Source organism: Triticum aestivum, chromosome 1B (assembly GCF_018294505.1).
Source record: "Triticum aestivum cultivar Chinese Spring chromosome 1B, IWGSC CS RefSeq v2.1, whole genome shotgun sequence".
In the NCBI taxonomy this organism is placed as follows: Eukaryota; Viridiplantae; Streptophyta; class Magnoliopsida; order Poales; family Poaceae; genus Triticum; species Triticum aestivum.
Window position 1 is genome coordinate 685,597,048 of NC_057795.1, and position 72,089 is coordinate 685,669,136.

The 72,089-nt window shown below is 46.7% G+C and overlaps 3 protein-coding genes across 4 annotated transcripts; 2 read left to right on the top strand and 1 right to left on the bottom strand.

The window, feature by feature from the left end:
• Positions 1-22,788: 22,788 nt before the first annotated feature.
• Positions 22,789-25,724, top strand: LOC123149263 (RNA polymerase sigma factor sigC). Its single transcript, XM_044568896.1, has 7 exons — positions 22,789-23,058; positions 23,332-23,504; positions 23,587-24,147; positions 24,228-24,455; positions 24,549-24,689; positions 24,809-25,009; positions 25,211-25,724. The coding sequence occupies exons 1-7, from the start codon at positions 22,935-22,937 to the stop codon at positions 25,490-25,492; spliced, it is 1,710 nt and encodes a 569-aa protein (XP_044424831.1). The 5' UTR covers positions 22,789-22,934; the 3' UTR covers positions 25,493-25,724.
• Positions 25,725-51,958: 26,234 nt separating this feature from the next.
• LOC123100994 (probable F-box protein At1g53815) lies at positions 51,959-54,687 on the bottom strand. Of its 2 annotated transcripts, none has more exons than XM_044522712.1 (2): positions 54,368-54,687; positions 51,959-53,971 (listed from the first exon to the last, which is right to left on the bottom strand). In XM_044522712.1, exon 2 carries the CDS (start codon positions 53,266-53,268, stop codon positions 52,420-52,422), a length of 849 nt encoding a protein of 282 aa, XP_044378647.1. In that variant the 5' UTR covers positions 53,269-53,971; positions 54,368-54,687; the 3' UTR covers positions 51,959-52,419. The 2 variants fall into 2 exon arrangements, with proteins under 2 accessions (XP_044378647.1, XP_044378646.1); XM_044522711.1 differs by having other exon boundaries at positions 54,047-54,687.
• A 7,807-nt stretch (positions 54,688-62,494) lies between these two features.
• Positions 62,495-63,202, top strand: LOC123082582 (uncharacterized). Its single transcript, XM_044504885.1, has one exon. The coding sequence runs from the start codon at positions 62,495-62,497 to the stop codon at positions 63,200-63,202; it is 708 nt and encodes a 235-aa protein (XP_044360820.1).
• The last annotated feature ends 8,887 nt before the right edge of the window (positions 63,203-72,089 follow it).

The following is a 72,089-nucleotide window of genomic DNA, read 5'->3' on the forward strand; positions in this document are numbered from 1 at the left end:
TATCCGGAAATCATAGTACATGTGTGAATACATAGACTACAATACGTCCCTAGTAAGCCTCTAGTTGACTAGCTCGTTGGTCAACAGATAGTCATGGTTTCCTGACTATGGACATTAGATGTCATTGACAACGGGATCACGTCATTAGGAGAATGACGTGATGGACAAGACCCAATCCTAAGCATAGCACAAGATCGTGTAGTTCGTTTTGCTAGAGCTTTTCCAATGTCAAGTATCTCTTCCTTAGACCTTGAGATCATGTAACTCCCGGATACCGTAGGAATGCTTTTGGTGTACCAAACGTCACAACGTAACTTGGTGACTATAAAGGTGCACTACAGGTATCTCCGAAAGTGTCTGTTGGGTTGACACGGATCGAGACAGGGATTTGTCACTCCGTATTACAGAGAGGTATCACTGGGCGCACTCGGTAGTGCATCATCATAATGAGCTCAAAGTGACCAAGTGTCTGGTCACGGGATCATGCATTACGGTGCGAGTAAAGTGACTTGCCGGTAACGAGACTTAACGAGGTATTGGGATACCGACGATCGAGTCTCGGGCAAGTAACATACCGTCTGACAAAGGAAATAGTATACGGGGTTGCTTGAATCCTCGACATCGTGGTTCATCTGATGACATCACCGAGGAGCATGTGGGAGCCAACATGGGTATCCAGATCCCGCTGTTGGTTATTGACCTGAGAGCCGTCTCGGTCATGTCTGCGTGTCTCCCGAACCCGTAGGGTCTACACACTTAAGGTTCGGTGACGCTAGGGTTATTAGGAAGACTTGTATGTGATTACCGAATGTTGTTCGGAGTCCCGGATGAGATCCCGGACGTCACGAGGAGTTCCGGAATGGTCCGGAGGTAAAGATTTATATATGGGAAGTTGTCAAACGGACACCGGAAAGTTTCGGGGGCATACCGGTATTGTACCGGGGCCACCGGAAGGGTTCCGGAGGTCCACCGGGAGGGGCCACCCCTCCCGGGGGGCCACATGGGCTGCGTGGGGTAGGAGCCAGCCCCTGGTGGGCTGGGCGCCCCCCCCCCCTTTGGGCCCATGCGCCTAGGGTTGGGGGGGGGGAACCCTAGAGGGGGCGCCCCCCTTGCTTGGGGGGGAAGCCCCCCCTCCTTGGCCACCGCCCCCCCTCTAGATTCCCATCTAGAGGGGCCGGTCCCCTTGCCCCTTCCCCCTATAAATAGAGGGGTGAGGGGAGGGCTGCAACACACAATTGAAGGCGCAGCCCCTCCCCTCCCCAACACCTCTCCTCCTCCGCGTGTGCTTGGCGAAGCCATGCAGGAAAACTGTCACTCCACCATCATCACGCCGTCGTGCTGCTGCTGGAGCCATCTTCCTCAACCTCTCCTTCCTCCTTGCTGGATCAAGACGGAGGAGACGTCGTCCGTACCGTACGTGTGTTGAACGCGGAGGTGTTGTCCGTTCAGCACTTGGTCATCGGTGATCCGAGTACGACTCCATCATCACCATCCCCTTGAACGCTTCCGCACTCGATCTACAAGTGGTATGTAGATGCAAACTCACTCCCTTGACTCGTTGCTTAGATGAACTCATAGATGGATCTTGGTGAAACCGTAGGAAAAATTTTAATTTTCTGCAACGTTCCCCAACAGTTTTTCTCCGACGGCGTATTCAACCACTTCAATACCGAGGTCATCTGATGTGGATGTACTCTGGTACGGATGATACTACTCGGGTCCATCCAGAGGAGGTCGACGACGCCACGCTAGAGAAGTGGATGACTGGCATCACAGGAAACAAAGACAACCCTCGTGGAGCTAGGAGGATTCCACCACTCGACCAGAGTTACCAACCAGACAAGGTATAACCACTTATCTCCGACTGTGATTCTGCTGCATTCATTCTGTTTTGATGCCAATTCGTCGACTGACTTTCACCTTGTTTTGTTGTCATCTAGGTCACTACTGAGATGTACTCGATGCCCAACGGGGCACAGGAAACAGTCGAAGAAGAAGAAGGAAGTGGAGGTGAAAGTCCGGAGGAATGGGAGTCCAACGGCGAGGAGGATGAGGAGGATGATAGCTCTGATGACGAGGAGGAGGAGGAGGAAGAGGAGGAAGACGTCGATCCTCCTCGCTCGGAGGGAAGATCCAAGCTGACGCATGACCCGGCGGCCGGGCGCGGTAAAGCTGTTGTGCCCACCGGGCAGTCGACGAAGCGACCTAGGACAACTTCTCCCGCGCCGACTGAGAAACCGCCGAAGCAACCTCGAGCGACGTCATCAAAGCTGGCGAAGGCCCTGCCCAAGATGCGAATGGTCATCCCCACCATCTCCGGGTAACCAACAGAACCTTGTATTTCCTTATTCAACATGAGTGAACTTTTGGTCGACTTGATGACTGATCAGCAGATTCTTGAAATCTACAGCGCCGCTACCTCCGAGACTTCCGCCAAGTACGAAGATCAGGAAATGGAGGATGCGGCCACCTCCAACCTTGGTAAGATCCCTGAGGTTTCGCTTTTAGTCGACTGGAGCTTTTAGTCGATTGGACTTCCATGTTTACTTCTGAATCTTTCTTGTAGTTCCGCCTCACGTCATTGATCTCCCCGATCATGACGAGGAAGCGCTATTGAGGAAGAGGAAGAACAAGAGAGTGCCTGCTGGCAAGGCTGCTCAAGTCGCGGCGATTCCTGAGACGCTGATTTCCGAGGGAGGCAACCCCACTCGGACTTCTGTGTCTTTCGCTGTACCGCTGACAAGTGCCTGACCCACTTCGTCGACTGTTGATCCACCATCTCTCTTTGCTACACACCACGTCCCGGAAGACCAAGTAAGTGCTGCTAAGGAGGCCATACGCTAGGCGGGGATCATGATGGAGCAAGTGAAAGCGGTCCGAGAGGCTAGTCAGGCGGCCTATGATGCTAGTTCAGCTCTCCAGAGCAACGTCCAAGTAAGTCAGTCGTTTCTTGCTTTGTTAGGATATGCTACCTGAAACTGCTTCCTTCTGGAGATTTCCACATCTGTACACCCACTGGGTGTGTGTGTCGATTGAACTTTTGTGGGGGCACGCTGAGTGCACCCACTGGGTATAGTCCCCGAGACTATGGTTGACTACGTGCAGTCGGCTATAGTCTTTATGTTGTGATCTTCTTCACTCGACCTGGACGGACCAAGTCGAATGGAACCGTAAAACCGGTGGGGGCACGCTAAGTGCACCCACTGGGTGTAGTCCCCGAGACTATGGTCGACTGCGTGCAGTCGACTATAGTCTAAAGAGCTATATATATATATATATATATATATATATATATATATATATATATATATATATTTACTGCGGCTGACCGCTGACAATTAGCCATGGTTTTAGAATCATAACTTTTTGCCTCTTTTGGTCGACTGGTCGAACCAAATTGGTAAACCAGTGGGGGCACGCTGAGTGCACCCGCTGGGTGTAGTCCCTGAGACTACTGTCGAATGTTTTGATTCGACTGTAGTCTTAGAAATGCTACTATTTTTCCTTAATCACTCGGAAGTGATCTGTCTTTGATGTCTTTCGTTGGTTGACTCTTTGTAGAAATCTTGCGAACTTGTGGCTCGCTATACTGAGTTAGAGAACAAGCAGATCCAGCTCAACCTCGATTTGAAGCTTGCTCAGGAGAATTTGCAGAAGGCAAAGGATGAAGCAAAAGGTATGGCTGGTGAGAATTTTTGATGACTGCCTTTGTTTTTCTGCTCATTCTCAACTCTGTTCTCATTGTTGCTTTGCAGATAAACTGTAAGAGACTTTGAAGAAGAAGGACCTTGACCTTGCAGAGGCACAGAAGGCGGCTTTGGAGAAAACAAAGCTCACTGAAGAGAAGCTTGCCTCAGTCGACAAACTCGAAGATGAAAATGCCAAGCTGAAAGCTGCTCTTGACGCGGCTAACAAGGAAGTTAGTCGACTGAAGAACGACAAGATTGTTCTGTCTGACAAGGTTGGCCAACTGGCGGGGAAGCGAAACGACCTGGAGATTTATCTTGGAGGGCTCGCCAAGAAGCTGTTTCTCATGCTTGAAGGTAATCTCTTTTATCCGACTGTTTTGCTCTCACCGGCTCATCACATGATCGTTATTTTGAGTCTGAGCTGTGTTTTCAGAATTCTGCCAAAACATTGAAGAAGAAACCAGTCAAATGGAAACCAGCTTGGACCCCATCAACTTTCCTGTGAAGGACGAAGCTGCTATGAATGTGCTCCGACTGGAGTCTCGCATTGCTAGCGTGGTGGATTATCTTGCTCGACTGAAAGTTGCAGTGTCGCGGACCGACTCGACTCTCTGGCCAAAACAGACTCTTCAGAATGATCTTGAATCCCTGATGACTCGACTGAATGAGACTCCAAGTCGAGTGCAAGAATGGAAAAAGTCTTCTGCCAGGTGTGGTGCTGATGTTGCTCTATCTCTGGTTCGTGTCCACTGCAAAGAAGCGCAAGAGGACAAGCTGGTGTCTCTCAAGGTTGCCAATACCAGGAAGCACGACTTCAGATCTTTCATGGAGACTTTCATCGCTGCTGCTACCCGTATTGCCGACGGAATCGACCTCGACCAATTTGTTGCACCTTCCAGTCCTCCGCCGGAGGAGTAAAAAACTTCTAAGTCCCACTTTAAATTTGCCTCGGAATGCCGAGTGGTTTCTGTAACTGATAAACTTTAACAGGCTTAACGCCTGAGCACCTTTGGATCCGTAGGACGTTTATCCAAACTTGATTTTTCCTTTAACATGCTTTGTTTGCCTTCGAGAGAACATTATTCCTCATTCGGAAGATATTCCGTTGAAATTCCAGTCGACTTGTGCTTCATCTAACCTGCAGGTAGAGATGGAACACAGACTGAGACTGACCTTGTCGTCCTTACGGATTGGGACGAACCGCACGTTGTACTTGTGGCGAAGCTCCGAAGGAGGAGGTAGCAGTCGACCTGCACCTCGTCGTCCTTGCGGATTGGGATGGACCGCTCGTTGTACTTGTGGCGAAGCTCCGAAGGAGGAGGTAGCAGTCGACCTGCACCTCGTCGTCCTTGCGGATTGGGATGAACCGCACGTTGTACTTGTGGCGAAGCTCCGAAGGAGGAGGTAGCAGTCGACCTGCACCTCGTCGTCCTTGCGGATTGGGATGAATTCCTTACTTAGGTGAGCACTGGGCTGCAGCTAAGCCCCCGAGTGGGAGGTTTGCTCTCCACTCGGTAGGATTTTTATTACTTAGGCGAACACTAGGTTGCAGCTAAGCCTCCGAGTGGGAGGTTTGCTCTCCATTCGGTAGGATTTTTATTACTTAGGCGAGCACTGGGCTGCAGCTAAGCCCCCGAGTGGGAGGTTTGCTCTCCACTCGGTAGGATTTTTATTACTTAGGCGAGCACTGGGCTGCAGCTAAGCCCCCGAGTGGGAGGTTTGCTATCCACTCGGTAGGATTTTTATTACTTAGGCGAGCACTGGGCTGCAGCTAAGCCCCCGAGTGGGAGGTTTGTGTTGGGGAACGTTGCAGAAAACAAAAAATTTCCTACTCGTTTCACCAAGATCATCTAGGAGTTCATCTAGCAACGAGTGATTAGATGCATCTACATACCTTTGTAGATCGCGAGCGGAAGCGTTCAAAAGAACGGTGATGATGTAATCGTACTCGACGTGATCCAAATCACCGATGACCAGTGCCGAACGGACGGCACCTCCGCGTTCAACACACGTACGGAACAGCCACGTCTCCTCCTTCTTGATCCAGCAAGGGAGGGAGGAGAGGTTGAGGGAGATGGCACCAGCAGCAGCACGACGGCGTGGTGTTGATGGAGCTGCAGTACTCCGGCAGAGCTTCGCTAAGCACTATGGAGGTGGAGGAGGTGTTGGGGAGGGAGAAGGAGGCAACCAAAGGCCAAGGCGTTCAGGTATGAAGTCCCTCCTCTCCCCCACTATATATAGGAGGGCCAAGGGGGGTGGCCGGCCCTAGGAGATCCAATCTCCTAGGGGTGCGGCGGCCAAGGGGGTTTCCCTCCCCCCCAAGGCACCTAGGAGGTGCCTTACCCTCCTAGGACTCTTTCCCCCTTAAACCCTAGGCGCATGGGCCTATGTGGGGCTGGTGCCCTTGGCCCATTAGGCCAAGGCGCACCCCCTACATCCCATGTGGCCCCCCGGGACAGGTGGACCCACCCGGTGGACCCCCGGGACCCTTCCGGTGGTCCCGGTACAATACCGATAACCCCGAAACTTGTCCCGATGCCCGAAACAGGACTTCCCATATATAAATCTTTACCTCCGGACCATTCCGGAACTCCTCGTGACGTCCGGGATCTCATCCGGGACTCCGAACAACATTCGGGTTACTGCATATACATATCCCTACAACCCTAGCGTAACTGAACCTTAAGTGTGTAGACCCTACGGGTTCGGGAGGCAAGCAGACATGACCGAGACGACTCTCCGGTCAATAACCAACAGCGGGATCTGGATACCCATGTTGGCTCCCACATGCTCCACGATGATCTCACCGGATGAACCACGATGTCGAGGATTCTATCAACCCCGTACGCTATTCCCTTTGTCTATCGATATGTTACTTGCCCGAGATTCGATCGTCGGTATCCCAATACCTCGTTCAATCTCGTTACCGGCAAGTCACTTTACTCGTACCGTAATGCATGATCCCGTGACCAGACACTTGGTCACTCTGAGCTCATTATGATGATGCATTACCGAGTGGGCCCAGTGATACCTCTCCGTCATACGGAGTGACAAATCCCAGTCTTGATCCATGTCACCCAACAGACACTTTCGGAGATACCCGTAGTCTGCCTTTATAGTCACCCAGTTACGTTGTGACGTTTGGCATACCCAAAGCACTCCTACGGTATCCAGGAGTTACACGATCTCATGGTCTAAGGAAAAGATACTTGACATTGGAAAAACTCTAGCAAACGAACTATACGATCTTGTGCTATGTTTAGGATTGGGTCTTGTCCATCACATCATTCTCCCAATGATGTGATCTCGTTATCAATGACATCCAGTGTCCATAGTCAGGAAACCATGACTATCTGTTGATCAACGAGCTAGTCAACTAGAGGCTCACTAGGGACATGTCGGTGTCTGTTATTCACACATGTATTACGATTTCCGGATAACACAATTATAGCATGAATAAAGACAATTATCATGAACAAGAAATATAATAATAATGCTTTTATTATTGCCTCTAGGGCATATTTCCAACAGTCTCCCACTTGCACTAGAGTCAATAATCTAGTTACATTGTGATGAATCGAACACCCATGGAATTCTGGTGTTGATCATGTTTTGCTCTAGGGAGAGGTTTAGTCAACGGATCTGCTACATTCAGGTCCGTATGTACTTTACAAATCTCTATGTCTCCATCTTGAACATTTTCACGAATGGAGTTGAAGCGACGCTTGATGTGCCTTGTCTTCTTGTGAAACCTGGGCTCCTTGGCAAGTGCAATAGCTCCAGTGTTGTCACAGAAGAGGTTGATCGGCCCCGACACATTGGGTATGACTCCTAGGTCGGTGATGAACTCCTTCACCCATATTGCTTCATGTGCTGCCTCCGAGGCTGCCATGTACTCCGCTTCACATGTAGATCCCGCCACGACGCTTTGCTTGCAACTGCACCAGCTTACTGCCCCACCATTCAAAATATACACGTATCCGGTTTGTGACTTAGAGTCATCCAGATCTGTGTCGAAGCTAGCGTCGACGTAACCCTTTACGACGAGCTCTTCGTCACCTCCATAAACGAGAAACATTTCCTTAGTCCTTTTCAGGTACTTCAGGATATTCTTGACCGCTGTCCAGTGTTCCTTGCCGGATTACTTTGGTACCTTCCTACCAAACTTACGGCAAGGTTTACATCAGGTCTGGTACACAGCATGGCATACATAATAGAACCTATGGCTGAGGCATAGGGGATGACGCTCATCTCTTCTATATCTTCTGCCGTGGTCGGACATTGAGCTGAGCTCAATCTCATACCTTGCAACACAGGCAAGAACCCCTTCTTGGATTGATCCATATTGAACTTCTTCAATATCTTATCAAGGTATGTGCTTTGTGAAAGACCTATGAGGCGTCTTGATCTATCTCTATAGATTTTGATGCCTAATATATAAGCAGCTTCTCCAAGGTCCTTCATTGAAAAACTTTTATTCAAGTAGGCCTTGATGATGTCCAAGAGTTCTATATCATTTCCCATCAAAAGTATGTCATCTACATATAATATGAGAAATGCTACAGAGCTCCCACTCACTTTCTTGTAAACGCAGGCTTCTCCATAAGTCTGTGTAAACCCAAACGCTTTGATCATCTCATCAAAGCGAATGTTCCAACTCCGAGATGCTTGCACCAGCCCATAAATCGAGCGTTGGAGCTTGCACACTTTGTCAGCATTCTTAGGATCGACAAAACCTTCCGGCTGCATCATATACAATTCTTCCTTAAGGAAACCATTAAGGAATGCCGTTTTGACGTCCATTTGCCATATTTCGTAATCATAGAATGCGGCAATTGCTAACATGATTCGGACGGACTTCAGCTTCGCTACCGGTGAGAAAGTCTCATCGTAGTCAACCCCTTGAACTTGTCGATAACCCTTAGCGACAAGCCGAGCTTTATAGATGGTCACATTACCATCCGCGTCTGTCTTCCTCTTAAAGATCCATTTATTTTCTATGGCTCGCCGCTCAACGGGCAAGTCAGTCAAAGTCCATACTTTGTTTTCATACATGGATCCTATCTTGGATTTCATGGCTTCCAGCCATTTGTCGGAATCTAGGCCCGCCATCGCTTCTTCATAGTTCGAAGGTTCACCATTGTCTAATAGCATGATTTCCAAGACAGGGTTGCCGTACCACTCTGGTGCGGAACGTGTCCTTGTGGACCTTCGAATTTCAGTAGGAGCTTGATCAGAAGTATCTTGATCATTATCATTAACTTCCTCTCTAGTCGGTGCTGGCACCTCAGGAACATTTTCTTGAGTTGCGCCATTTTCCGGTTCAAGAGGTAATACTTCATCAAGCTCTACTTTCCTCCCACTTACTTCTTTCGAGAGAAACTCTTTCTCCAGAAAGGACCCATTCTTGGCAACAAAGATCTTGCCTTCGGATCTGAGGTAGAAGGTGTACCCAATAGTTTCTTTTGGGTACCCTATGAAGACGCATTTTTCCGATTTGGGTTCGAGCTTTTCAGGTTGTAGTTTCTTGACATAAGCATCGCATCCCCAAACTTTTAGAAACGACAGCTTAGGTTTCTTCCCAAACCATAATTCATACGGTGTCGTCTCAACGGATTTCGACGGAGCCCTATTTAAAGTGAATGCGGCAGTCTCTAAAGCATAGCCCCAAAAAGAAAGCGGTAAATCGGTAAGAGACATCATAGATCGCACCATATCTAACAGAGTGCGATTACGACGTTCGGACACACCATTACGCTGAGGTGTTCCAGGTGGCGTGAGTTGTGAAACTATTCCACATTTTCTTAAGTGTGCCCCAAACTCGTGACTCAAGTATTCTCCTCCACGATCTGATCGTAGAAACTTGATTTTCCTGTCACGTTGATTTTCAACCTCACTCTGAAATTCCTTGAACTTTTCAAAGGTTTCAGACTTGTGTTTCATTAAGTAGATATACCCATACCTACTTAAATCATCAGTGAGGGTGAGAACATAACGATAGCCACCGCGAGCCTCAACACTCATCGGACCGCACACATCAGTATGTATGATTTCCAATAAGTCGGTTGCTCGCTCCATTGTTCCTGAGAACGGAGTCTTGGTCATTTTACCCATAAGGCATGGTTCGCACGTGTCAAATGATTCATAATCAAGAGACTCTAAAAGTCCATCAGCATGGAGCTTCTTCATGCGTTTGACACCTATGTGACCAAGGCGGCAGTGCCACAAGTATGTGGGACTATCATTATCAACCTTACTTCTTTTGGTACTCACATTATGAATATGTGTAGCATCACGTTCGAGATTCATAAGGAATAAACCATTCACCATAGGAGCATGACCATAAAACATATCTCTCAAAAAATGGAACAACCATTATTCTCAGATTTAAAAGAGTAGCCATCTCGAATTAAACGAGATCCCGATACAATGTTCATGCTCAAAGCTGGCACTAAATAACAATTATTAAGGTTTAAAACTAATCCCGAAGGGAGATGCAGAGGTAGCGTGCCGACGGCGATCACATTGACCTTGGAACCATTCCCGACGCGCATCGTCACCTCGTCCTTTGCCAGTTTCCGTTTATTCCGCAGCCCCTGCTTTGAGTTACAAATGTGAGCAACTGCACCGGTATCAAATACCCAGGAGCTACTACGGGCACTAGTAAGGTACACATCAATTACATGTATATCACATATACCTTTTGTTTTGCCGGCCTTCTTATCCGCTAAGTACTTAGGGCAGTTCCGCTTCCAGTGACCGCTTCCCTTGCAATAAAAGCACTCAGTCTCGGGCTTGGATCCATTCTTTGGCTTCTTCCCAGCAGCTTGCTTGCCGGGCGCGGCAACCTCCTTGCCGTCCTTCTTGAAGTTCTTTTTACCCTTGCCTTTCTTGAACTTAGTGGTTTTATTGACTATCAACACTTGATGTTCCTTCCTGACTTCTACCTCTGCTGATTTCAGCATAGCAAATACTTCAGGAATGGTCTTTTCCATCCCCTGCATATTGAAGTTCATCACAAAGCTCTTGTAGCTTGGTGGAAGCGACTGGAGGATTCTGTCAATGACCGCATCATCCGGGAGATTAACTCCCAGCTGAGTCAAGCGGTTATGCAACCCAGACATAGTGAGTATGTGCTCACTCACAGAACTGTTTTCCTCCATCTTACAGCTAAAGAATTTGTCGGAGACTTCATATCTCTCGACCCGGGCATGAGCTTGGAAAACCATTTTCAGCTCTTCGAACATCTCATATGCTCCATGTCTCTCAAAACGCTTTTGGAGCCCCGGCTCTAGGCTGTAAAGCATGCCGCACTGAACGAGGGAGTAGTCATCGAAACGTGCCTGCCAAGCGTTCATAACATCTTGTTCTGCAGGGAGAACGGGTGCGTCACCAAGCGGTGCTTGTAGGACATAATCTTTCTTGGCAGCTATGAGGATGATCCTCAGGTTCCGGACCCAGTCCGTATAGTTGCTGCCATCGTCTTTCAGCTTAGTTTTCTCTAGGAACGCGTTGAAGTTGAGGACTACGTTGGCCATTTGATCTACAAGACATATTGCAAAGATTTTAGACTAAGTTCATGATAATTAAGTTCAACTAATCAAATTATTAGTGAACTCCCACTTAGATTAGACATCCCTCTAGTCATCTAAGTATTACATGATCCGAGTTAAACTAGACCGTGTCCGATCATCACGTGAGACGGACTAGTCAACATCGGTGAACATCTTCATGTTGATCGTATCTTCTATACGACTCATGCTCGACCTTTCGGTCTTCTGTGTTCCGAGGCCATGTCTGTACATGCTAGGCTCGTCAAGTCAACCTAAGTGTTTGCATGTGTAAATCTGTCTTACACCCGTTGTATGTGAACGTCTGAATAAAACACCCGATCATCACGTGGTGTTTTGAAACAGCGAACTGTCGCAACGGTGCACAGTTAGGGGGAACACTTCTTGAAATTATTGTGAGGGATCATCTTATTTACTACCGTCGTTCTAAGTAAACAAGATGCAAAACATGATAAACATCACATGCAATCAAATAATAAACGTGACATGATATGGCCAATATCACATAGCTCCTTTGATCTCCATCTTGGGGCTCCATGATCATCTTGTCACCGGCTTGACACCATGATCTCCATCATCATGATCTCCATCATCGTGTCTCCATGAAGTTGCTCGCCAACTATTACTTCTACTACTATGGCTAACGCGTTTAGCAATAAAGTAAAGTAATTTACATGGCGTTTCTTGATGACACGCAGGTCATATAAAAGAATAAAGACAACTCCTATGGCTCCTGCCGGTTGTCATACTCATCGACATGCAAGTCGTGAATCCTATTACAATAGCATGAACATCTCATACATCACATATAGATCATTCATCATTCATCACAACTTTGGCCATATCATATCACAAACCACTTGCTGCAAAAACAAGTTAGACGTCCTCTAATTGTTGTTGCAAGTTTTACGTGGCTGAATTAGGGTTCTAGCAAGAACGTTTTCTTACCTACGTTAAAGCCACAACGTGATTTGTCAACTTCTATTTACCCTTCATAAGGACCCTGTTCATCGATTCCGCTCCAACTAAAGTAGGAGAGACAGACACCCGCCAGCCACCTTATGCAACTAGTGCATGTTAGTCGGTGGAACCGGTCTCACGTAAGCGTACGTGTAAGGTTGGTCCGGGCCGCTTCATCCCACAATACCGCTGAAGCAAGAAAGGACTAGTAACGGCAAGAAAGTTGACAAATCTACGCCCACAACAAATTGTGTTCTACTCGCGCAAGAAGAACTACGCATAGACCTAGCTCATGATGCCACTGTTGGGGAACGTTGCAGAAAACAAAAAATTTCCTACTCGTTTCACCAAGATCATCTAGGAGTTCATCTAGCAACGAGTGATTAGATGCATCTACATACCTTTGTAGATCGCGAGCGGAAGCGTTCAAAAGAACGGTGATGATGTAGTCGTACTCGACGTGATCCAAATCACCGATGACCAGCGCCGAACGGACGGCACCTCCGCGTTCAACACACGTACGGAACAGCCACGTCTCCTCCTTCTTGATCCAGCAAGGGAGGGAGGAGAGGTTGAGGGAGATGGCACCAGCAGCAGCACGACGGCGTGGTGTTGATGGAGCTGCAGTACTCCGGCAGAGCTTCGCTAAGCACTATGGAGGTGGAGGAGGTGTTGGGGAGGGAGAAGGAGGCAACCAAAGGCCAAGGCGTTCAGGTATGAAGTCCCTCCTCTCCCCCACTATATATAGGAGGGCCAAGGGGGGGTGGCCGGCCCTAGGAGATCCAATCTCCTAGGGGTGCGGCGGCCAAGGGGGTTTTCCCTCCCCCCCAAGGCACCTAGGAGGTGCCTTACCCTCCTAGGACTCTTTCCCCCTTAAACCCTAGGCGCATGGGCCTATGTGGGGCTGGTGCCCTTGGCCCATTAGGCCAAGGCGCACCCCCTACAGCCCATGTGGCCCCCCGGGACAGGTGGACCCACCCGGTGGACCCCCGGGACCCTTCCGGTGGTCCCGGTACAATACCGATAACCCTGAAACTTGTCCCGATGCCCGAAACAGGACTTCCCATATATAAATCTTTACCTCCGGACCATTCCGGAACTCCTCGTGACGTCCGGGATCTCATCCGGGACTCCGAACAACATTCGGGTTACTGCATATACATATCCCTACAACCCTAGCGTAACTGAACCTTAAGTGTGTAGACCCTACGGGTTCGGGAGACAAGCAGACATGACCGAGACGACTCTCCGGTCAATAACCAACAGCGGGATCTGGATACCCATGTTGGCTCCCACATGCTCCACGATGATCTCATCGGATGAACCACGATGTCGAGGATTCTATCAACCCCGTACGCTATTCCCTTTGTCTATCGATATGTTACTTGCCCGAGATTCGATCGTCGGTATCCCAATACCTCGTTCAATCTCGTTACCGGCAAGTCACTTTACTCGTACCGTAATGCATGATCCCGTGACCAGACACTTGGTCACTCTGAGCTCATTATGATGATGCATTACCGAGTGGGCCCAGTGATACCTCTCCGTCATACGGAGTGACAAATCCCAGTCTTGATCCATGTCACCCAACAGACACTTTCGGAGATACCCGTAGTCTACCTTTATAGTCACCCAGTTACGTTGTGACGTTTGGCATACCCAAAGCACTCCTACGGTATCCGGGAGTTACACGATCTCATGGTCTAAGGAAAAGATACTTGACATTGGAAAAACTCTAGCAAACGAACTATACGATCTTGTGCTATGTTTAGGATTGGGTCTTGTCCATCACATCATTCTCCCAATGATGTGATCTCGTTATCAATGACATCCAGTGTCCATAGTCAGGAAACCATGACTATCTGTTGATCAACGAGCTAGTCAACTAGAGGCTCACTAGGGACATGTCGGTGTCTGTTATTCACACATGTATTACGATTTCCGGATAACACAATTATAGCATGAATAAAGACAATTATCATGAACAAGGAAATATAATAATAATGCTTTTATTATTGCCTCTAGGGCATATTTCCAACAGTTTGCTCTCCACTCGGTAGGATTTTTATTACTTAGGCGAGCACTGGGCTGCAGCTAAGCCCCCGAGTGGGAGGTTTGCTCTCCACTCGGTAGGATTTTTATTACTTAGGCGAGCACTGGGCTGCAGCTAAGCCCCCGAGTGGGAGGTTTGCTCTCCACTCGGTAGGATTTTTATTACTTAGGCGAGCACTGGGCTGCAGCTAAGCCCCCGAGTGGGAGGTTTGCTCTCCACTCGGTAGGATTTTTATTACTTAGGCGAGCACTGGGCTGCAGCTAAGCCCCCGAGTGGGAGGTTTGCTCTCCACTCGGTAGGATTTTGAATACTTAGGCGAGTACTTGGACTGCAACTAAGCCTCCGAGTGGGAGGCTGGCTCGCCACTTGGTAGGATTTTAAATACTTAGGCGAGTACTTGGACTGCAGCTAAGCCTCCGAGTGGGAGGCTGGCTCGCCACTCGGTAGGATTTTGAATACTTAGGCGAGTACTTGGACTGCAGCTAAGCCTCCGAGTGGGAGGCTGGCTCGCCACTCGGTAGGATTTTGAATACTTAGGCGAAGCGGATTCGCAGCTAAGCCCCCGAGTGAGAGACTGGCTCGCACTCGGAAAGGATTTTTTTACAAACTTAGGCGAATCGGATTCGCAGTTAAGCCACCCACTAGGGGAAATTTCAACAAAAAGCAATAACAATCACTGGGAAAATTATAACATTCTTGTCTTAGGTAAACAAACTACAAAAGTACTTTTATTACATCTCAACCGAGTGAGTTTTAAATGTAAAAGGGGTGGAGCAGCTCCGCGTTCCAAGCTCGAGGCTCGTCGATCTGGCGATCAACGTTGTAGAGATGATATGCTCCGTTGTGGAGGACTCTTGTGACGATGAAGGGACCTTCCCAAGTGGGGGCGAGCTTGTGTGGTTTCTGTTGGTCCACTCGGAGGACTAAATCTCCCTCTTGGAAGGCTCGACTCTTCACATTTCTGGCATGGAACCGACGCAAGTCTTGCTGATTGATAGTCGAGCGGATCAGGGCCATTTCTCTCTCCTCTTCCAAGAGGTCGACTGCATCTTGCCGAGCTTGTTCCGCTTCTTCTTCAGAGTATAGCTCGACTCGAGGCGCATTGTGAAGCAGGTCACTCGGCAGAACTGCTTCAGCTCCATAGACCAGGAAGAATGGAGTTCTCCCAGTCGACCGATTAGGAGTGGTCCTCAATCCCTAGAGAACTGATGGAAGTTCGTCGACCCAAGCTCCTGCTGCGTGCTTGAGATCACGCATCAGCCGTGGTTTCAGCCCTTTGAGAATGAGGTCGTTTGCTCGTTCTGCTTGTCCATTCGACTGAGGATGAGCCACTAAAGCATAGTCGACCCGCGTGCCTTGAGAAGCGCAGAAGGCTTTGAACTTGTCATTATCGAAGTTTGACCCATTGTCAGTGATGATGCTATGCGGAACTCCATATCTGAATATCAACTCTCTGATGAAACTGATAGCAGTGCATGCATCGAGGTTCTTGATGGGCTTGGCTTCGATCCACTTGGTGAACTTGTCGACTGCTACTAGCAAATGAGTGAAGCCGCTTCTGCCAGTTCTCAACGGTCCAATCATGTCGAATCCCCAAACAGCGAAGGGCCAAACGAGTGGAATGGTCTTCAAGGCAGAGGCTGGCTTGTGCGACATGTTGGAATAGAACTGACATCCTTCACACTTGTTGACTATTTCTTTTGCCATTTCATTTGCTTTCGACCAGTAAAATCCCGCTCGGTATGCTTTAGCCACAATGGTCCGAGAGGACGCATGATGGCCACAGGTCCGTGAGTGGATATCCTCAAGAATTATCTGACCTTCTTCTGGCGTGATACACTTCTGGCCGACTCCAGTCGCGCTTTCTCTGTACAATTGTCCCTTGATCACTGTAAAGGCCTTGGATCGACGGACGATCTGTCGAGCCTCTTCTTCATTCTCTGGGAGCTCTTTCCTTAGGATATATGCGATGTACAGCACTGTCCAGTCGGGAGTGATGACCACAACTTCCATAATCAGGTCGACCACGGCTGGGACCTCAACTTCAGTCGGATCATTGGCACTCTTTTGCTGCGGGGCTTCTTCTGTGAAAGGATCCTCCTGCACTGATGGAGCATGAATGTGTTCCAAAAATACATCACTGGGAATGGCTTCCCTTTTGGACCCTATCTTCGCCAAATCATCCGCAGCTTGATTTTTCAGTCGGGGTATATGATGAAGCTCTAACCCCTCGAATTTCTTCTCCAGCTTTCTCACTTCATTACAATAACCTGTCATAGCTGGGCTTCTGACATCCCACTCCTTCATCACTTGATTAACAACCAGATCCGAGTCGCCATAGACCATAAGGCGACGGACGCCGAGTGAAATGGCCATGCGCAACCCATACAGGAGTGCTTCATATTCTGCTTCGTTGTTGGAAGAATCAAAGTGAATCTGGAGAACATACTTGAGCCTATCTCCTCGGGGGGAAACCAATACAACCCCTGCACCAGAACCGTTCAGCATCTTGGAACCATCGAAAAACATAGTCTAGTGTTTCGAGTGAACTTGAGTCGGAAGCTGCTGTTCAGTCCACTCGGCGAGGAAATCTGCTATTGCTTGGGACTTGATGGCTTTCTTTGCCTTGAATTTGATATCAAGGGGAAGGAGTTCAATCGCCCATTTTGCCACTCACCAGTTGCATCTCTGTTATGAAGAATTTCCGACAAAGGGGCGTCGCTGACTACTGTAATGGAATGATCAGAGAAATAATGAGAAACCTTCTTCGTGGTCATATAGATCCCATAAATAAGCTTCTGATAGTGAGGGTATCTTTGCTTTGATGGGTTCAGTACTTCAGAAAGATAATAAACTGGGCGTTGAACTTTGAAGGTTTTTCCTTCTTCTTCCCGCTCGACCGTAAGTACAGTACTGACGACTTGTCCAGTGGCTGCAATGTAGAGCAGCAAAGGCTCTTTGCTGATTGGGGCAGCAAGCACCGGCTGGGTGGATAGCAGAGCTTTGAGCTCTGCAAACGCTGCATCAGCTTCTAGAGTCCACTCGAACTTGTCCGACTTCTTCATCAGTCCGTAAAGAGGCAATGCCTTTTCATCGAGGCGAGAGATGAATCGAATTAAAGCGGCCAAGCATCCAGTAAGTTTCTGGACATCGTGCACACGCATCAGGGCACTTCATTCGGAGTATGGTGCCAACCTTTTCTGGGTTAGCATCGATTCCTCGCTCAGAAACGAGAAAACCGAGTAACTTTCCACCAGGAACTCCAAATGTACACTTTGATGGGTTAAGCTTGATATCATACCTCCTGAGATTGGCAAATGTTTCAGCAAGGTCAGTCAATAGGTCGGAACCCTTTCGTGACTTGACCACTATATCATCCATGTACGCTTCCACATTCCGACTGATTTGAGTGAGCAAACACTTCTGAATCATCCTCATGAATGTGGCTCCGGCATTCTTTAGACCAAATGGCATGGTGACATAACAGAAGCACCCGAATGGAGTGATGAACGCTATTTTAATCTCATCGGGTCCATACAGACGGATCTGATGGTACCCGGAATAGGCATCTAAAAAAGACAACCTCTCGCATCCCGCAGTTGAGTCGACTATTTGGTCGATGCGAGGAAGAGAAAAATGATCTTTCGGGCAGGCCCGATTGATATGCTTGAAATCGATGCACATGCGCAACGACTTGTCCTTCTTGGGGACCATGACAACGTTGGCGAGCCACTCAGAGTGGTAGATCTCTCGGATGAACTCTGCTGCTAAGAGCCGAGCCACCTCCTCGCCAATGGCCTTTCTCTTCTGGATGGCAGACCGCCGAAGATACTCTTTAACCGGTTTGAATTTTGGGTCGACTTGTAGGCGATGCTCAGCCAGCCCCCTGGGAACACCCGACATGTCAGCATGCTTCCATGCAAAGATGTCCCAGTTCTCACGGAGGAACTGGATGAGCGCTTCTTCCTATTTTGAGTCGAGTGTTGTTGAGATGTTGGTCGGAGCAGCATTGGGATCAGTGGGGTGAATGTGAACCTGTTTCGTCTCGCCAGTTGACTGAAATGCTGACTCCGTAGCGGGCTTCTTAGCTCGCAACAAATCACTCGGATCTGCAGTTTTCTGATACTCTTGTAGCTCTACCACTGCCAACTGAGCATCGGCGATCTTAGAGCCTTTCTGGAAGCACTCTTCTGCCTTCTTCCGATTTCCCGTGACAGTGATCACGCCCTTGGGACCAGGCATCTTCAGTTTAAGATACACGTAACATGGTCGGGCCATGAAACATGCATAAGCTGGTCTCCTCAGAATAGCGTGATAAGCACTCTGGAAATCCACGACCTCAAAGGTCAACTTTTCTTTTCGGAAATGCTTTGAATCACCAAAAACTACATCAAGAGCAATTTGGCCGAGTGACTCAGCCTTCTTTCCAGGAATGACTCCGTGGAAGCTCATGTTACTGGTACTGAGTCTGGACATCGGAATGCCCATCCCTTTCAACGTCTCCGCGTATAATATGTTCAAGCCACTACCACCATCCATCAGGACTTTGGTCAGTCGAGTGCCTTCAACAACTGGGTCGACCACCAATGCTTGCCTCCCAGGGGTGGCAATGTGCGTCGGGTGATCAGACTGGTCGAATGTGATGGCGGTCTGGGACCATTTCAGATAATTGGGAGTCGCTGGAGCAACCAAGTTCACTTCCCGATTGATAACCTTCAATCGGCTTTTGCTTTCGACGTCAGCAAAAATCATCAGGGTGGAATTGACCTGGGGATATCCACCATCACTGTCATCTCTGTCCTCAACTTTGTCTGTCTACTTATCCTTATCCTTGAGCTGTTTCCCTTGGAACTGCTGAATCAAGAGCCGACACTGTCGAGTGGTATGTTTCGGGTAAATGAGTTTACCCTCTTCATCTTTCTTTGTATGAATATGACATGGCAAATCCAACACGTCGTTTCCATCCTGGTCTTTCACTTTCATGGGGTTCCAAGGACCCTTGGGTTTCCCCTTGAACTTTCCCGGGGTCACGGCCAAGGCCTCTCCGGGAGCCGCTGGCTCGGCTTTGCGCTTTTGCTTCCGACTGGAATTTCCTCCGCCGGCCTCATTGGCGGCCGATTTATATTTACCACACCGGAGCCGATCCTCTTCTTCACCATTTGCATACTTGGTGGCAATCTCCATCATCCGACTCAGGGTCATATCTTCGGTTCGACCAAATTTCAAACTCAATTCTCTGTTCTTGACACCTTCCTTGAAGGCACAGACTGCCTGGTGATCAGATACATTCTCGACCGTGTGGTGCAAAGTGATCCACCTCTGGATATAATCTCTCAAAGTTTCACTCGACTTTTGCACACACGACTGCAACTCCGTCAAACCTGCTGGTCGTTTGCAAGTTCCTTCAAATGTCCTGACAAACACTCGGGCAAGATCTTCCCAAGTGTAAATACTGCTGGGTGCTAACTGATTCAACCACGCCTGGCTGAACCCTCCAACATAAGAGGCAAATGCTTCATGGCTACCTCATCGTTGCCACCGCCGATCTGAACCGCCACTCGGTAATCTTCAAGCCAAGTGTCAGGCTTGGATTCTCCAGTGAGCTTGCTGACTCCAGTCGCCAACCTGAAGTTGGGAGGAATCACTGTGGCTCTGATGGCTCTGTTGAAACACTCTGGTCCCGAGATATGAACTCTGCTGCTGGAAGGAACATCTCTATCATGGCCCTCTCGGTGAGCTCTGTTCCTGTCGACCAAACCTTGAACGATAATAGATCTCGCATCAAAGCCTGGTTCCCTGGGGTCGACTGGAACTCTTCGCCCAACACTGTTTTGGCGTCTGTCGTCCTGCTGCCGAGGAGCGTATGATCCACCCCTTGGGGGAGGAGTGCGCACTCGACGTCGATCGTTGCGATCGAATCGGTGCTCATACTGCTCGCGGCCCTTGTATTGATCATCATGTCGGCCCCCACGTTCTTCACGCCTCGGGGGCGATCTTGAACTATGGTCCGACTGGACTGAATTCGCAGCGAAGGATCGGCTGTGAACCCTGTTCCGCGACTGGGATACAACTGAGTTTTGATCTCCTGCCGCCCGGAGCAAATCCCTGATTTGCTGCAAACCTCTACCCGCCTCCGACTGGGAAGGCTGAATTGACTCTGCTATACGGGCGACAGCTGCTAAATTCTGAATCGGAGTTCGATATACCTGAGTTGGCGGTTGAAAGAGCTGGCGTCGACTGGATTCTGGAACCCTTGGTCGCGTACGCGTGTCGAGTACTCGCTGAAGATTCTCTAGTCGAGTGCGCTCAGCCAGGTTGGCCAAGCGCGCATCCTCCAAGGCGCGAGCCTCGGGGGTTTCTCCAACGATAGGAGTGTGAAGTGCATCCATGTTCCGACGGCGAAGCTCCTCCCTCTGGAGCGAAGTGCGGGGCTCGGGCAAGTACTCTTCATGGACTTGCTCCGGATCGTCTCCACCGCCACCTCCGTTGGTGCTGGTGAATCCAGGGGGACTGCATGGTCCATCGACCATCAGAACCTCCGCCGCCGGGTCACTGCTATCGCATTCGGACGCAGTCTCTATGGAGCCAGTCGACAGGTCGAACAGGCCGTAGAGAGATTCGTCGGGCTCGATCGCCGTGACTTGGGGGATGGCCGACTGGCGGGCCACCGCATGCCTCACCCACCGCTGAAGCCTCGACCGACCGGAACGCTTGCGCCGGTGGGAGACTGGGAGTGAAGACAGCGCAGGAGCCGACCCATACTGGGTCGACGGTTGCCGCAGGAGGACGCCATGGACACACGCGCGTAAGTGCGTCACCCCGCGGACGGGGAGCGCGTCCACGTCGAGTGGAGCCTCCTGAAGCCAAGCGGAGCCGTCGGCGACGAACGTGAGCGCACCGAGACGGATCTCGTGGCCATCGATCAGAACTCCACCTGAAACCATTATGCCGGAGATCGAAAGAATCCAACTTCTCCAACAAATCGCTGGAACACCTGCCCCAAGGTGGGCGCCAACTGTCGTGGTTCTAAGTATGACAGTAGAATGGGGGGTAGGTATGGAGAGGCAAGATCCTAGCTATGGAGTAGTTGTATGCGCAAGGGATTTACGAGTTCATGCCCTTCTCGGAGGAAGTAATAGCCCTACGTCTCGGAGCCCGGACGCGATCGACTGGATTATATGCGTATGTGTTACAGGGGTGCGAACTGTTCTACCTGTGGAGGGGGGTGGCTTATATAGAGTGCGCCAGGACCCCAGCCAGCCCACGTAGTAGAGGGTTTAAGGTGCGTTAAAGCTAGGCGTTACTGGTAACGCCTTTACATAAAGTGTCATTAAGGTCATAAAGACTATTTAACTACAGACCGTTTGGGTACCGAGTGGCTCTTGGACTCCTGGTGGTCGAGTCTGTCTTCATGGTCGAGTGTCTTTGAATCTGTCGAGTGGAAACCTACCAGGTCGACTGGAAGGCTGCTTCTCTTGTGAGTGTCCTTGTGGAAGGTACCTTTGGGCAGGTCTATGACCCTACCCCAGGTACATGACTTCATCACCGGCCGAAGCATTGCACCGACACGCGCTCCGCGTTCGATCGTTTCATTCAGTCGCAGACATACGTTCCCTGGTGGATGAACATTTTAAATATTCCCTACTACCAGCGATGGATTTGCTACATCCATTACGGAGCTGCGACCTACTACGGCTGTGTTTTTTTTGTTGCAACCATCCTCATATTTTGCTACTACCGGCGAGGAATATTGCTACAACGAACAAAGCTTTTTTGTTGCCACCGACCGACGCTGGAGCTAGAACCGGAAGAGTTTTGCTACAACCGTGAAGCCTTGAGCTGGAAACAACTTCTGTTTTTGCTGCGTCGACTAGAGCAATTTCTGCGGCGGCAACGCCGGGGCCTTTATTTTGTTGCAACCGGCAACCGCAAAAGCTTCCATTGACATGCTTTTTTGCTACATGGGAGCTGCATCCAAGAGAGGGGGAGGTTGCAAAGAAGGACGCATGACCGTGTTGCCGGCGAAGCTACGCCGGTGAGGTTGCAATCTATCAAGGCGGGGGCTGGATCCGACGAGGGGGGACGCTTCGGGAGTGCGGCAACCAACTGTGCTTCCAGATCTGCGGGGTGCGTGACGAGCTTGGTGCGAGGTGAGGGGGAGCATGGGCGAGCTCGATGCGGCTGGGAGAGTGCGCAGGGGTTGCCCGGTAACAGAGGAAGAAGAAGCACGGGGAATGAGATGAAATCGGGCGGTTACAGGAGTCCTAATTGGACGGCTAGGACGTGACCGGCCCAAAGTTTGGGCCGGCGCACCGGCGCCTATAGTCCCCCATTTTATTTTGCTGCATTTAAACCTTATTGTTTGACCATGATGGTGGCTTTATTTATGAAGCGGGTATTTTTTGAGATAAAAAATCATTTTTTTTCTGAGGCTAAGCTCTTGTCAATAACCTCGGGAAATAGCAAATATCCCATGAGAGAGAGGAAAAAAAATATCCCAACTCGCTTTCACCCTCAAAGATCCAATCTTTTTGCAAGTGTCCGCTCCAGCCAGAAGCCCAGAACACAAAGGCAGGCCTCTGGATTGATAGGCCCCCTGCAACTCTATCCCCTTCCTCCCAGCGGCGCCATCACCATTGCCGCCCGCAGCTATCCGGCGCCATGGGTCTGCCCATGGCGCGCGGCCCGTGCTGCTGCTCGCCCTCGCCGTCGTCGTCGTCGTCCTCCTCCTCCTCCTCTCCGTGGATGCTGCAGGCCCATCTCCCCAAGCACCCCCACTCTCCACGTGAGCGCTCCAGTCTCTTGACCTCTTGTCAGATATCTGCATGTTTTTTCCTATCTTATCTTCTTCCCCGTGCAAGAACCACCCCCTTATCTACAAGGTGCTGTGATTTTGCCAACAGAACAGAAAAATGTTACTGTAGTGTAGTTCAGACTTCTGTTTCTGAATGTTACCTGACGGTTGATGATTGTCTGAATGACTATGCATGGCTGCGTGTTTGGATAATTCGGAAAGCCAGACACAACCTTAATTTCTGTGATTCTGTGATGGATGCAGTGGGCGGGAGGTCAGTTTGCTCTGAATCCCTGAGAGTTCTTGCCCTGCATCTCTTGCTCAATCGGCGCGCTAATCTTAGCCGGCGCCGGGGTGAGATTGTCGGAACTGCTGTGTCTTCACCCGGTTTGCTTCAGATAACAGAGAACAAGGCAAGCAGCTCACCAATAATAAAGGTGCACACTCTGAATTCAATCACACATTTGCTCTTTGTTTTCTGAATTTTGGTACAGAAAATGACCACATTGTCAATTCCAGGTGGATGCAGAAAGAACATCCCTTGATGGTGCTCTTGACAGAAATGCGCAGTTCAACATGTCTGCTTGGATGGATGTATCGCACACAAGTAGCAACAGTTTGGAGTATAACTTATTGATGCAAAACATCCACGTGTTACAGAGTAGTTTGGCTGCTCAAGATTTGGTGGTGCTTGAAAGAGATATCCTTGTACATATTGAACAGCTTGGAGCTCTGAAATGGTTTAACGCGTCGAGGTCTGGTGCCACCATAACACATACCTCACATGAAACAGATTTTGCACTTCCTTGGAATGATACCAAATTCACTCCGATAACTCCTCTCGAGGAGCAAAGCGATGATCAATTGGTGATTATTCGAAGCGGGAAAAGCCAAGAGAGGAAACTGAAGAGAATTAGAGCGTCAGAAAAGATCCCCGGGGTTTGTGTAAAAGCATCCTCACGAAAACCAAGAAAATCACGCAGGTCCACTAGTAGTCAATTTATAACTGAGTGGAAAAACTATCCAGGCCGGCGAAGGAGCATAGTTCGGGAACAGTCGGAGTTGCTGGTGACTATCAAGGTATCCCCCTCATCAGTATTCTCATTGCCATATTGTTCATGTCCTCGTCTGTAACGTTTTCTGAATGTGCGTGTTCCCAGGAATGTGCAAACCTTGAGAAGATCAGGGAAAACATGGTGAAGGAAGGGCAGGAGGTCTGCTATGATAAGTGGGCCAAAGCAGCTGGAGTTGATGAAGCGGCCCTGAAGAGTAGACTGCAAGCCGGATACTGCTGCAGAGAGAGGTTACTGGTGACCACCGAGTGGCTTGTCAAATACATTGCAAGGACATACACCGGAATGGGGACAGCTTTCGAGGATCTACTCCAGGTTGCAAGCTTATACTTCTAACCTCTCCTTATCTCCTGTACCTTGACAACTAGCAACCTTTTGTAACCGGCCTTGTCGGAAATGACAATGCAGGCTGGGAAAATGGGTGTCCTTGATGGCGCTGAGAGGTTCGACAGCCGGAGAGGATGCAAATTCTCAACCTATGTGAAGTACTGGATAAGGAAACCCATGCTAGCGCTCCTCGCTGAAAATTCTGGAGTGATCCAGCTGCCCGTATGCCTCTGAACCCAACAGCTATTTCAATATGTGTCAGTTTGTGCTTCATGCAAGAAAAGAAAAGCATATACCTTTGTTGATGATATGGAACTGACGATGGAATTATGCAAGTGTAGGCAAGGATGGATTGTATCATCCGAAAGGTCAGGGAAGCTAAGCGGGCAATTCGATCCAGCACTGGGCGGAATCCAATAGACGCGGAGATCGCGACCTTCGTTGGCGCGTCGGTTGCCAATGTTAGATTGGCTCGGAAGTGCTCCCGTCGTGTCGTTTCACTCTACATGGAGGTCGGGGCCGGACAGAACGCCAAGTTCGTGGTATTGCCCTCTAGCCTTCTCTGAATGCCCTCTCACATTCAGAAACCAGAGTTATGAATGATCAATGAATCCATGGAAATGTACAAACTTCTCAGATAAGAGAATAACAACTCCCCTATTATCTCAAAAACTACAGTTAGTTCATACAGTACGTCAATTTGAATGACGAATAAGTCTGTCTGAAGGGCGTTTAAACTGCAGGACGTGACCCCAGACACATCACTAGAAGACCCAGAGGAGGCCATCTTCCGGAGGCAGCTGAGGGAGAGGCTTCTCCTGGTCCTGGACAGGCTCCCGGCGAGGGAAGGGCGCGTGCTGAAGCTGCGACACGGCCTCGAGGATGGCAGGTGCCGGTCCCTGGAGCAGATCGGAGGCATCTACCACGTGTCCAAGGAATGGATCAGGAAGATCGAAAAGTCAGCTATGTTGAAGCTCAGGAACGAGGACGTGCATGATGAGCTGAAGGACTTCTGTGGATTCTAGAGCTGCTAGCTAGTACCTTTCTAGTGCAGATTGGCACAAGGTAGCTCAGCCATGAGGCCTAATTTTCACTGAGATTGTGAGAGAGTTCCATAGGAGTTTGTATATATGTGAATCACATTGCAGCACATGACACGCTTGTCCTGATGGTGGCTGATGGGTACATGTATAGTACAGTGTTTAACTTGATTATATTTTGGTGAACTGACAGTGAAACATGAAGTTCTTTATTTTTTCAGTCTTCTTATGATTGCCACAGATATTAACTCCAGTCTCAGGGCCTGGATCAAGGATTCCTTTTTTTTTGACAAAAAAGACCAAGGATTCCTAGAACAAACAGAATCATTCACACCACAAAGACCACTGAGCTTCCACCTACACCACATAATTTTTTTTGAGGGGTACCTGCACCACGGAAATGAGCCGGCCCTTTCGCGCAGGACCGCACAAATCAGCCGGCCTTCTTGCCCCAGTTAACGGACCGTTTGCGCACCCTGGACCCCGAAAACAACCCGCAAACTGCGCGGTAGAAGAAAGTCAGCAAATATTCTGGTGTGTGTTTTCTTTGTTTTACTCGTGTACGTTTCTTTAATTTGCGAATTTGCAAAATAAAAATCTTGGATTTAAAAATTCTTTGTGAATTTAAAAAATTCAATGCATTTTAAAAATGTTTACAAATTCAAAAATGTAGTGAACTCAAAATATGTTTGCAATATCAAAAAATGTACGCGGAATTGAAAAATAGTTTGTAAATTCAAAAATATGTTCCAAAATTTGGAAAAAGGTTCTCGGATATAAATAACTGTTCATGAATTTGAAAAATGTTCCCAGGCTTCAAACAATGTGCTGAATTTCAAACAATGTCCATGTAAAAGTGTTTAATAGTTTTATGTTTTTCCCAAAATTAAAAAAATTACCAATGAAATTGTGAAATATTAATGAATTCAAAAAGGTTTTGTGAATTAAAAACAATGAATTCAGAAAATGTTCCCGAATTTCAAAATTATTTTCAAATTTGAAAGAGAAAAAGAAACAATAATAAAAACCAGAAAAACTCTGATTGAGGGAGTCTTGTACTCATACTCCGGAGGAACACCTGGCCTGTTCCAAAAAAATTAAAGAGGAACACCTGGAAATATTTACAGAACCCTGTAGGCCTGTACTCTCTCAAGCATGTCCAGGTGGAACTAAATGTTCTCGCATCAGGCGTGATTATTATTATTGTGACCTTGCAAGAGAGTTCATGTAATTCATCAAGAAAATAAATAAATTACCAGCATATTATTTTTCGTACATGATGAATGTGCTGAATTGTAGATGGGCTTTAGGCCCATATAGACAATATTTCCTGGGAAACCTCAAAGGTCCATGTGGAGTGTCATGACATGGCGGAAAGTTTAGTACCACCCTCATTTTGGAGAAGAGTTGGAACCAACATATAAGGTATCCTTTTTCACATGATATTGGAGCTTGAGATGGGCAGTATTGTTTCACCTGTGCTCCTCCACTACAGCCGGCGCGTCGTCAACAAGCCAAGCTCAGACCATGTCATGTGCGCGCTTTATTTTGGTCGGTTGGGAACGGATAATTAATTGACAATTAATTACGAGTCATTAATGAATGCATTATGATCCGGCGTATCGGATCATGGGTTGTTGTTGTTGTTGACTTGTCGTGGGCTTGACCCAACGTCTCCCTACCCGACTGCATGTTGTCGACTCGATTGTGAACCTAAGAATGCTATTGTGGATGGCTTGAGATTGTTTCATGACTTCTTTTTGACAAGAAACAACGGGTGTTGCATTTCATTGTTGATGAAGAAGAACGTACCACAAAGCTCAGATGGGACGAGCTAATTCGAAAACGATCACACCCTCGCCAATCCGGCTTCAAATGAAAACGTTAGGCCTGCCCACCACATGAATGAGAGCTCGGATCGCATTTGCCAAGTGCCATCAACACCAACCACCGCCTACCAATGGCCCGTCCAAACGGTAGCCACTCCTAAAACGATGTCCCAAGAGGAGCGACACGCCGGCGTCATCATCGTATGGTCCCGTAGAGGATACGAGGTTTCCCCCAAGTTGTCCAGGGCGAAGAAGTGAGCATTCCGCCTCAATAACGCCTTCAAGAAGGAAGCAGATGCTCGCGGGCACTTCCGGCATCTGCCACGGCCGCAACCGGAAGTAAGGCGCAAGCCCGATCCAATACTGGTTGGCCCGCCACCACCACCGCCACGAGACCGCATTGGACAACCGCCGTCCCCTTGCGCCCGACTATCGCCACAGCCACCAACATATATGGGCACCGGGGCCTAGATCCACCATACGCGGACCTCCCGGAGCCAAGCGAGCTCACAGACGCCGGGGCACACCACCGTCAACGGCACCACCACACTCGCGACCAGATCGGTGCCCCGCTCCCGCATGGCCCTTCTCCTCTGTCACGGCACCGAGCACGACCTTGCACTACGGTGGTCCGCCTTAGGCCCAGATTCTGTCCTCCATAAACGATGCCGACTGCAACATCGAGCTCGGCCCACATGCTCCGGACCACAAATCGACGTGTCACCGCTCACCCTCCTCACCATCATAGGCACCGGAGCAAAGGGGCTCAACCTTTGCTTCATGTGGGCAGATAACCGTGCACCGTGAGTGAGCGCTCCACTGCCATCATTCTCGGAAACATCGTGTGCTTTCTCGCTGGCTTTTCTAGTACTACGAAGAGCGTAGGAAGGTGGGAGAGTAGGGTGGCGGTGGCTAGGTTCATTTGAAAAAGAATTCATTCTGAAGCGGACTGCCAGTAATCATATAGCTTTCTTCATGCGATTTGTCTACTAGACGACCCATTGCACCCTTGGCATAAAATCTAAATTGAACCAAAAAGTGAAGTGAACTCTTAGAACCTTTTTTTTTTTGCTGAACTATATGCAAAATATGATAACTTGTTGCGCCTTGGTGCAAAAACCAAATGTAACCGAGAAGTTAGGCGAACTATTAATCATTTTTTTTTGCTACCCATAAATAGGATTGGGTTGAATATGATTGTATGAAGAAATGTTGATCATCCTACCGATATTTGAAGAATGTGCACCGAGTACACCCGACGGGGTTCCATAGATACATCAAGTTTGGCATACCAGCCGGCATAGAGTTTGTTGCTCCCACTGTTAGAAGGGAGAGAGAGGGATTGTTGCGGAATATGATGGATGTATTATTGAGCCTCGAGGGCGAGTATATATTGAGTACAAGATTTGGAAGGCAAGACACCTCTCCTAAAAATAAGGTAGGAGACGGATTACAAATCCTAGACTACCAAATACATGTATCCCAAATATATCTCTAACATCCCTCCCACAGTCGTAGCGGTAGAGTTGCGAACAAGAGGAGTGCCGCGGATGGTCAGACTGGAGAGAATAGCAGCCAATGGGTGAAACCCCCCCCCCCCCCAGTCACGGGAGCGTCGTGGACGGTGTCACGTCGCGGACGCGTTGACTGTAGAGGAAGCCGACGAGTTGCTCAAGCGGATGATAACCTTTTGTGCCGTTGTCGAGGTAGCCGGGAGCGTAGGGTCACTACGAGGGAAATCCTTATACACAGAAACGTACTACTTACTACTAGCGCGCGTAAAATAAACGCGCTGCAGCTAAGATTATAACAGTAGCGCGCCAGGCAAAAGAAGTGCTACTACTATAATTTCGACACTGTTCTCCGCGGGCTAGGAATAGTAGCAGCGAGCTCACGGAAAGCGCGCTGCTGCTAAGATGGTTGTAGCAACGTGTTTTACGCGGAAAACGCTACTGGTAGTGAAAAGAAAATAAAATAAAAAACATATACATAAGTAAATGAAAATGAAAGAAATAGAAAAGGGGAAAGGAAGAAAAGAAAATGTCATGGAAAATAAAAATAATAAAAATAAAGGGAAAAGGCGTAGCAGCAGCGTGCTATTAGTACAAGCGCTATAGCTAACATATCAGTAGCGCGTTTTGTTAGCCCGCGCTATAGCTATGTTAGATATAGCTAATGTAGCAGCAACGCTTTTCCGCGAACGCGCTACTGCTATTTTTGACTTAACCGCGCGGTTCTTTTTCTCCACAGCCACTTCCCCCAAATCCCACCTCGATCTGTTGTCGCCGCCGTTGTCGCCCTGCATCGCCGTCGGCCGCCGCGCGCTCTCCCGTCGCCCTCCGCACGCCCTCTGCTGCCCTCGACCCCAACCCCGACCTCGACCTCGACCTCGACCTCGACGCCGACCCTGACGCCGACCCCGACCTTGATCTCGACACCGACCCCGACCCCGACCTTGACGCCACGTGCCCCTCGCTCAGCCGCTCCCTAACTCCGCTGACACCGGAGGTGAGCACGCCTACACCTCCTCCTCCTCCTCCCCTACCTCTGCCTAGCTAGCGTTCCTAGGGTTCATCTAATTAGTTAGGGTTCATCAAATTAGCAACTGCTTGTAGATGCTTAAGTAGTTATATAGTTGTTGTGCATCAAATGTAGTTAAGTAAATATAATTGTAAACTAGATGTTAATTAGGGCAGTAGTTGTAGATGCTTAAGTAGTTTTTAGGACAAATTCCTAGGGTTCATCAATGGTGCTTAAGTAGTTGTAGACGGTTAAGTACCTAGCTAGGGCAGTAGGGTTTAACTAGATCTTAATTAGGGCAGTAGTGTTTAGTTTAGAGAGAGAAATTCAATATAGTTTTTTTACTGTTTTTTAGTAAGTGTTTAATAGAATTAGTAACAAAATTAATAGAACTAGTTGAACTAGTTTAGTTTTAGTAAGAACTAGTTAAATTAATAGAACTAGTTTTTTAGTAAGAAAATTAATAGAACTAGTTTATTTTTAGTAAGAACTAGTTGAGTTAATAGAACTAGTTTTTTTAGTAAGAAAATTAATAGAACTAGTTGAACTAGTTTATTTTTGGTAAGAACTAGTTGAATTAATAAAATTAGTTTTTCTTAGTAAGATAATTAATAGAACTAGTTGAGCTAGTTTATTTTTAGTAAGAACTAGTTATTTTTTTATATATTAAGTGCTTAGTTAAACTAGTTGAATTAATACAACTATTTTATTTTTAATACAAAAATTAATCGAACTAGTTTATTTTTTTTAGTTAAAGAAATTATTCCCGCATCGACGTCGACGATGCCTATCCCCACTAGTAGAAAAACACCTAATAGTCCCTATTCGTAAGGGCCTTTAGTCCCGGTTCATGAACCGGGACTAATGGATCGTTACTAATACCTCCACCCATTAGTCCCGGTTCAAACACGAATCGGGACCAATGTGCCTCCACGTGGCCCTGTGCGCCGAGCCCAGTCAGGGGGCCTTTGGTCCCGGTTGGTGGCACCAACTGGGACCAAAAGTCCATGTTTTTTTAGAAAAGTGGATGCTTTAGGGGTTTTGGGGGTTATTTTTAGGTTGTTATTAGCTAGCTAATAGAGAGAAGTGTCCTCTCTTATATCTTCGTCCTTGGTTTACCAACGCTGCTGCTATATATGTTCATTTCACCCGCTGATATAATAACTCATGCATGCTCGCATCATACATCATCATATATAATAACAAGTCCTACTAATCATGCATCATCATACAACTTCTACTCGTTATTAATAATAAGTCATACGATCATCATCCTCATAGTCATCGAACCCAACCCTACATAATTGTTCTTAGCACATGATCATCAATATCAGGTAGGACATGACCTAAACACCCTTAAGGTAAAATAGCATAAAACAATATAGACCCTGACTCTCCATTATGAAGAATGGCGATTATCCTGTCTCCAATTCTTGCCCTTCGCTGCTTTTTGCTTCCAAGAAGCTCCTTACGACTGTCCATACATTTTTTCCATTTTTTGATTGTTATGTCTCCACTTCTTTTAGAATCCCGGTATGGACAGTTCAGATTCGTAGGAAGACCTGGTTGTATGTTCAAAACATGAAGGCTACCGTGCGTATACATCAGATGAGGCACACAATCATTCGGGATTATCTGTTGAAAAACATAGTAATAACTTTGTAGTTAGCAATGATTTACTAGTTTTAGAAGTGTGCAAAAAGATGCACGGATGTCGTAATAGTAAAAAATCTTACCAGAGTATCTCCATGGTAGTTACCGTAGTTCAACACGTGCACTAGTGGCACGTATTGACCATAATGTTGAGTAGTTTGATTGTAGATATTGTAATTCTCAAGATCAATACAAAATGCGACCAGATGATTTTTCTCCTGATAAGTTAATTCGGAGCCTTCGGTGTAGTAGGTTCTGTCTATCACCTTTCGCACATTCTTTGAAGAATGAAAATAAGTTGTCAATGGAAATAAGTTGTCAACTATTTTGAAATAAACAATATAAATTACTTAATAACTATGTTAAGCTCACATGGGGGAAGAATTGGAGGTGTATCCACAAAGACGAAAATCGAAGGTCTCTCTTGCGCGATTGTAGGATCACCAAGATCCATGGTGACAAGCATACCCTCATCAAAACCATACATCTTGCAAAGTGCTTCCCAGTTTTTGCAACCAAAATGGGTTACAGTCTGAGCATTGTACATCTTTACTTGAAAATCCACACCATGATGGGTACTTAGGATAATTTTGTTTTGTTTTCCATACTTTCGTGGTCTTCAAAACCCATCCTCTCCAAGACATAGCGTCTTGCAAAGCATGGGATAAGCTAGTCGAATTAGAAAAGATGAAAAATACACGTTAAAATAGTTGAAGTCGTGCTTAATTACGAAAAAAAACTATTGTCGTTGTTGCGTACCGTATGAACATCGAAGGTCTCCTCGAGCTTAATACTGAAGCGCCGATCTTCGTCCAGCTCAGTGAACCTGTCGCACATGCCTCGGTCGTCGTGGCACCAGTCGCACTCCCCCGGGCGGTTTTCATCGTCCGAGTACGACATTTCCGGCCTAAGTTCATAATTCAAATATTAAATATATGTACTAAAAAACATAAATTAGATCATTATTATTAATCACGGGTTGACTATCGGTGATGGTACGTAACTCCTCCTTTCATTCCAGAGTGCATTATTACAACAAATTGTCTAGCACACGGGAATGAAGGAAAAGCTACCCCCACGGCGGCGTGGATGATGAGGAGGCTCCTAGATTTCTGCATAGAGTGCTCTTCAATTTTAGCATTCAAAGTAGGAGTACTTTTCCAATATTTGCATTCAATAAGCAAAACCAAATCGTAAAATAAAGTAGTATTCAAATTAGCATGCATTCAATTGTAACCAAAAGTACATCATCTCTTGTGTCCGTACATCGTCGAATACTCCTCGAATACTATCATACATATAGCACCGCTAATTAATACAGCTAGAACCGTAGCGCCCGACGGGTATCGTCGCGGGCGGTGGACACCCAAAGATAAGGAACGATCACAGGATCATAGCTCTAGTGAGATCCCTGAAGAACCTGCCAGGTATTGTCGAACCTGCCCTCCAACGCAACCATATAGCGACGGACGTGCTCGTCCTCCTCGCTGACACGGTGACGTACCACCTCCGCGGTGTCCGGAAGCCTCGGCACAGTCACTGGCCCACGCGACCGCCACCAAACAAGGATCGGGTCAACAACGGGCTGCCTCCTCACCAACCTACGTCCCCCAGAAGGTAGCACCTCCCAATACCAGCCCGGCCGAGCCCAGTCCCGAACATGGCCCTGATCAAGCAGGCCTTCACCGCCGAGTCGACGACGACGAGGATGCGGCATAGGCATCGCCGACGTCGATGCGGGAACTACGTACTTCTATATATAGTTAAATAAATTAGTTTTATTAATTAAATCAACTATCTAGTTCAAACTACTAAGCACTTACTATAAATAAATAAAGTAGTACTTACTAAAAACAAAGTAGCACTTACTATAAATAAATAAAGTAGCACTTACTGTAAATAAATAAAGTAGCACTTACTACAAACTACTTCTATATATAGTTAAATAAAGTAGTTTTATTAATTAAATCAACTATCTAGTTCAACTACTAAGCACTTACTATAAATAAATAAAGTAGTACTTACTAAAAACAAAGTAGCACTTACTATAAATAAATAAAGTAGCACTTACTATAAATAAATAAAGTAGCACTTACTACAAACTACTTCTATATATAGTAAAATAAATTAGTTTATTAAATCAACTAGCTAGTTCAACTATATATGAAGCACTTACTATAAATAAAATAAAATAGTCCTTACTAAAAATAAACTAGTATTTTTCTAACTAACTAGTATTTTTCTAACTAATTATATTACCAAAAAAATAAACTACTACTTACTAACACAATCTAAACATCACCAAAAAAATCTATTAACAATAATATCACCAAACATGCATATTCAACAATAATATCACCAAAAAATTCTATTAACAGAAAAAAAATCTAACACGGTATGAACAAATTAATTACACAATCTAAATTAACATACTATGAACTACATATCTAAATTACTACACATCTAATCTAACAAAAAAATCTATAAAGTACAAAAAAATCGAAAAAAAATCTAACAAAAATCATAAAAAGTTGCTCACGGCGAGGTCGACAGCGACGGCGACGGGGCAGCGCTGGCCGGGGCGGCGACGTCGGGGCGGCAGGGCGGGGCGGGGTGGCGACGGCGTCGGGGCGGGGCGGGGCGGCGACGGCGCCGGGCGGGACGGCAACGGCGTCGGGGCGGGGCGGCGACGGCGAGGTGGCGGCAGGCGACGGCGCGCGGCGTCGGGAGATCGAGGAGGAGGAGAGATCGATGTGGGGATGCGGTTCTGAAATTTTCCTTATATAGCAAAGGCTTTGGTCCCGGTTCGTGGCACAAACCGGGACCAATGCCCCCTTTAGTCCCGGTTGGTGCCACCAACCGGGACCAAAGGCCTCTTTTCAGCAGCCCAAAGGGCGGGAAGCAGAGGGCTTTGGTCCTGGTTGGAGCCACCAACCGGGACTAAAGAGGGGCATTGGTCCCGGTTGGTGCCACCAACCGGGACAAAAGAGTGGCATTGGTCCCGGTTTGAGCCACCAACCGGTATCAATGGACCCGTCTAATTACTTTTTTAATTTCTGCAACTGTTTTTTAGTTGATTCTTTCTGCAGCTGTTTTTTTAGTCCCACCTCGCCAAGCGAGAGGCACTCGCAGTTTTTTATAAGCCCTGAGTGCAGAGACGATGAAGAAGAGGCTCAATGCCCACCTGCATGTTGGTTCGCTTCAACCCTTGAGGAAAAGGGTAGACTGCACGGAGCTATGTGCAGTGCAATTTACACTATCCCGAAAGGCTTGAAGCGAATTAACTAGCATTGCGCCTCTTTTTTATTTTTAATGACTTATTACCACACAGAAAAAAAAATAGAAAAAAATAAATATAGCAAAAAAGAAAAAAAACTATATAAAAAACTACTCAGAAATAAATAGAAGAAAAAATAGTTGTGATTAACTTTACTAAAAAAATGAGCATAGATGCTTATTTTTTTAATGACTTACTACCACACAGAAATAAATAAAAAAATAAATATAACAGAAAAGAAAAAAACTATATAAAAAACTACTCAGAAACAAATAGAAGAAAAAATAGTTGTGATTAACTTTACTAAAAAAATGAGCATAGATGCTTATTTTTAATTACTTATTACCACACAGAAATAAATAGTAAAAAATAAATATAGCAGAAAAGAAAAAAAAACTATATAAAAAACTACTCAGAAATAAATAGAAGAAAAAATAGTTGTGATTAACTTTACTAAAAAATGAGCATAGATGCTTATTTTTTTAATGACTTATTACCACACAGAAATAAATAGAAAAAAATAAATATAGCAGAAAAGAAAAAAACTATATAAAAAACTACTCAAAAATAAATAGAAGAAAAAATAGTTGTGATTAACTTTACTAAAAAATGAGCATAGATGCTTATTTTTAATGACTTATTACCACACAGAAATAAATAGAAAAAAATAAATATAGCAGAAAAGAAAAAAACTATATAAAAAACTACTCAGAAATAAATGGAAGAAAAAATAGTTGTGATTAACTTTACTAAAAAAATGAGCATAGATGCTTATTTTTAATGACTTATTACCACACAGAAATAAATAGAAAAAATAAATATAGCAGAAAAGAAAAAAAACTATATAAAAAACTACTCAGAAAAAATAGAAAAAAAATCGTTGTGATTAACTTTACTAAAAAAATGAGCATAGATGCTTGTTTTTAATGACTTATTACCACACAGAAATAAATAGAAAAAAATAAATATAGCAGAAAAGAAAATAAACTATATAAAAAACTACTCAAAAATAAATAGAAGAAAAAATAGTTGCGATTAACTTTACTAAAAAAATGAGCATAGATGCGCTTATAGAGAAAATTCAACCTAAATTCATAATAAATTTCTACTAACTTCAGAGAAATTCAGTATGAATTTAGGTCAAATTTCCTGTATAAGGGCATCTATTTTCATTTTGAGAGGAGCTCAACAAGGCAGAGATGGAGGGGCTTATAAACCGGTGTGAGCCCCCTTCGGTTGGCGAGGTGGGACTAAACTCTGGCCGCAACGAGGACCAACCCTTTAGTCCCGGTTGGTGGTATGAACCGGGACTAATGGGCGGCGTTTGGTCCCGGTTCATGCCTCCAACCGGGACCAATAATGGTGGGCCATGAGCGAGGACCATTGGTCCCGGTTCGTCCCACCAACCGGGACCAAAAGGTCCAGAAGAACCGGGACCAATGGCCCACGTGGCCCGGCCGGCCCCGAGGGCTCACGAACCAGGTCCAATGCCCCCATTGGTCCCGGTTCTGGATTGAACTGGGACTAATGGGCTGACCCGGCCTGGACCAATACCCCCTTTTCTACTAGTGCCCGCATCCTCGTCGTCGACTCGGCGGAGGAGGCCTACTTGATCAAAGGAGCCATGTCTGGGACTGGGCTCTGCCGGGCTGGTACTGTGATGTGCTACATTTCGGGAGGCGCAGCTTGGTGAGGAGCGAGCCCGTCGTTGACCCGAACCTTCTTTGGTGGTGGTCGCGTGGGCCAGTGACGGTGCAGAGGCTTGAGGACCCCGTGGAGGTGGTACCTCACCATGTCAGCGAGGAGGACGATCACGTCCGTTGCTACATAGTTGCGTTGGAGGGCAGGTTCTCCAATATTCGACGATGGTTCCTCAGGGCTCTCACTGGAGCTATGATCCTGTGATGGTTCCTTCTCTTTGGGTGTCCACCGCCCGGGCCGATACCCGTCGTTCGCTAGGGTTTTAGTTGTATTAGTGAGGTTATATGTATGATACTATTTGAGATGTATTAGTGATAATATTCAACGATGTACGGACGCAAGAGATGATTCAGTTTTGCTTATTGAATGCATGTTAATTTGAATACTAATTTATTTTATGATTTAGTTTTGCTCATTGAATGCTCAAATTGGAGAACTACTCCTATTTTGAATGCTCAAATTGGAGAGCATTATGCAAGGCATATGCATTTGATTGGTTGATAGCTTATAGGGTTTCACTAAGTCGTAAGATGAGGATAATAATATTTTTATTTATATTTTGTTTTGCAGCCAAATCTCCATGTCGTCGCAGCCGTCGTCCCCGTTGCGGACCCCCTCCGACCTCGAGGTGAGACCAGCCAAATCTCCATGTCAATATGAGTCCTATAAGATATTTTGAAATGTTTTTTTTTCATATTTTTAACCATTGAAATGCAATGACAATCAAGTTTAAATGCAATGACCATCAAGTTTGAATGCAAATAGGATATGTGCTTGCCCAAGTGGCCATGTTTGCAGGTAACACCTCCGAGTGGCCTATTTTTGCCGGAGTGTTGATTAATTTTCATTCCGACAAATTTTAGTTGCTCGATATGTCCCTTTTTAGCAAATGTCATGCCGGATTTTTCCGTGAATTTTGGCATGACTTGTGCTAGAGCAAAGGTCATGTAGGAAATATTGAGTGGCCTGGATTTTCTAAAAAGATAATTAATCGATATTTTGGATTGAATTTAAGTCTGTCGAGCCTCCTTACATGACAATCCCGCTTGTTGACGCGGGGTTCATTTCTCCTTCTTCTCCTTGTGCTAGACCTTTGTTATGAGAGTTTGCAAAAAAAGACTCGACGGACCGCTAGTCAACCCGTGCTGAATAATAATGGTCTAATTTAGTTTTTGTAGTACATATATTGAATTTTAGAAGTTTAATCTTTGAATTATGAACATAGGAAATATCATCGGACGAAAGTCTCGCGGAGTGCTCCTGGTCGGCGACAACCGGGGTTTCTGCGACAGGCCTCACTTGGTAGAAGGGCGGCACTTCAGCATTAAGCTCCAGGAGACCTTCGATGTTGAAGCGGTAAGCTACGACACAAAGTGTTTTTTCGTAATTGAGCCCGACTTCTACTACTTCAACGTGTAATTTTCGTCTTTTACAATTCGACTAACTTATCACATGCCATGCAAGACGCTATGTCTTGGAGAGGATGGATTTTGAAGATCATGAAAGTATGGAAACAAAGAAAATTCACGTAAGGACCCATCATGGTATGGATTTTGAGGTAAATCTATACAATTCTAAGAGCGTATCCCATTTTTGTTTCCCGAATTGGGAAACACTTTGCAAGATGTATGATTTTCATGAGGGTATGCTTGTCACCATGGATCTTGGTGATCCTAACATCACCAAAGACAATTTGGACATTTGGGTCCTTGTTGATACGTTTTCGATTCTACCGCTATGTGAGTTTCTCAAACATAGTTATTAAGTAATTTATATTGTTTATTTCAAAATAGTTGACAACTTATTTCCATTGATAGCTTATTTCATTCTTCAAAGAATGTGCGGAAGATGGTAGACAGAACCTACTACACCGTTGGCTTAGAAATAACTTATCAGGAGAAAAATCATCTGATCGCATTTATTACTAATCTTGAGAATTACAATATTTATCATCAAACTCCTCCACATTATGGTCAATACGTGCCACTAGTGCACGCGTTGAACTATGCTAACATCCATGGAGATGTCATGGTAAGATTTTTTACTATTACGATATCTGTGCATCTTTTGCATAAATTCTTCTAAAACTGAACTACATTTCTAATTATGAAGTTATTACTATATTTTTCAACAGATAATCCCGCAGGAGTGTGTGCCTCGTCTGATGTTTCAGAAAGGTCGCCTTGATGTTTTAAATATACGGCCAGGTCATCCTACAAATCACTCATGTTCATATCGGATTTCTAAAACCAATGAAGACATGACAATCAAAGATTAGAAAGAATGTATGGTCAGTCATAGGGAGCTACTTGGAAGCAACATTGTGCGAAGGGCAAGAATTGGAGACAGGATAATCTCCATTCTCCATAATGGAGAGTCAGGGCCTATCTTGTTTTATGCTATTTTACCTAAGAAAAGATAGTAGGTCCTATGAGAGAGAACTAGGTCCTAGGTACAATGTGTTATTATGTGGTACAATGTGTTAGGGTTGATGATGATGAGGAGGAGTTGTGATTATGACTAGTGATCAACTTGCTATATGATGTCTCATTGATGAAAATGATGATCATGAGGAGGTGTTATATGACATTGATGTATTATGATGATAAGTTGTTAATGATATGATGATGATGATGATGATATTTATTATATCATTGGGTGAAAGAACCGCAAATTAGTTTTAAGTGGATGTCCATCCACTTGAAACTAGTCCACGGTTCTTTCACGCAGTGATGTAATAACTCATTATGATATAAAAACAATCTCTAAAGTGCTACAATATGAAAACTTGTATAAAGGTATATGAATACAACATGAAATAAAAAACAAATAGAATATGAAATAATAGTAGTAGCGCGGGCTGCCAGAAGCTATTAGTAATTACCAGTAGTGCTCTTCCCAGGAAGCGCGACTACTAAGTGGATATAGCAGTAGCATGAGTGGACACACGCTACTAATAATCTTTAGCTGTAGCGTTGTATCAGTAGCGTGGTTACCCACGCTACTGATAGGCCAAAAACACGCACTACTGCTAGGCTTTTCCCTAGTAGTGGGTGGTGTAGCCGTGGTCGAGGTAGCCGTGCGAAGAACGCCGTGGTCGATGTCGAACTGGGGTGGTTAGTGTCGAGGAAGTCTTCCTGGAGCCGCATGAGCAAAGAGGCACCGAGTTAGTCATAGATGCAGTGGTGTTGAAGTAGTGGTGCACCGGGAAGAAGACGGTATTGACGATGTTGACGAAGCACCGACCAGGCTTGCCAGCCCCGATGACACGTCGTGGATGAAGGCATGCATCTATGTTGCTAGCACCGTGCATGCGTATACGAGGGACCTGCACAAGTTGTACGCCATGTCGAGGAGTCGGAGGGCCAGCAGAGAAGATGACTCGACAATGGTTGCGACGCCAATCAGCGCGGGGCCGATGTCGCCGACAATGGTCGGAGTATACGAAGTGGTCTCGGAAGATGATTGTGATGCTGGTGATGGGCTGGTGTTTGGATGAAGACGAAGGGGGTGGATGGGCGCGGCGGCTACAGAGGTAGCGGTGGCGGCGGCCGAAGAAGAGCGGCGGCGGCGGCGACTAGGTTAGTAGCGCGACGGCGGTGCTCAATGTAGGCGAGGAACCCGACAGCGTGACAAAGACCAGCGTGGGCAATGGTGTTCCCGCACCAAGGGAGGCAGCGCACGCATACCACGAGAGGCTGACGCGTGGGGACGGAGGTGGACCACGGGCGGCGACGCAGCGGCGGCGGGCAGGTCAGGGCGACGATGGAAGACCTCAAGGCGGTTGCAGGGACCGTGGGCCGCGGTGCTCCAGCCCGAAGGGGCGGTGCAGCGGCGGGGCGCGGGACGGTGCAACCGCGGGGAAGACATCGGGGCGACGGCGGGGACTGCATATCGAGGGACTACGACCCGAAGTGGCGATGCAGCGGTGGCACGCGAGGAGAACCATGGGGTAGCGGCGCTGCGGCCCGACAAGGCGACGCAGCGGCAACACGTTGCTCGATCAGTGGAGGGGTGCGCTGAACTTGGGGACGATCTTCACGGGACCTGCGGAGGCGCGAGTAACCGACGTGCCAGGTCGGTCCCGGGGCGTAGAAGAGGCGGATCGCGGCGGTGAGCAGGTGAACAAGCTGATCGCACGCGAGGTTGGGGACGCCGCTCAGTGGAGGCGGAGTCCGAGCAGCGAGGCCCGAGCGACCAACGTAGCAGTGGAGCCCGAGCTGAGACAGTCGACGAGCCTGACGCCGCCGGCGACGAGGCCGGTGAGGTAGACCGCAGGGCCGCCATGCAGACGCGGCGGAGGCCGGTGTTGGGGAACGTAGCAGAAATTCAAAATTTTTCCTACGTGTCACCAAGATCTATCTATGGAGAAACTAGCAACAAGGGAAGGAGAGTGCATCTACATACCCTTGTAGATCGCTAAGCGGAAGCGTTCATGAGAACGGGGTTGAAGGAGTCGTACTCGTCGTGATCCAAATCACCGGAGATCCGAGTGCCGAACGGACGGCACCTCCGCGTTCAACACACGTACAGCCCAGTGACGTCTCCCGTGCCTTGATCCAGCAAGGAGAGAGGGAGAGGTTGAGGAAGACTCCATCCAGCAACAGCACAACGGCGTGGTGGTGGTGGAGGAGCGTGGCAATCCTGCAGGGCTTCGCCAAGCACCTACGGGAGAGGAGGAGGTGTCACGGGAGGGAGGGAGGCGCCAGGGCTTCAGGTATGGCTGCCCTCCCTCCCCTCCACTATATATAGGGGCAAGGGAGAGGGGGGAGGCGTAGCCTTGCCCCTTCCTCCAAGGAAGGGGTGCGGCCAAGAGGGGGGGAGGAGTCCATCCTCCCCAAGGCACCTCGGAGGTGCCTTCCCCCCTTTGGACTCTCCCCTTTTTCTTATATCTTGGCGCATGGGCCTCTTGGGGCTGGTGCCCTTGGCCCATATAGGCCAAGGCGCACCCCCTACAGCCCATGTGGCCCCCCGGGGCAGGTGGACCCCCCCGGTGGACCCCCGGACCCCTTTCGGCACTCCCGGTACAATACCGATAAAGTGCGAAACTTTTCCGGCGACCAAAATAAGACTTCCCATATATAAATCTTTACCTCCGGACCATTCCGGAACTTCTCGTGACGTCCGGGATCTCATCCGGGACTCCGAACAACATTCGGTAACCACATACAAACTTCCTTTATAACCCTAGCGTCATCGAACCTTAAGTGTGTAGACCCTACGGGTTCGGGAGACATGTAGACATGACCGAGACGTTCTCCGGTCAATAACCAGCAGCGGGATCTGGATACCCATGTTGGCTCCCACATGTTCCATGATGATCTCATCGGATGAACCACGATGTCAAGGACTCAATCGATCCCGTATACAATTCCCTTTGTCCAACGGTATTGTACTTGCCCGAGATTCGATCGTCGATATACCGATACCTTGTTCAATCTCGTTACCGGAAAGTCTCTTTACTCGTTCCGTAACACATCATCCCGTGATCAACCCCTTGGTCACATTGTGCACATTATGATGATGTCCTACCGAGTGGGCCCAGAGATACCTCTCCGTTTACACGGAGTGACAAATCCCAGTCTCGATTCGTGCCAACCCAACAGACACTTTCGGAGATACTTGTAATGCACCTTTATAGCCACCCAGTTACGTTGTGACGTTTGGTACACCCAAAGCATTCCTACGGTATCCGGAAGTTGCACAATCTCATGGTCTAAGGAAATGATACTTGACATTAGAAAAGCTTTAGCATATGAAGTACGATCTTTGTGCTAGGCTTAGGATTGGGTCTTGTCCATCACATCATTCTCCTAATGATGTGATCCTGTTATCAACGACATCCAATGTCCATGGTCAGGAAACCGTAACCATCTATTGATCAACGAGCTAGTCAACTAGAGGCTTACTAGGGACATGGTGTTGTCTATGTACCCACACATGTATATGAGTTTCCTATCAATACAATTATAGCATGGATAATAAACGATTATCATGAACAAGGAAATATAATAATAACTAATTTATTATTGCCTCTAGGGCATATTTCCAACAGTCTCCCACTTGCACTAGAGTCAATAATCTAGTTCACATCGTCATGTGATTAACACTGATAGGTCACATCGCCATGTGACCAACATCCAAAGAGTTTACTAGTGTCATTAAACTAGTTCACATCATCATGTGATTAAGACTTAATGAGTTCTGGGGTTTGATCATGTTTTGCTTGTGAGAGAGGTTTTAGTCAACGGGTCTGAACCTTTCAGATCCATGTGTACTTCGCAATTCTCTATGTCATATTGTAAATGCTGCTTCCACGCTCCACTTGGAGCTATTCCAAATGGTTGCTCCACTATACGTATCTGTTTTTCTACTCAGAGTCATTCGGATAGGTGTTAAAGCTTGCATCGACGTAACCCTTTACATCGAACTCTTTATCACCTCCATAATCGAGAAACATGTCCTTATTCCTCTAAGGATAATTTTGACCGCTATCTGGTGATCCACTCCTTGATCACCTTTGTACTCTCTTGCCAGATATGTAGCAAGGCACACATCAGGTGCGGTACACAGCATAGCATATTGTAGAGCCTACGTCTATAGCATAGGGGACGACCTTCGTCCTTTCTCTCTTTTCTGCTGTGGTCGAGCTTTAACTCTTAACTTCATACCTTACATCTCAGGCAAGAACTCCTTCTTTGACTGATCCATCTTGAACACCTTCAAGATCATGTCAAGGTATGTGCTCATTTGAAAGTATTATTAAGCATTTTGATCTATCCTCATAGGTCTTGATGCTCAATGTTTAAGTACCTTTATCCAGGTTTATTGAAAAACACCTTTCAAATAACCCTATATGCTTTCCAGAAATTCTACATCATTTCTGATCAACAACATATACTCATCAGAAATTCTATAGTGCTCCCACTCACTTCTTTGGAAATACAAGTTTCTCATAAACTTTGTATAGACCCAAAATCTTTGATCATCTTATCAAAGCGTACATTCCAACTCTGAGATGCTTACTCCAGTCCTTAGAAGGATCGCTGGAGCCAGCATACCTTTTAGCATCCTTAGGATCGACAAAACCTTTCTGATTGTATCGCATACAACCTTTCCTTACGACTGGTAAGGAAACTCGTTTTGACATCCATCTGCCAGATTTCATAAATGCAGCTTGTGCTAACGTGATTCCGACGGACTTTAAGCATCGCTACGGATGAGAAAATCTCATCGTAGTCAACTCCTTGAACTTGTGAAAAACTCTTCGCCACAAGTCGAGCTTCATGGACGGTGACATTACCGTCCACGTCCGTCTTCTTCTTAAAGATCCATTTATCTCAATGGCTTGCCGATCATCGGGCAAGTCCACCAAATTCCACGCTTTGTTCTGATACATGGATCCTATCTCGGATTTCATGGCTTCTAACCATTTGTCGGAATTTGGGCCCACCATTGCTTCTCCATAGCTCATAGGTTCATTGTTGTCTAGCAACATGACCTTCAAGACAGGATTGCGTACCACTCTGAAGTAGTACGCATCCTTGTCACCCTACGAGGTACGTTAGTGACTTGATCCGAAACTTCATGATCACTATCATAAGCTTCTACTTCAATTGGTGTAGGTGCCACGGGAACAACTTCCTGTGCCCTGCTACACACTAGTTGAAGTGACGGTTCAATAACCTCATCAATTCTCCACCATCCTCCCACTCAACTTTCCGAGACAAACTTTTCCTCGAGAAAGGACCCGATTCAAGAAACAATCCCTATTGCTTTCGGATCTGAATTAGGAGGTATACCCAATTGTTTTGGGTGTCCTATGAAGATGCATTTTATCCGCTTTGGGTTCGAGCTTATCAACCTGAAACTTTTCCACATAAGCGTCGCAGCCCCAAACTTTTAAGAAACGACAACTTAGGTTTCTCCAAACGGTGTCGTCTCAACGGAATTACGTGGTGCCCCATTAAAGTGAGTGCGGTTGTCTCTAATGCCTAACCCATGAACGATGGTGGTAATTCGATAAGAGATATCATGGTACGCACCATATCCAATAGAGTGCAACTATGATGTTCGGACACACTATCACACTATGGTGTTCCAGGCGGTATTAATTGTGAAACAATTTGCACAATGTCTTAATTGTGTGCCAAAACTCGTAACTCAGATATTCATCTCTATGATCATATCATAGACATTCTATCCTCTTGTCACGAAGATCTTAAACTTCACTCTGAAATTACTTGAACCATTCAATAATTCAGACTTGTGTTTCATCAAGTAAATATACTCAACATCTACTCGAATCATCTGTGAAGTAAGAACATAATGATATTCACTGCATGCCTCAGCACTCATTTGACTGCACATATCAAAATGTGTTACTTCCAACAAGTTGCTATCTTGTTCCATCTTACTGAAACCGAGGCTTTTCAGTCATCTTGCCCATGTGGTATGTTTTGCATATCTCAAGTGATTCAAAATCAAGTGAGTCCAAACGATCCATCTGCATGGAGTTTCTTCATGCGTACACACCAATAGACATGGTTCGCATGTCTCAAATTTTCAAAACGAGTGAGTCCAAAGATCCATCAACATGGAGCTTCTTCATGCGTTTTACACCAATATGACTTACATGGCAGTGCCACAAGTAAGTGGTACTATTATACTTTTGGCATGAAAATGTGTATCACTACGATCGAGATTCAATAAACCATTTATTTAGGTGCAAGACCATCGAAGGTATTATTCAAATAAATAGAGTAACCATTATTCTCCTTAAATGAATAACCGTATTGTGATAGACATAATCCAATCATGTCTATGCTCAACGCAAACACCAAATGATAATTATTCTGGTTTAATACTAATCTTGATGGTAGAGGGAGCGTGCGATGTTTGATCACATCAAAATTGGAAACACTTTTAACACATATCGTCAGCTCTCCTTTAGCTAGTCTCCGTTTATTCCGTAGCCTTTTATTTCGAGTTACTAACACTTAGCAACCGAACCGGTATCTAATACCCTGGTGCTACTAGGAGTACTAGTAAAATACACAATAACTTAATGTATATCCAATATACTTCTATCGACCCTGCCAGCCTTCTTATCTACCAAGTATCTAGGGTAATTCTGCTCCAGTGGTTGTTCCCCTTATTACAGAAGCACTTAGTCTCGGGTTTGGGTTCAACCTTGGGTTTCTTCACTGGAGCAGCAACTGATTTGTCGTTTCATGAAGTATCCCTTGTTGCCCTTGCCCTTCTTGAAACTAGTGGTTTTACCAACCATCAACAATTGATGCTCCTACTTGACTTCTACTTTCGCGGTGTCAAACATCGCGAACACTTCAAGGATCATCATGTCTATCCCTGATATGTTATAGTTCATCACGAAGCTCTTAGTAGCTTGGTGGCAATGTCTTTGGAGAAACATCACTATCTCATCTGGAAGATTAACTCCCACTCGATTCAAGTGATTGTTGTACTCAGACAATCTGAGCACAAGCTCAACGATTGAGCTTTTCTCCCTTAGTTTGTAGGCTAAGAAAATCGTCGGAGGTCTCATACCTCTTGACGTGGGCACGAGCCTGAAATCCTAATTTCATCCCTCGAAACATCTCATATGTTCCGCGACATTTCGAAAATGTCTTTCGTGCCTCAACTCTAAACCGTTTAACTGAACTATCACGTAGTTATCAAAACGTGTATGTCTGATGTTCGCAACATCCACAAACGACGTTTGGGGTTCAGCATACTGAGCGGTGCATTAAGGACATAAGCTTTCTACTGTCCGCATAATCGCTACTTTCAACTTTCAACTATATTTTCTCTAGGAATATATCTAAACAGTGGAACTAAAGCGCGAGCTTACGACATAATTTGCAAAAGGTCTTTTGACTATGTTCAAGATAATTAAGTTCATCTTATGAACTCCCACTCAGATAGACATCCCTCTGGTCATCTAAGTGATTACATGATCCGAGTCAACTAGGTCGTGTCCGATCATCACGTGAGACGGACTAGTCATCATCGATGAACATCTTCATGTTGATCGTATCTACTATACGACTCATGCTCGACCTTTCGGTCTCTGTGTTCCGAAGCCATGTCTGTACATGCTAGGCTCGTCAAGTTAACCCTAAGTGTATTGTGTGTGTTCCGAGGCCATGTCTGTACATGCTAGGCTCGTCAACACCCGTTGTATGTGAACGTAAGAATCTATCACACCCGAACATCACGTGGTGCTTAGAAGCGACGAACTTTAGCAACGGTGCACAGTTAGGGGAGAACAGTTCTTGAAATTGTTGTAAGGGATCATCTTATTTACTACTGTCGTTCTAAGTAAACAAGATGCATAAACATAATAAACATCACATGCAATTATATAGTAGTGACATGATATGGCCAATATCATATAGCTCCATTGATCTCCATCTTCGGGGCTCCATGATCATCATCGTCACCGGCATGACACCATGATCTCCATCATCATGATCTCCATCATCGTGTCTTCATGAATTTGTCTCGCCAACTATTACTTCTACTACTATGGCTACCGGTTAGCAATAAAGTAAAGTAATTACATGGCGTTGTTTAATGACACGCAGGTCATACAATAAATAAAGACAACTCCTATGGCTCCTGCCGGTTGTCATACTCATCGACATGCAAGTCGTGAATCCTATTACAAGAACATGATCAATCTCATACATCACATATCATTCATCACATTCTTCTTGGCCATATCACATCACATAGCATACCCTGCAAAAACAAGTTAGACGTCCTCTAATTGTTGTTGCATGTTTTACGTGGCTGCTATCGGTTTCTAGCAAGAACGTTTCTTACCTACGCAAAACCACAACGTGATATGCCAATTGCTATTTACCCTTCATAAGGACCCTTTTCATCGAATCCGTTCCGACTAAAGTGGGAGAGACTGGCACCCGCTAGCCACCTTATGCACCAAGTGCATGTCAGTCGGTGGAACCTGTCTCACGTAAGAGTACGTGTAAGGTCGGTCCGGGCCGCTTCATCCTACAATACCGTCGAAACAAGATTGGACTAGTAACGGTAAGCATATTGAACAAAATCAACGCCCACAACTACTTTGTGTTCTACTCGTGCAAAGAATCTACGCAATAGACCTAGCTTTGATACCACTGTTGGGGAACGTAGCAGAAATTCAAAATTTTCCTACGTGTCACCAAGATCTATCTACGGAGAAACTAGCAACGAGGGAAGGAGAGTGCATCTACATACCCTTGTAGATCGCTAAGCGGAAGCGTTCATGAGAACGGGGTTGAAGGAGTCGTACTCGTCGTGATCCAAATCACCGGAGATCCGAGTGCCGAACGGACGGCACCTCCGCGTTCAACACACGTACACCCCGGTGACGTCTCCCATGCCTTGATCCAGCAAGGAGAGAGGGAGAGGTTGAGGAAGACTCCATCCAGCAGCAGCACAACGGCATGATGATGGTGGAGGAGCGTGGCAATCCTGCAGGGCTTCGCCAAGCACCTACGGGAGAGGAGGAGGTGTCGCGGGAGGGAGGGAGGCGCCAGGGCTTCAGGTATGGCTGCCCTCCCTCCCCTCCACTATATATAGGGGCAAGGGAGAGGGGGGAGGCGCAGCCTTGCCCCTTCCTCCAAGGAAGGGGTGCGGCCAAGAGGGGGGGAGGAGTCCATCCTCCCCAAGGCACCTCGGAGGTGCCTTCCCCCCTTTGGACTCTCTCCTTTTTCTTATATCTTGGCGCATGGGCCTCTTGGGGCTGGTGCCCTTGGCCCATATAGGCCAAGGCGCACCCCCTACAGCCCATGTGGCCCCCCGGGGCAGGTGGACCCCCCCGGTGGACCCCCGGACCCCTTTCGGCACTCCCGGTACAATACCGATAAAGTGCGAAACTTTTCCGGCGACCAAAATAAGACTTCCCATATATAAATCTTTACCTCCGGACCATTCCAGAACTTCTCGTGACGTCCGGGATCTCATCCGGGACTCCGAACAACATTCGGTAACCACATACAAACTTCCTTTATAACCCTAGCGTCATCGAACCTTAAGTGTGTAGACCCTATGGGTTCGGGAGACATGTAGACATGACCGAGACGTTCTCCGGTCAATAACCAGCAGCGGGATCTGGATACCCATGTTGGCTCCCACATGTTCCACGATGATCTCATCGGATGAACCACGATGTCAAGGACTCAGTCGATCCCGTATACAATTCCCTTTGTCCAACGGTATTGTACTTGCCCGAGATTCGATCGTCAATATACCGATACCTTGTTCAATCTCGTTACCGGAAAGTCTCTTTACTCGTTCCGTAACACATCATCCCGTGATCAACCCCTTGGTCACATTGTGCACATTATGATGATGTCCTACCGAGTGGGCCCAGAGATACCTCTCCGTTTACACGGAGTGACAAATCCCAGTCTCGATTCGTGCCAACCCAACAGACACTTTCGGAGATACTTGTAATGCACCTTTATAGCCACCCAGTTAGCTAGTCAACTAGAGGCTTACTAGGGACATGGTGTTGTCTATGTACCCACACATGTATATGAGTTTCCTATCAATACAATTATAGCATGGATAATAAACGATTATCATGAACAAGGAAATATAATAATAACTAATTTATTATTGCCTGTAGGGCATATTTCCAACAGCCGGTGGCATGGATCGATGGGCAGACCAGCGCGCGTACAACGGCTATGATGGGCCGCCGCATGGCGCAAGGTCGCCGGGTTGGGGCGATGCAGGTGTCCCGATCAAAGAGGGCCGTGACGGCTGGCGTAGATTGACGAGCGGGCCGGCGCACAGACGACGGTCATGAGGGTCCGCATGTCGCGCGGGGCCACCATGTCGGAAGAAGCCTGCCGGTTGCGCCGGTGTCGGAATAGAGGCACACGGGGGTCGATGGCGGCGGCGGGGGACGCAAACCGATCAAGCATAGATCGGAAGACCCAAAAAAATGCCGATCAAATCGACCAGCGAGAGAGAGAAAACCCGGATCAAAGGCTCAGGAAAAAGACTCTAGGGAAGCCGGTCAACATGACCGGCGGACGAACCCTAGGTACGGGCGGCGCAGCCCTCGGCGGCGGTCATGGAAGCCGACTGCCCCGGGGCGGTGCGCAGATGCCGAAGCGGAGGCGGCTAGAGTTTAGGATCGAAGTAAGGCTGATACCATGTTAGAAGGAAGAGAAAGAGTACAAGATATAAAAGGCAAGACGCCTTTGATAAAGATAAGGTAGAAGACGGATTACAAATTTTAGACTACTAAATAAACGCATTCCAAATATATCTCTAACACTCACAAACTTAAAGCTGCCCTTGGGCTTGAGAACGAACAGCGTCCGAGCGGGCCATTTCCAAGGAGTTGCTGCCGACAGGGTGCAATGCTGCACATGGCCTTATTAACTCCCCGCTGCATGCAGAGGTGGGCATGGCGTGCGAACACGCGGATGCTATATGGTCAGAGGCGTGTGGAGCAGACATGGCATCTGTTGGTTCTCGTAGAGAAGAAAACTCTTCACCCTCTCCTTGATTTACATCCAAACTACACTCCACCCTACTCGTTTCACATCCGTCTCACATCTCGCAACCTCTCATCGGGCCAAGCTTTACAAATTTCTCAACGATACAAGCGTTAGGTTCGTTTGTGTTGCCATTGAAATCGACAGGAGTGTCCTAGGAGGTTTGTCATGGTCTACTCGCAGCTCTGGCGACCGACCAATGAAGTAATCACGGGGTCCACGCAGATGTGGTGCAACCTGGGCCGCTGGATCGAGTATATGATTATTCACACGAATATGTTATTAAAGATAAATAGATTGAAAGTTTTTCTAAAAAAACATGAAATCCTACATCTAGTTAGGATCAGTTTAATGTTATCAAACCAGTCAAGGCCGTTCAAATCCTGGTGCTCGCATTATTTCTGAATTTATTTCAGGATTTCCGGCGATGCGCTTTCAGTGGGAGGAGACGTTCCCGTCGACGACGAGGCGCCTATGGTGACTTCGTAAATCTCAAGATGATATGCCGGCTCAGTCTTTCGGAGGTGCTCATGGGGTAGGGTGTGTGTGTGCATTCATAGGGATGAGTGTATGCGCGTGTATATGAGCGCTTGTGTCTGTACTGATGCTCAAAAAGAAAAAAAACCAGTCAAGGCCGTTCGTGGCCGTCGGCCGCCACGCAAACATGGTCGCCCCTAATTTTTCGTAGCCTCAAGCACTCAAGGCACGTCACTTCAATAATAGTAGTACAACGAACATAGAAGTAATAAAATTTACATGTAGATCCGTAGATCATCTAGCGACGACTATAAGCACTGAAGCGAACCCCTTAAAATACACTATTAGCGTGCTATTAATGAGACGTTGTACACTAATTTATTTAACGAGACATTGCTTAAAACGCTATAGTGTGCAATTAGCGGTGCAATAGTGCACTATTTTTTTCACTGAGTTTGACAACAAGTCCGTTCTTATTAAATGTTATAACTAACAACGTGGGCTTGGACGAAATCAACCTGCTGAGATGTCATATATTCCCTGTTGGCTAGGATAGCACAGAGCTATCTAGCCTATCCGAGTTCGATTCACAAAGTGACCTGCGGTGCTTAAAGTTTCTTCTATAAAAATATGCATCCAAGGTAGTTCTGGATGGTCTAGTTTTTTGGATGTCATATATTTATGTGCCAGTGTAATTGACAATCTCACTTCTGAAAAACCTTACATATACTTCCTCAGTTCCGTAATACAAGCCCTTTTAGCTTTTTCTATGTATGTTCAGTCATTTTAGTATATGTATATAGTCAATATTTTGAAGACACATTTTAGTATATATGTTCACTCATTTTATTATGTATGTAATCAAAATTTTGAAATAGCTAAAAGGTCTTACATTTTGGAATGGCGAGAGTATAAGGATAATTAGTTTGATGCCAACATTTGGCATTGCCAATACTTTGCTAGTCAACTTCCTGTGAGGTCGGCAAGTAAACTTGATAACCAACCAAACACTAGCCAATATCTGGCATTTGCCAAGTGTTGGCATTGCCAATTTTTGGCATCAAAACAATCATACTCTATATAAAGTAATATCAACAAGATAATTGCACCCGATATCACCACCCATGAGAAATCTAGAGATAATTAAGATATCGAGAATGCACACACTCAAAATTACGACAAAATGATAGACGAAGAGAAAAAAAATGTAATCAACGGAAATCAGGCATCATCATGATCTAATGCTTATGTCTGCCAACTAGGAACCAAATGTCCTTCAGTCATTGTCGCATTTGATCGATCATTCCGCCCCCTTTTATTGGACACCAGGGAAGCTGTAATGAACCTTTCAGTTTTGAGCTTTGGTTAGTTGATCTAAACAGTTTTGTTTGATATATGTCCGATTTTTGAAAAGTGTGCGACAATTGAGGAAGTGATACATTGGCCTCCTCTAGCTCCTTATATTTTGCGCTCGGCACTTTTACTTCAAGAGAATCAAGACACGATCTATAAACTTGTAGGTGGCTAGTGGCTCTCCGGGGGAGGCGATGCTTTCCTCGTACAATGCAGCATGTTGTGAAATCATGCTATCAGTAGAGACCAAGCCGCTGCTTCCACCTAGAAGGTTGTCCATATCATCGATCACGGGGATGTATGCACACATCTTGAAGCTTAGATCGATGTAGTTGCTTGGTCGTATGACGATGCGGCGACCATCGTCGACAACGGTGAGTATCCCCATCCACCCGGAGTACAATAAATTGGAAACCTTCAAGGGCAGCGAATACACATTGATTTGACAGTGTAGATCCCAGACACAAGTAGCATGGTCTTTTAGCAGCCAGACGTTGTGTCGACAAGGCGTCAACCAAACCATCTCGGTGTGGAAGATGCACAGGCGTCCGCCAAACCCAGTCAAGTTGTAGCGATGGTGAATGCATCCTCTATCCATGACGAATGACGGCAATGACGGCATGGATCCAAACGTCTCATTGTCAAGGTTGAAGAAGAAGACGAACAGGTCTTCCGACTGAGATCAAGCTTATGCCTGGCCAACCAATACACGTGCCCTTGCTCAAAGACGCTCAGGTCGTAGCGGTTGTCTACCCAGTCCAGCGGTGGTTTCTCAGGAGCACAACCCTTGGCCGGCCTCCAAAGCGCCGGGACGGAGTTGATCTCGTAGACCTCATATTTCACGGATTCCGGGAGGCAGCAGACGCGCACAGCTTTGTGCGTCATGGTGCGCGTGTCGTAGCCTAGCCCTAGGTGTCTGCTACGGTGGTCGCCCTTGTCCGGGCTCTCCGGCAGAGCTGCCATCCTGCCGGTAGACGGGTTGAGCACGTAGTGCGTCCTTCCGGCTTGGAGGATGAAGAGGCCACGGCACTGCTGCGTGACGAGGCGCGGGAGGAGGTTCCCCGTGGGGCGGCCGCCAACATCGTGAATATGGGGGAGCTCCATCAGAGTCGTACGACCAGGGTTATCCGGCGACCCCACCTGCACTTTCGGGCGGCAGTGGTAGGTTGAGCCCCAGTTCTCCACGAACAGGATCCTTGGGCCGCCGTGGCGGTTGGCGAGGCGGAGGTGGAGGTTGGCGAAGTCGCCGGAGGCGAGCGTGGCGGACCAGGTGCGAGAGAGGCAGCGGCATCTGTGCACTGCCTTGGCCGGCAGCCGCGCCAAGATGTCCTCGATGACGTCGTCGGGGAGGACCGGGCATGGATCCTCCAAGGACGACGGCCGCCGCCGGCGGGTGTTTGTTTGGAACATGCCCTAGATCGCGAGAACCGATGGATTACGCACACGAGAAACGACGGAAGCACGCGAGAGAGATCCAGATCGACCGAAAGGGATTGCACAGGTCGATCAATGAGCTTTTGTTTTGTTCGTTTGTTTGCGTGTTTTTTTTTTTTTTGCTGTGACGTTTGTTTGCGTGTTGATCACCCGTTTTCCCGTCCACACACGTATCCTCGTGTAGATGTCCACCAAGTACCATACGATGTTTTTTTCCGGGCCACTGCTACGATTTGTGCAATTACAACCGCACGATGGATTTCTCCTTCCTCAACTACTTCGTTAAAAAATAAAAGAAAAATAGTCATGGCGCATGTGATACAGGCAGTCCGTGAACTCCCCAGAACCCAGCCAGCTCGCCGGCCACCCTGGCCCGCTTGCCTCGCCTGCCGGTCGCCGTCGTCGCCGGTGGTTGGCTGGCCGCCGTCCTCTAGCCAAAAAATACATGGTTCCAACAAACAAAAAGCTTGTGTCCAGCAAAAACAATGTAAGGTTCCAGCAAAAATAAATGGATCTCGTCGCCGGTGGTCGCCCTCCTTGGAGCTTGCATCATCTGTCCTCTAGCATGTCGTCGCCATCGTAGCACCTGCAGCTCGAAAACATGCTGCTTCCAATATACAACAACCATGGTTGTAGCATCCCAGCGTCCTCATCTCCGGCTCGCCGTCCTTGTCTTCCACTGCCATGTCCAGCAACAAAAAACCTTCAGTACTTGGTTGAAGCAAAAAGGTTTGCTGGTTCCAGCAAAACTTACCGATGGTTCCAGCAAAAATCCCAGCGGCAAAAAACTCGGATAATCCATTGTAGCAAACAAATTAGCCAGTTCCGGCAAAAGAAAAGGCTGGTTCCAGCAAAAATCTCAGCGGCAAAAAACTCGGATAATCGATTGTAGCAAACAAATTAGCCAGTTCGAGCAAAAGAAAATGCTGGTTCCAGCAAAATAAAAACAATAGAGAAAAACACTAGTGCCGATAGCAGCAATAATAAGGGCCAATTCCAGCAAAAACAAACGCTGGTTCCAGAAAAAAAATGCTTCGTGTGGCGACGCGCGTCCGATTCCAGCATAATCACCTACCGGTCGGTTCCAGCATCTCCTACCGAGGTTCTCCATGCGCAGTAACACCTCCAGCTCGCCATGTCGTGCGTCCCCATGCGTAGCCGGCCGCCCCACATCGAAGCACATCACCTATGTTGCCGCCTCACAGCCCGACGACGTGGGTAGATGTGGGGGAAGGAGAGGAAGGAGATAGGTGATTGTGGAGGGGTTGTCTAACGGGAGATGAGAGAAGAGATGTCTCTCCATGGCGGCTGATGTAGGAGGAGGTAGCATCCGCGGGATGGGCTGAGAGAGAGAGAGAGAGAGAGAGAGAGAGAGAGAGAGAGAAGGGAGAGCATCCGCGCGTCTAAGAAAGAATAAGGGGAACGAGTGGCTAGCGATCGCAGTGCAAAAGGATAAGGTCGACTGCGTCACGTCTAGATGCGTATGGAAATTGTGCGAAGCGAGCGAGCCATACGACCGGCCCAGCATTGGGACGGGGCGCCGACATAAAACGTTTCCCTTTTTTTTTGGGAAGTACCATACGATGCTAATTAAACCTGACTGCAATTGCAAACCAACTTGTGATTGGATGGTTAGAGGGATTGTGGTATCCCAGCCACCGGGGTTCAAATCCTGTTGCTTGCATTTATTTCTGAATTTATTTCAGGATTTCTGGCGATGCGCTTTCAGTGGGAGGAGACGTTCATGTCGATGACGAGGTAGATGATATGCCGGCTCAGTCTTTTGAAGGTGCACATAGAAGTAGGGTGTGCGTGTGTCCGTTCATATGGTGAGTGTATGCGCATGTATATGAGCGCTTGCATCTGCACTGTGTTAAAAACCCCGGACTGTAATTTTCACTGTCAATTTTTTTTAAGGTTAATGTCGCCGCTTTATTTAAGAAATATAGTCCGGAATTTCATCCGAGATTACATCTAACACATAATCTGGGGGCATCCTGACCCAAACATTACACAGTTCGTCTCCTACCCAACCTTTGCTAACTTATGCGTGGCAACATTTGCTGAACGACTAACCCAGGACACCTTGTACTCCAGTCTTGCACCCAGCATCTGTTTAATATCTTTGATTCATGGCCCTGCCGCCGAGAAATCCTGGTCCGAACGAGTGAGCATCTGCACCACCGCCTTGGCTAGCTCCAAATGTATTATGTTGATGTTTAGTTGCACGGCCACTTGCAGCGCCCTCCGGCAAGCTAGTATTTCCGTCGCCTCCGAATCAGCCGTGTGAGGGAAGTGGCGGCAGCTGCCCGCGATGAACGCTCCGTTGTGATCGCGAAGAACAGCACCACCTCCTCCCTTCTGGCCGAACTTAGAGACCGCCCCGTCCGAGTTAAGTTTCACCCAGTTTTTCTCAGGAGCCTCCCACTTTTGTATGCATGTAGGAGTGCAGTCCCGCGGTTTTGGCTGATGAGTGGAGTTCCATTCTTGCATGTGTGCCGTAACTGCTTCCATGATTTCATCATGTGGGTTAGCTATCTTCCTCCCATCTCTAGCTTCATTCCTGGCCAGCCAAAGACCATAAGTGACATCGATCATTGCCTCCGTCTCATCATCCGCTGCATGTGCGAACCGTACTCCAACAGCCACCTAGCCAGTGCACTGTGTGTGCTTATGTTTTTTTTAGAAAAGGAGGATGACCCCCGGCCTCTGCATCTGGGAGATGCATACAGCCACTTTATTGATTATTCTCGAGGACCTTACAAAGAATTACAACAATATGCCTGAATCCGCCATCTTGGCAACATATGCCACTACTCCTATCCATATGATGAAGGGGTGCTACCTGGGCCACATACCCGGTCTACTCACCTAAACCTATCATCAAAAGCCAGAAGCTCCAGCCTAGCCACATACCGGGTCTGGGGCATAAACTGGTCTGACGCACTCACATGTGTCGTCGCCGCCATCTTTCACAGGTCCGTCTTCAGAGGCTTCTACCTTGTCAGGCCACTCCGTCATCGACGCCACCTTGACGCCAAACAACTACCTCCACCTGCGCGAGTTCATCCCCGCGCATCGGGCGCCGAGTCTCCACTGCACCACGCCGCCGAGATTCGCCGTCATCAATGTGAAGGATGAAGTACCGCTCCACCAATAAGGCACCCGCTGGTCCCTCGATCTCGTGTACGCCTCCAAGAATGACGCCCCCAAGGAGGAAACGACACCAACGCGTCGCCGTCATCCGATCAACTGATCTAGGGTTTCCCCCGGAGGTAGCGGATAGAGGTCTAGAGCTTCTCCACGGCGATGCCTTCAAGAAGGTAATGACACCACAGGGTGCCACCAACGCCGGTCTTGGCAACAAGCCGAGCACAAGGTTTTCACCCGGATCCGCTCGAAGAACCTCCATCACGTATTGTGCACACGGGTCGCCGCCGATCTGAGCCGCCGCACATCGAGCAAGCCGCACCGGGCAGATCGGATCTTTCCGGAGGGCAAACCACACATGGCGCCGACCCAACCACCAGGCCCTCCATACCGCCACCGCCGATCCGAGGACAGATGGTCCGCCGCTGCAGATCCGGCCACCACCGCCGAACGCAGCCAAGGCCGCTGCCCGACGCAGGGCCGGCCGCCGCAACCGCCACCACCACCGCCCTAGGACGAGGCCGCCGCCGCGCTGCCGCAGGTCAAGGCAGGCCCGCCACGCCACGGAGGCCAGATCGGCCGTGCCACCTCACGCCGCGGAGCTCCGCACCGTCCCCATGGCGCGGGAGAGAGGAAAGGCCCCCGCCACCACCGTCAGCCCCCGGGCAAAAGGCCGGCGGCGTCCTTCAGCGGCGGCGGAGGGAGGGATGGAAGGAGGGGGAGCCCCGGCGGCTAGGGTTGGGATCCCGCCCGAGTCGCCCGGGCGGGGGCGACGCGGGGGGGCGGGAGGAGGTGGAGGTGACCGTCCGGAGGAGGCGGTGTGTGTGCTTATGTGGATTGGAGGAGCAGCCACCGCCACGCCTTTCACTGATTGCATCAGACTCGAGAAATGAGCAGAGTGTTGACAGGACCAAAACCTATGCATGATTGTTTCCTCACGCCCCATGCAACACAAAAGACGCTTGGCTAGATCCGACGCCGATGAAGTTCAGACCCCACGGCAAGCCCATTGCGAATTAACCTCCACATGTGGATTTTGGCCTTACCAGGAGCATTCGTATCCCACATCGCCATGTACGCTTTATGCTTTTCAACGGATGACGAGGATTCGGGCTGTCCCGACCTTGATCGCTTCATCGCCATTCTCAGATAGTATGCGGAACGGACAGTAAACATCCCATTCTTAGTAAAATTCCAGGCCAGAAAATCCTCCGAACCAGGACCACCAATAGCTACTTTCTTGATATCTGCTGCATCCGATGTTGTAAACATGGCATCAACTTTCTCACAATCCCATGCTGTACCAGAAGCGTTAAGAAGGTCAGCAACCTTCGTTACACCTTGTATATACTGCTGGCCCAGTGGTCGCAGCCTTCCACTCCTCGGGATCCAATTCTCGTGGTGTATATTAATACGAGATCCATCACCGATCCTCCAAATTAACCCCTCACTCAGCAAATCTCTCCCATAAAGAATGTTGCGGTAGGTGTAAGAAGCGTTGGGCGGACATGTAGCAGCCAGTACTGAGCTCCCCGGGAAATATCGAGCCTTGAGTACCCTGGCAACAAGAGATGATGGATATGACAGAATTCGCCGGGCTTGCTTGGCCAAGAGGGCCTGATTGAAAGCTTTGGATCACGGTATTCCATCCCTCCGTCCTTCTTCGGCGTACACATCTTATCCCATGCGATCTAATGCACTTTCCTTTCACCATTCGTTGCACGCCACCAGAAATTCACAGATATCGAAGTCAGGTTTCGGCACGTCTTCTTTGCGAGATGAAAACAACTCATAGTTAAAGTAGGTGTAGCTTGTAGCCCAGATTTAATAAGGACCTCCCTCGCTGCCTTGGAGAGCCCTTGCCCCTTCAAACTCGCCACCTTTCCTTTCGAGCTCTTCGTAACATATTTAAAAGTGCCATTCTTGGACCTTCCAACATGTGTTGGTAGTCCCAAATATTTCTCACAAAGGGCTTCGGACTCAATTCCACCGTTTGCTTCAGAAGATTTTTATTTCCCTCTGAGCATCCTTTACCAAAGAAGGTGGATGACTTTTGATGGGAGTTCGAAGCACTTTATAATGTCAATTTTTTAGGGAAGTACCATAGAATAAATTGGAACACACATGAACAATAACGACCTTTGATAAATCTAAAATTCATGTTCGAAGTACTTTAGAGTCATTGTCTCTAGCTCGTCTTTTACATCTCCATTTTCCCTAACCCTCTGGTCAAAGAAACTACAGACAACGCCCGGTTTAAACTAGGATTTTAGGAAGTCGCATTAGCCGCACACCCTAATAGGCAAGAACTAATGTGACTATGAACATTGTAAGTAACAAGGCAACCGCCTCCTCCCCTAAGAAGGGCTTAGGGTTCCTCTGCATCCTGCCGGCATAGCTGCCGGTCCAGCTAGTCTCCGGTGGCCTTAGGACCATGGAGGCGTGGTGGATCCCGGTCCTTGCCGTTGGGAGGGCTTTATTTTTAGACGTTTCGTCGAGTTTTATTAGGGTTTCTGTCCTGTTCAGGAAGACAAGACGACGCAAGCTCTCTTAAGATGGAATAAGTTTCTCCACGCCTAGCCTCTGCCCCAGTGATGTGTATAGCACCGTTGATGGGCAAGTGGAGGTGTGTCTCCGGCGCATCTGTCCATGGTGAATTTGCTCGGATCTGGTCGTACGTAGTTCGTGTACGTCCGTGTGTCTTCAGGTTGCATCCTTCGGATCTACGTTACTCTTCATCGGCGATGGTTGTTGTTCTGTTATGCTGGTTCTATGGGGTCTTAGAACGATAACTTTCCAACTGCCTATTAGGGCATCCACAGTGTAGTATTTTGCCGCCTCCATCCTCGCCTCTAAGCCAATAGAGCCCGTCGCCATACACTGCACGCTGACGCCTCTAAGCCAAAATCGTTGGCGTCACCTCTTAGCTTAGAGGCCGTCTCCAACCTTGTTCTTTGAATAAAATATTCTGCTGGCCCGACATGTCATGCTGTGAGGAGTATGAGAAAACTGAACCATGCTGCCGTGAGTGGAATGAAAGATAAAATATTTTATGTTGTGGTGGGGCATAAGTCAAAAGCCAAACAAAACGTTATACTCCCTCCGTTCCTAAATATAAGTCTTTGTAGGGATGTGGAGTTTCTACACCCAGGAGCAAATGCTCCGGGTGTGAACAGTAAAATAAAATAAATTCAAAAAAATGTCAAAAAAATTTGAATTTTTTTTTGCATACTTATACAAATGTTTGTTGTGCATGTAAAATTTCATCGCGAAATCACATTGGTGGAAGGTGTGGTAAAAAAACAAAATTGATGCTCTAAAAATGTTACTTACAAAAGCATTTTGGAGCTCTGATTTTTTTTCCGGCACAACTTGCATGAATGTGATTTCGTAATGAAAATTTTCATGCACAAGAAACACTTGTGAAAGTATGTCACAAAAAAAATTCAGAATTTTTTGAATTCTTTTCTATTTTTTTTGATTTTACTGTTCACACCAGGAGCATTTGCTCCTGGGTGTAGAATGGTACTTTCGTCTTTGTAGAGATTTCACTAGGTGGACTACATATGAAGCAAAATGAATGAATCTAAACTTAAAATGCATCTATATACATCCGTATGTGGTTTACAGTGAAATCTCTACAAAGACTTACATTTAGGAACAGAGGGAGTACATTGCATGGTTCTCGGCTAAGCTTAGAGGCAAGCATATGATGGGGCCATGTTAGAGGCAATGTTGCCTCTATACATTGTTGATGCTCTTAGATCGGATGCTCAAATCAACTTAATTATACGATAGTCTGATGGATTGCTATGGATCAAACTACTGATCTCTTTCTCTAATATGTATTATGGGAGATCAGCACTTTCCAAACCTGTCCGGCAAATTAATTAACACCCGGTCACTCAAAAAAAAGAAGAAGAAGGAAAAACCTAATCAGTTACCCTTCGCCTAATATTTAATTTGCATATCACTTTCGTGCTAGTCCGTCTTGTTGAGGTGATTTCTGGTTTACTCGGTTGATAGTGTATATTGGGCTGTCTTCTTTGCATTCCCATTGCTTGGTTATTTGTATTATTTCTATTTGTAGACCAACTAGCTTTAAACTAATCTAGAGTACATTAATTAAACTTATCTATTTGCAGCTGCGGCCTGCCCAAGCTTGGAAGCGCCGTAGCCGACATATGAACACGCTTTCATACACGCCACCAACAAATTAGTCCATTTGTCATCCAGTAAAGCCTAGTGGATCACAGTATCACACACTAAGTAGTAAGAAAATAGTAATTATGTGGATTGATTGACACAAACTACCAATTAAGCTAACGAGACGAGATGTTAATTGGCGGTCTGATGGAAACCACTTGTGCGTAATGTGTATATGTAGTGTTTGGACTGTGGAGGCTCTTCTACGTACGGCAGTCCATACATTAGCCATTTGGAATAGATATAGACACCAGTAGTATATATTTTACGGTTCATACATGAGCCATGTTGATCCACGTTAATAAGCGGATCAATTTGGTTCCTAGGTGGATGTCAATCAATTAACTCAGATTCGTTTTAGTGGAGGTTAACTTCTCATGGTGTCTTTACTGTGAAAGTATATGTATACGAATCTTATAGATTCTTGAACCTATTTTCCGTTGAAAGTATACTTGGAAAATAAATGTTCCTTTCAAGATCAAAGTTTTTATGTGATTTTTATAGATGGAGGTAGTTCTTATCAAAAATAACCTTGCTAAACGTAATTGATATTGTAGCAAAAATATTGTTTCTGTGATCAGGAGGAGACAATTCACCATTTATTTTTGTCATGTCCATTTACTAACTTGATCTGGCGCACAGTTCATGTTACTTACAATTTAGTACTGCCAATCAGTATTCAAATTTCTATGTGCCCGTGCGTTTATTCACTTGACAGACAATGATCGATCAGGTTGTAGCCGGTGCATGGGGTGCTACTGGCGGTACTACAAATGCTGGAGAGAGGTGACGAACGCAAGTACGACATGCTGACAGCTAGTAACAGAATAATCAAGAAGATGACGACAAGTGTGCGTTATCACTGCTATTATCTATTTGAAAACAATCTTCCATGATTAAGAAAAAATATTTTCCTCTTTTTTTACCATTGGAAAAGATTCAGTGTTGCTGCAGACCTGCAATAGCATACACCTCTTCGCAAACAACTCTACGTCAACATGAAATGCTCCTAAATTAAGCAAAATAATTGGTTTTAGCTCCTGGTTTAAATTGGTCTTCGCGCCATTTGGCTATGTTTATAGCTACCCTTTTTTTTGAATGCAAGTTTACACCTACTCGGACTTCTAATTGCAGGCTCAACTATTTGGACCTCTTGATGATCTATTTTGTTGCATCCTTATGTTAAGAAATTTTTTGCATTTATTTCTTGGTTTGAATTAAAACTTAAAATTATGCCTTCATGTTACTGAAATAACATAAAATTGTATGCATGCTTAAGTATATGCTCCCTCCGTTCCTAAATATTTGTCTTTCTAGAGATTTCAACAAATGACTACATACGGAGCAAAATGAGTGAATCTACACTCTAAAATATGTCCATATGTGGTAGTCCATTTGAAATCTCTAAAAAGATAAATATTTAGAAATGGAGGGAGTATTTTGAAAGATAAGCCATTTTTATTTTTTATATATAAAAGGGTTAGCCATGTTATCCTAGGTGTTTTTAAAATCTAAAATTACTAACAAATGCAAATATTTTTAATTCGTACATGGTTTCAAATGGGTCTCTGCGCCATTTGGCACACCGGGTCATCTAGTACTACAAAGTACAAATGCAGGACAAAGGTGACGAACGCAAGTACGATATGCTGACTGCTAGTAACAGAATAATCAAGAAGATGATGGCAAGTATTCGTTGGCACTGTTGAACTAGTCTTAACTAAGGATTCTATCTAGTACTTATATTAGTAAAACCTGCCGGCTAGGTCTTAGTGTCACTTGTCAAGGATCTGCTTATATATTTGAGGCCGGTCGACCACTCATCCACTCAGACACAAACTAAAGCATGATGAAGCACTTCACCACAGTGTTGGCTTCCTTACTTGTGGTCGCCGGCCTCGCTGCCACGGCTGCCGGTGTGAGGTTCGAGGCGACGAACAACGCGTCGACAACCCCCGGCGGACAGCGCTTCGACGAGGAATACGGCGTGGGCTACGCGGTGCAGGTCATGTCGGAGGCCTCCTTCTTTGTCTGGAAAATCTTCAACCAGACGGCGCCCGAGGACCGCAGAGCCGCCATGGACGACCGCGTCAAGCTCGTCGTCAACTTCGTAAACACCAACATCCTCGCCTTCGAACGCGACAGCGAGAGCAGCATCACGCTCAATGCGGGCTACGTCAACAACATCACCGGCGACGTGAGGACGCTGGTGACGGGGCTGCTGTACCACGAGGTGACGCACGTGTGGCAGTGGGGGCAGCAGGACACGAACCAGACCCACAGCTGGATCTACGAGGGGGTCGCCGACTTCGTTCGGCTCCGTGCCGGCTATGCGGCGCCGTACTGGGTGCAGCCGGGGGAGGGGAGCAGCTGGGACATGAGCTATTCCGTCACGGCGTGGTTCCTGGACTACTGCGACCAGCTGAGGCCGGGGTTCGTGGCGGTGCTCAACGAGAGGCTCAAGGACGGCTACAGCGACGATGATTTCCTGCAGATTATGGGCAAGCCCGTGCAGGAGCTGTGGAGGGATTACAAGGCCAAGTACGGCGGCTAGGGGACTTGACATCCATTGTGCGCTTTTTTTTTTTGATAATCCATTGTGCGCTTTTATTAATATCATCCATGTTTCGTACCTCTTAGGGGCTTTATTTCCAAGGTTTAGGGCAAATCTAGTAGAGCCTCAAAAATTTGTATTGGAACCTTTATTCCCTATAAAAAGTTTCTTTTGTTTCTAAGCTTGCAAAAACGTCTTACAATATGGGACGGAGGAAGTATCATTTTATTCTTTTTGCGCATAGAAACTTCATTGTAACTCTACATTCACACAGTAATAATTTCAGGGTTTGCATTTAAGCACACACAGTTCAACAACATTTCAGATCCATAATTTTGAAGTTTTCAAATTAAAAATTTGAACACGACATATGATCTAAGAGCATCTCCAACTATCCCCCCCCCCCCCCCCCCCCCCCCCCAATAAAAATTTCTGGGTTGACAGGCCGGACAGTGACCTCATAAAAGAATCTAAATCCAACCTGACCCATCCAACTCAGCTCAAATGTCCAGATTGTCCATCACCCCTCAAAGGCGGATATGCGGATATGGGCTGGGTTTAGTGTAGACTGAATTTTTCGTAAACCCGCCTAGGACAACATATGAAGTTACACATCTCACTGGTAAGAGTAGGTGGGGTGATGAAAACTACACATTCATAAGATAGGTGAAAAGTTGCAAATCGATTGCAGGTAGTTGGTTGGAACAGTAGACGAAGTTGCACATTCATTGCATTATAGACCGTCGTTTTCCCCAAATTAGAAGTTTGCACGAGAACAGTAAAGAAGTTCCACACCCAAAGTAACACATCCATTGCTAGCCAATTGGCCAAGGTCACTAGCAGGATAGTTGGGGCAGGGCCACAAACAGTGAAAAGTGTTCATTCTCAAGGTAGAGAAAGGTCACACATCAACTACTAGGCAGTTGGGTGTCATGTGATAGGAAAAATTTATACATCGACTAAGACACAGTTGCGCCGAACAGGGACTAAATTGCACATAAAAAAGTTTGTCGGAACATATTCATGTGGAATCTAATTTTTGAAGAGCATATCACGAGGATTCCGACAATGAAAACGGATCTTAATTCCATTGTTCGGTTCATAAGTTATAGATTTCGATTTTTTTAATAATGAAAATTAAATGCGTTCACACCTGTTCACGCAAGTATTTTTCTAATTATAGATTAGGGAAGATCAGCACTTTCCAAATCTAGCCAGACACTTGATATTACACACGTCTGTTTAATTAACCCCTTGTCAGTTACCTTTCGCCTACCATTTAAGTCTGCGCAGCACTATCGCGCTAGTCCGTCTTGTTGAGGTGATTTTTGGCTTACTCGGTGTCCCGTAGCTAGTTATTTTCACTTTTTGGCACTCCCATTGCTTGGTTATTTGTATTATTTACTAACTAGCTTTAAACTAATCTACTGTATATTAGTTAAACTAATCTATTTGCAGCTGCAGCCTGCCCAAGCATGGAAACACCGTAACCGACATATGGTCACCCTTCCATACATGCCCCAACAGCTTAATGCCTGGCGTGGATCAACATGGCTCATGTATGAACCGCCGAATTAGTCGATGGTTCTCCATATGTACTAGAGGGTGACGCGCGCTTTGCCGCGCCGTTGTTTAGACATGAGTTAAGCCTTCCTTTTTGTTCGACACGATATTATGGTTGGTGGCTTCGTTGCGTGTTTCACATGAGTTAAGATGCTTTTAGTTGCACTGATAATTTTCACTTTTTGTTGGCTCCGCTCTTGATAGATAGAGGCAATATCTATCTGTGAGGTGAACTAAATTATTTTGTGGGTGGTTGTGGTATTCTCATATGCAACACAAAAATCAATATATGAGTGTTACGTTCGTCTGGGAGTGGACCCATGCAAATCACGCATGAGCTATCCACTCTTTTATAGATGGGCCCGCCAGCTTCCAAAAGCGCTGATGGACCAAGAGCCAACATTCCTAAAGAGTTTAGAATCTTAAAAGATATGACACGAACAAGTAAAAAACAAAATTTTCAGCAAAAGTATTCGAAAAAATAATAATGTTTAGATCCGCCATTCAACATTTGACAAAACTTCAGAACAAATAAAGAAATTGAACCAGCACTGCTCATGAATGAACAGGCAAGCCGGCTAGGAAAAGGTTTATGACCTAGACCTTGCAAACTAATAAAACTTACCAACACAATCCAAATTTATACAAACCGAACTCTCCAGCTGAATCCAGCAAAAAACATTTTAAAACTTTGGGCTAAACCCATTTGCTCTAACTGAACCAAACCATCAATTTGAAGTAGACATCAACACATGAGCAAGCAGCAAAGAGCTCTTGATGTCAATTAATCCCATGCAACAAGCAGCTGTTTGATATAATTAGAGAACTCCAAGTGCCGACCTAAATTGTACGCGCGTGTCCGTTTGCATTCAAACGGATGAAAATATTGGCCCTACGCGATGAACCAAACCCAAAAGTTGTCCGCTCACTGTCTGTCTGGACGCATTTGCGGTCCAAATTTACGTCCACACAGACACGAGACAGACACTCTGGGCGTCCGCTCGGTGTTTGCCTTGGGCGCGCGTGTTAGCCGCACAACTACCCCACACGACCGTAGTCATTGCATCCACCTAACCCGAGCCCGCATTGTCGGGGATATACCCCGCGGTATGACCCGACCGGAGTCATAATCCGGCTGGGACTTGGTAAACCGGCGAGTGTTAAACCGGCAGAGTTAAGACAGATGGTAGCACCGGCAGGTGTTAAGTCAATCATAACCCGGCAGACAATGTTAAACCGGCAGATCATGTTAAACTGGCAGACAATGTTAAACCGGCAGACCATGTTAAACCGGCAGACGTTAAGAAGCCCAGGAAGGAAAGTCAAAATAGTTTAAGTCTTAGTCCGAGATGGACTCTACATGTAACCCGCCCCTTTAACTTATATAAGGAGGGGCAGGGCTCCCCAAAGAGGGACAAGCAAGAAACAATCTCTAGGGCTAGACAGAACTAGAGGAGAGCCGGTTTACGACGACTCCCTCGTGATGATAATAAGATCTAGCCTCAAACAGCATGTAGGGTTGTTATCGGATGATGTTTCCCGGGGCCCGAAGCTGTCTAAACCCTTGTCTTGTGTTGCGACTCTCGATTCCGCTCAAACCCTCTTAAGCTACCAAATAGATGTGTTGATCTCGCGACTAAGTCCTCACACTAAGGACATCTGACGTGTTAATTCCACGATAGTTGGCGCCCACCGTGGGGCATGCGCACGGTGGTGTTGAGTCCTTGAAGGGATCTCTCCAAGGGATTGAGAAGTTCGTAAAATTTTTGGGTAAAGAAAGATTCAGCATGGAAGGATTTACATCAGGTACAGGTTTATCCATCAAGATCAAAGAAGTTTTTAGCGATGGCATATATAAAAATTCAGATGCAAAAGAAACTAGGGTTTTCAGGTTATGCACCGCCGCACGTGTTTGTGGCAAATCGGTCAGGTCAACAGATTGGTGTTAGCTGCTGGGACTAATTCGAGACCAATTGGCATAGATCAACTGTTGCTACTTTTTTTTGCAGGGAATTGGGATCTTTTTATTCATACGATGATCCACCAGCCACATCAGCCATAAGACTGGTGACCAGGAACCCCGGGGGGGAGTCCATCGAACACTCTGTCACCTCCATTGTGCATGCATGTTTTGCACAAAGGTGGGCAGGGACATTGGCATGTCTCTTTACATGATGAATGTCAAAATAATTAAACTGAGCTACAAGCTGCTCAATATCTAAGAGTATCGGCGCTATAACAGAGCCCGAATTCCGGCGCGTTTTCTAGAGGTTGACCACTTCCAAACAGTCTGTTTCAATTTCGACCCGTGCAAAACCACGGAGCATTGCCACCACCACACCCTCACGCACCGCAGTAGCCTCTGCCACGAGAGGATCTGTGATGCCTGGGCACGGTTTGCACCAAGCTGTGATAAAAGCCGAAGATGATCGGGCCACACCCCCAATACCTCATCTATGCTCGAGCATAGAAACTCCCGCATCGGTGTTAATCTTGATGCATTCTCCTTCAGGCGGTCTCCATCCGTGCCCCGGCAGCACATTTACATGTTTAACCGGGAGCTCAAGCACTATCAACGCATCTCTGCCATTCGAAGCGATTGGGCAGGTTCCATGCTAGCTTTGTCATGCGTGATGTTGTTTCTAGACGTCCAAATTGCCCACATCACCGTGATAATCTTTGCTCTGTCTGACCCATCAAAACGGTCATCGCAGAGAATATCCCTAGACCATGTCAGCGTATGCAGCTCCGGCAGTTTTACGTCAAGCCACTGACGTGCTTCTCTCCAGAAGTTTTGTGCATGGCTGCATTTTATCAAAGCATGGTACACATCCTCCTCCTCTGCAAGACATACCTTGCATCTTGGTGTTGTCGTAATATGTCTGTAGTGAAGCATGCCCTCGACGGGTAGAATCCCGCGCAGCACTCGCCACCAAAACACATGAACCTTTGGTAACACGTTCAACTTCCAAAGCCTCGTCCATAGCTGTTTGTTTGTCTCTGAAGATTCGGTGACCGACCCTTCTTCTAGAGCACGATGCTCCTTGTGAATCATTAGAGTGTGATACGCTGACTTGACAGTATAGACTCCTGCTTTTTCTGCGGCCCATGCCCACATATCGTCTCCTCCAAACCGTCTCAAGGGTATGTTGAGAATAGCTTCTGCTTCAGACGGAATGAAGTTTTCGTTTACCTCAACCTGTTTCCATGATCCTAACTCAGCGTCGATCAGGCCCGCGACACTGCCAAGATTAGCGGCCCCAATCTGTACTGGTGGCTTCATGGACATAAGGCCTGGGATCCAAGGATCGTTCCATATTGACACCGTCGTTCCGTCCCCAATTCGCTTGATCATCCCAGCCTCCAAAGCTTCCCTCCCTGCCAGAATTGCACGCCAAGTGGCAGACGCGTGTTGTCGTGGAATTGTCACGGCAGATGTCCTTAGTATCAGGACTTAGTCGCGAGGCCAACGCATCTATGTGGTAGCTTGAGAGGGGTTGAGCGGAATCGAGAGACGCAACACAAGACAGGGATTTAGACAGCTGCGGGCCTCGGGAAACATCATCCGGTAAAAACCCTACATGCTGTTTGAGGCTAGGCCTCATTATCATCATGAGGGAGTCGCCGTAAATCGGCTCTCCTCTTTGTGTCTAGCCCTAAGACTGTTTCTTCTTGCTTGTAGCCTCTCCCCCTTTTGTGGAGCCCTGTCCCTCCTTATATATGTTGAAGGGGCGGGTTACATGTGGAGTCCTATTAGGATTAGGACTAGTCTATCTCTAATACAAACCGGATACAAATCCTGGTCTTAATTCCTTGTAAGGTAAATATTCGTCATGCCTTTCCTCTTAAACCGGCCCACCATAGTATGAACCGGCCTTCATGAACCGCCAGTTGGGCAACCGGGTCTTGTCACTCCTCTGACCCGCCCGCCGTGTTACTAATGAACCGCCAAGACCGGGCGGGTAGCCCGTGAACCGCCAAGCTCCGGGCGGGTTACCAGTGAGGCGTCCAGTCCGGCCGGGTTATACTTCCGGCCGGTTTACGCCACGGGGTATATCCCCAACATTAGCCCCCAGTTTAATTTGGATTTATCCATGTTAAATTGATCCTATAAAATAAACCCAAGAGCAAATTTGACAGGTTGTGCTCCGGGTTAAGAATTCTTGTAAACCGGCTCCTGATCATCCTTAAGTCTTTGTCATTTCCTCCTTCTAAAAAATCCGGGTCAATAACTAGCTTCATACTCAAATTGCTGACGTTGGTTTCTCATAGAAAAATATTGTGAAGAATAATCCACTTGAGTCGGCTTCCAAAGCGCCGGCTTAAGAAATGTTGGTCTTGAAATACTCATCTGATATTCAGCCGGTTTGAAGATGTAGAACTTGTTGGTTTATGATAACCACCATTGTCGGGTTATAAAAACTGATAATTCCAGGTCATGACTGTTGCCAACGCCGGTTCATGATTGTTGATGATGCCAGGTTGCAGCCACAGGGTCGTAATGATTAATTGGTGACGTCGGGTCAATCTGGTTTGCTCAAAACTGAGAATTTGAAAATGTTTCTCCTCATATGCATATTTCCTGTAGCCCCCAAGTCTTGAGCAGAACAAAGTGATGGTTTAAGACTTGCTTCAATATGAATACTGCCACTTTTGAAGAAATCCATGTTGTTCATCCCAGTCATGAATAAAAACTGAACACTCCATATTATGTAGCCCCCAAGTGCCGGGTTGTCATGCTTGCAGCAACCTGGGACTTGTAATTGCCCGATGCTCAAAAAACTTCAACCAGTGTAGCCCCCAAGGGTCGGGTCATTATGCAATAATGAGCAGGGACTTTGTAAATATAATCATATAGATTTGAGTAGTGATGTGTAGCCCCCAAGGTCTGGCTTAGTAAGATAATACTGAACCGGGAATTGATATATACTTCAATGAAAATAACATCTTATAATGTAGCTTCCATCGTAGGGCTTGAACCCACGTCCACAAGGTTAAGAGCTTTGTGTTTTACCAACCGAGCAATGAACCCTTTAATATAATGGATTAAGGCTTGTATACCTTGAATGTTTGACAGGAGCAATTGGTAGCCCCCAAGGGCTGGCTCATTATGATATAATGAGTCGGGTCTTCAATAAGATGAGCAAAAAATGACTTTGCATTAGCCCCAAAGTGTCATGGTGCATGCTTGCAGCGACATGACACTTGCATATAACCTCAATTTGAAAAATGTAGGCCCCAAATGCCGGGTTGTAAGCCTGCAGCGACTCGGGACTATTCCTTCCATTGTAGAATAAATCATATCCTCTGATAAAAAATAGCCATTGCGCTAAAGCGACTTTGAAAACCTCAATAATACCGGTTATTAATAACCATAATAAAAATCCAGCCATGTTGGCTATTCAAGATAATATAATCCGGTATGAAAACCTTATTCATTCAATATCATAATGAAAATTCAGCCAAGTTTGGCTTTTTGAATAATATAATCCAATGATTTATAAGCGCATGATTCCAATGGCGCAATCCAAATATATACTGGCGACTTATAGTCAAAAGCCAGGCCGGTTTAATAAACACCGGACAATTTCTCATCATATACTAGCGACTTATCGTCTTAAAGCCAGGCCGGTTTAATAAACGCCGGTGATTTATAATCATGCTTTATTCAACCTGTTTCTGTATACAACAAGTTTAAAGTGTCCTTGCGGTTTACCGCCGGACGGGTCATAATGCCCAACATATAACCTGGGTCGATAACCAAGGTTGCACTTAAAAATAATCAAATATGAAATATATCATACCTGTGACATTGAATCACATCGTTGGCTTACCAACTTTGTAGTAAGAGTGATAACCCCAATCTTGAGTAATAATAACTCCTTCCATATTGTGCCGGTTTATGATAAAACCGTACTGGGTTGTGATAAACACCGGATTATCCATATATAACACTGGCGACTTGTAGTGGAAACCAGACCGGGCTGATAGTCTCCGGATTATAACTTGATCATGCACTGACAACTTGTAATTGATAGCTTAACCGGATTGATGAACACCGCTTTGACAACATCACAAATCTTAGCAAAAGAAAAAGAAATTTAGCAAAAGGCAAATAAAACCGTTGTAGTCGAGGCTTTTCACGGGCTGCCAGGCCCCAAATTTGATCAAGAGGTGTTGCTATGGTTTGGGTTCGACCAAGCCCCCAAATGATGCTGTGGCATTACGCCGATCAAAAGGCATTGCTATGGTTCGGGTTGGACCAAGCCCCCAAGTGATTCTGTGGCTTTACGCCGATCAAGAGGCATAGTCATGGTTCGGGTTCGACCATGCTCCCAAGTGATGCTGTGGCATTACGCCGATCAAGAGGCGTGGTTATGGTTCGGATACGACCAAGCCCCCAAGTGATTCTGTGGCTTTACGCCGATCAAGAGGCGTAGTCATGGTTCGGGTTCGACCATGCTCCCAAGTGATGCTGTGGCATTACGCCGATCAAGAGGCGTGGCTATGGTTCGAATATGACCAAGCCCCCAAATGATTCTGTGGCTTTACGCCGATCAAGAGGCATAGTCATGGTTCGGGTTCAACCATGCTCCCAAGTGATGCTGTGGCATTACGCCGATCAAGAGGCGTGGCTATGGTTCGGATACGACCAAGCCCCCAAGTGATTCTGTGGCTTTACGCTGACCAAGAGGCGTAGTCATGGTTCGGGTTCGACCATGCTCCCAAGTGATGCTGTGGCATTACGCCGATCAAGAAGCGTGGCTATGGTTCGGATACGACCAAGCCCCCAAATGATTCTGTGGCTTTACGCCGATCAAGAGGCGTAGTCATGGTTCGGTTTCGACCATGCTCCCAAGTGATGTTGTGGCATTACGCCGATCAAGAGGTGTAGCTATGGTTCGGATACGACCAAGCCCCCAAGTGATCAATGATATAATAAACCAATAAGGCATGATACCCATGTTTGAACCGCGCATCATGGCAGCAGGTCCTCTTTGGCACCCTTTAACTTTTTGCAAGAGATAAATCCTTCTTGAACCGGGATTTTGAACCGGATATTGAGAGCTTCAAAGCTTTGTGGGAGAACATATTTCCCTTAAACCGGATTGCAAACCGGATTCTTCATTTTCAGCCGGAAATTTTCTGACAGCCTTTCAACTCGAACTTGCGAGAAGTTAATTCCTTTTTGAACTAGACATTTTTAAACCGGATTTGAGAGCTTCAGAGCTTTGTCGGAGACAGATTTCCCTTGAACCGAATTGTAAACCGGATATTTGAGAGCTTCAGTGAGACTGACTTCCCTTGAACCGGATTTTAAACC

Coding starts and splice junctions, on each gene's coding strand:
- LOC123149263 (XM_044568896.1), top strand. CDS start 22,935: ATGGGTCTGCCCATGGCGCGCGGCCCGTGCTGCTGCTCGCCCTCGCCG. Junction 23,059..23,331: donor CAAGCACCCCCACTCTCCAC/GTGAGCGCTCCA, acceptor TGATGGATGCAG/TGGGCGGGAGGTCAGTTTGC. Junction 23,505..23,586: donor GCAGCTCACCAATAATAAAG/GTGCACACTCTG, acceptor TGTCAATTCCAG/GTGGATGCAGAAAGAACATC.
- LOC123082582 (XM_044504885.1), top strand. CDS start 62,495: ATGATGAAGCACTTCACCACAGTGTTGGCTTCCTTACTTGTGGTCGCC.
- LOC123100994 (XM_044522712.1), bottom strand. CDS start 53,268: ATGTTCCAAACAAACACCCGCCGGCGGCGGCCGTCGTCCTTGGAGGAT.